The following is a 60,948-nucleotide window of genomic DNA, read 5'->3' as shown; positions in this document are numbered from 1 at the left end:
TATTAGTACAGAGAAGGTACATCCACATGTATCTGATATACATGTGGATGACACGCACATGCATGATCTGGTGACGTGAAGATAATCATTATGACTGTGGTCGCAATGTTGTGCCAATACATGTACAACAGAATGTAGCAGCAGAGAAGACCGTTTTGTCAAGCTGACTTGGGTGAGCTGGTCGTAGGCTCTCTTGAACATTGGAACTCCGTCTCTCTCTCTCTCTCTCTCTCTCTCTCTCTCTCTCTCTCTCTCTCTCTCTCTCTCTCTCTCTCTCTCTCTCTCTCTCTCTCCTCTCTCTCTCTCTCTCTCTCTCTCTCTCTTTTCTCTCTCTCTCTCTCTCTCTCTCTCTCTCTCTCTCTCTCTCTCTCTCTCTCTCTCTCTCTCTCTCTCTCTCTCTCTCTCTCTTTCTTTCTCTCCCTCGCCCTCTCTCTCTCCCTCTCCCTCTTTACTTGTCTTTCATCTGCGTCCGCACACTTTGGACTGCACTGTCATGACCTCGTTCCCCAGCGAAATGACTGCGGCTGGTTTCACTCCTATGCAAATGCTCTTGTCTTCGAGTGGCTCACTTCTAAGCGGTCACACGTCAGGCACGCCCACACGTTCTAAGCCGTGACGAGGTTTACACCAATCAGTGACTCGCCTGACTTATCAAGTCTCTCAGCTGTGGCACCCTACCACCACCACCAGGCACCACGTTGGCGTATGGAGTCTGCTGACCACGCGGTAATGACTATTGATGATTTGGACCTTTTGTTGTGCCTCCTACTAGTCCCTGACCGCGTCAACATGACACGCACTTTGCTTTGTTCTTTCTAAATCAGTGTCATCCACATGTCATCCTCTACTCTCTGATCTGGTCCGGTTTTCTGGATTCAGAAAGGGAATGTGGGCAGGTGCACAATGCTTAGAGTTAGAGATCGTGATGGCTACATGCCGCACGGATTGACGAGTGAGGAATGGTGATGATTCCACATGTGTGTTCCTACCGGGGAGTAGTATTGCGCCAATCTCATTGGTGCAAATGATCAACCTGCTAACACTGAATGTTCCACGTAGCACGGCACGCATACATGTAGTATTATAACCGGCCCAACAAAAACAAACGCCAAACAAGATGCACATGCACATGTACATGCAGATGATACAGTGCTAGATAAATGTACATGTAAAGACTAGTGACCAGTTCTGGCCAATATCCATTCGAAAACAAGGTCTTAGTCCAGCCTCTGTGCCAGCAAAGTGTTGGAGCTGGTAGTCATAATTATTATTTCACTTCGTTGTTCCTGCGCTCTCTTATTCATACTAGGAATTGACATTACCCGGCGAGAGCACAAGCTGGGCCTTACATCCCCTAACGAAGCCTTTAAAAGCCTTCAAACATGGTTCTATTATGAGAATAGCGGACTATTTATACATGTAGTTACTAGTTGTGATAACGATGACATTGTCATGATTGTACCTCCGTCTCGTGTGTTGCCCTGTACTAATGGTGTAGATCTTATCTATGTCAATCTACAGTGCTGGCAACTGAAATCCGACCCCCTTGCCGGCGCGCTGCGCCGGCAAGGGGGTCGGATTTCAGTTGCCAGCACTGTACATTTCACTCACTACTGGTGCTCATATTAGGCACTATGCATCGACTCACACTGTCACAGTACAGTACTCCATAGGCATACTGCAGTAGGACCATAATCCAAGATCAGGGACAACGATTACATGTTCATGAGTCATGACCATAGGTGCTCTGTTCTGTCTTGTGGTGACATCGTCCATGTGTGGACGGTTGGCAACACATGTACTACATAACATCACCAGATCACGTGGGAGCCAATTGCATTGTACCATTGTGTGTGTGGGTCCGGGGTAGAGGGGTGGAGGGGTAGCCTATTCATATGTGCATTATACTAATCTTGGTAGCAGCGAAAAACTCATGTTTTTCTTGGCAGCTACAACTTCAACATTGTTCCAGAACATAGTGACTGCCGATTGGCGATGATGGATCTCATCACCAGTGGCATTGGCAGGTAGAATATAGACTGTAGTGTACAGCCGCTGGTCGCAAGCACTCAGGGCACGGCACTGCAGCACATGCAGTGAGCCCAGGTCATTCCACCGCCAGTGCGTCAGTGTGCCATTGGGTGCCAGCGTACCTTCTTCCTGCATGGCGCTGGTGAAAAGGAAATCGCTGCAATCGGCGCTTCCGTTCTGGCAGCACGACTAGTCGGAATAAGCAGCAAGGGACCAGCCTGACAGGTATGCATGCAGCAGAAAGACGTCTTAACACTGGGGAAATACAATTGTTAGGTTGAACTACCAGGTTAGTAACGTGTATCACACCGCCACACTCTCCTGGTATTTGTACCAGCGCTACTGTCACGCTCTCCGTCTCGCTATCCCGCTTGCCAATAGCTTTAAGGTCCTGCGCTGAGTGACTGACTGCGGCCGTGTGCTCAGTGGGGCCCCCGCAGGCCCGTAATTAGTGGCTAATCTTCAATTTTGCAATGGCGCGGCGTCGGTGTAGATCGTAAAGCTGCCCTCATTGTGTTTTAGTGGCCGAACATCGTGTCAGGTTTGTACCCTTGCCACTCTCATGAACACAGCATGTGGTGCAGCATTGCCAGTGCGGAAAACAACTCATCCAAAGTCTACTCCATGAGTGAGAACCGGCAGAACATAAGGTCACACATCTGACACGCCTTTAGAAGGTCGATTGGTCGGCCTGGGAAACTAACTACTTACTTAAACTTACGTAGCCAAGCACGCGTGTCCATATTAGCGCCACCGAGATCCTACCAGTACAAGTGCAACCTTTATTATTTTCGGTCTCCCTTGTGGCTTCCTCTACACTATCTGGCGATCTTGTGGGTCTACGGCGAGGTAGGTCTCGCCGCACCTTCTGCCTCGCCTTTTCTGCCGCATGGTTGCAGTTCTAACATGTACATCCTGTCATGTACATGTACATGACTGTATTTTGTGCGTGCCAAGATTCCGTTTCACTTTATTTACATTTACATGTATCTTCGACCACAATTATTGTCATGATACAGTGCACTGGAGACTTTCTGAAGTGACCAGTCCTCCAGGATTTGATTATGATTGGAATCTATCACTTCTTGGTCGTTACCAATTATTTCGCAACGTGGACACTATCAATGTAACGGATTCAGGGATACTGGAGCAAACACATGCTGTCGTCATGCAACGTCCCAAAAAAACGAAAGCAAAAGCAAGAGCTTCCTCTGATTAAGCTACGTCTGGTAGAGACAAGGCAGGGTGAAATCTGGAACTGGGCCCTTTTTTAGCTGGTTTTGACGTGTTCCTCCCGAGCACTCCCTTTCCGAAGAATAGATACATTCAGCTGGACGTGTGAGATGTACATGTACATGTAAATACAAATGTAGTCAGAGAGTGAGGTTTGACAGGATTGGGGTGAAGCTGCTGCCCATGGTATAATTATACATGTACATGTATGCAGTAAAGTTGACTTGTGTTTTAACCCTCTCAGTGCCACGGGCGACTTTAGTCGCCCAGAATGAGTATGTGTGTACAAATAAATTCGTATCTCCACTTCTACACACAGGAGAGTTACAAACGACCACTCTACGTGTTCAGAAAGACCTTGGCTATCGACTCATCACATCGCTTTGTGTCCGTGGGGATAGATATCGCCAGGGCGAAGCCTGAAGTGCGCGCGCTCGGACAAACAATTGTCGCGCGTAGAAAACATGACGTATGCGCATCGCGGGTTTCTCTATTTCTTTCGCGGCAACCCATGCGTATTGGGTATCAAAACATCGAGATTTTCAGTGGCTTTCGGGCCAACTTTGTCCGAATTCCGTGCGTTGAAAGTTGACTGCACTGCGATCGATCGCGCGCGTGAGAAAGTGCAGATGCTACGAAAATGCAGAAAACGGACTTCGCTCAGGCGCCCTCGCGAGAAAGACTATTTTCGCTGTATTTTCTCTTCACAGCTGTCTGCCTGGCCATGATATCTTTCCAGAGAGCCATCGTTTGTAAAGATCCGTGGATATACAGCTGAGCTATGAAAAATTTGAGTTCGGCTCAACTCAGAAAAATTTGAATTTTTCTGATTAAGGTTAAAGTTGCCATGTGTTGTAAAGATGAATATCAAGACCCGAGAGTCCATAACAGACCCCCCCCCCTCTCCCGGCGTTCTGCAGGCCAGTGCCTCCATGAACATATCGTATATTATTATTATGAAGCTGCATTATACAAACACACCAGTACGAATACATGCATGCTGGACTGGCGCTAGTGCTGTTTCTTCTCATACAGTCAGTGTTGGAAATGGAACTAAGGAGTAAGGTAAACATCCGAATAAGCAGTCTCCACCGCCACTCAGGACTGCCAGCACTAGTACTAGTACAGTATCGTGGGGGTCTCTCTCTCTCTCTCTCGATCTCTCTCGAGCTCTCTCTGAGGCTCAAGTACCAGCCACATTGGACTCTTGGATTCTGCCAGAGTACAACGCAGCCTTCAATTACCTTTGTCTATTGCTTCCCAGGAACTGCTCTTTCAGGACAGTGCAGTGCAGAGATCTGAGCAAGATGGTCATCGTGATAATGTCTTGAGGATGAGTGTAATGTGTTCGCGCGCACATAATGTCATTATAGCAATTGAATGTATAGGCATGTCACGTGTGTGGGTACTACTGACTAGTACTAGTAGACATCTTGGCAGAAGCACATCACAGTCATCGACTCTACCCACCACTACTGCTACTAACGTTAGTACTACTACTGAGAGACCCTATCCAGTATTTCGTACGATCATCGTGGTCTTACATGACGTACATAATACATGTACACCAAGAATCGTTTGTTGATAATCAATGACAAGCGGAAGCACTTGCTCGCTGCCGCTCCACGACTCAAAACACTAGCGAGAGGCTCTCAAAATGCTAATGCGCTCCGAGGACTTCGAGCCAGATCAGGGGTCATACAGCTGAATTTCCGGGGCCATACCCTCATATCCACACAGTCTGTAGAAGAAGAGCAAACATTAGCGATCGAATGTGTGATGGGGAAGTGACAATACAAATGTCTTGGCACTTCCCCCAATCCTAGAACCAAAGCTACATGTACATGTACATGTAGGTGCCCCAATGCCTCGTATGGTGGACGTTGGCTCAACAAGACTATTTCGCACACGGCATAATGTTTGTGCCTACTTTCAACCGACCTGCTCTACTTGCAAGGGACCATTGCTGTCCTGCTGATCCTAGCTGCGCTATCCTGAAAAGATCACTCTAGTCTCTAGTAGGAGCAACATGTAAAACATCAAGCATAGTCATAGACGCCTTCTGCTAATTGTGCATGATTCTACTTTACCGAAAGTTGACTTTATCACCCCGATATTACCATTCGGGTTTCCGACGCAACACTATTCCCATGCGCGCAGTTGGAACAGGTACATGTATACATTCGTACATGTACATGTACATGTACGTCCATTACGCTGTGAAATCCGTTCATTCCTCTAGACGTGTCGTACTGCCATTGACTATTGTGAATCAAACAGGAAGCATCAAGCCGTGGAACATCTGCTTCTATACTTTTGTTTGGAACGCTTGCTGCTTGTGTCGTACATTCACATGTAGGTTTGTAGTGAATATGCAAAATACTGGTAAATCATTCCGGAAAAGGCTGGCAATCCAAAATTGCTATAGCAATGTATTGTTCCCCCCCCCCCCTCCCCCCAGGGTCAATGGAACAACATGCAAACTTTTTTTGCAAAGCAGGCATTCCTGACGAGTGTGATACAAATGCATTGACGTTGCTTCGGAGATCATCACAACTTGTTAAAGCCCGATCCTGCATTTCTGATGTACATGTAGCAACACCCACACCTCTTAGATTCACGTCATGTACCAACGTGATATCGACGCGGACAACACGAATCTTTCAAGTACTACGCAGCCAGTTCTGACGTTGTTTCGAAGGTAAGGCCAAGGGGGACTCGGGGCAGGCTGGGATGTGGAGATTGTTTAACCATCGCATCTCACAACACAACAACAGACAGCAGTACCCGTTGGCCTGTCGACTTCCTTGAGATTCTATGTCAGCTGAGAATGTCGTCGGACAATCTCCTCTAGAAGAATTATGACACCGGCAGGCGGATGCATTGCTGCTAACAGAGAGTAACACATGCATGGGTGTACGTGTACATGAGTGTAGTTCTGCTATGGGAGGTGAACCGATCATGGCGACCAGGCCAGGGGAAGTTCAAACGTACCTACATCACACTGTACGTTGTACGTGTAAAGACGGCGGCGGTGGGTTGATGTGTGCAGGGCACCTGTCTGGGCCAGAGGGAGATAGTATTGGCTAGCACCATGTGAAACCACACAGTTCATACACAACTCTGACGTGAACTAATGTGGAACAGGGCCATAGCGCTAGTCGTTTGGCACATGGCCAGGTACAGATACATGTATCTACTCATGCAGCCTAGCAGCCTAGCTGCTCACCCCGTCTTGAACTGTGATTCGTAGCCGTACCTGGCTGAGGGCATGACGTGCCGCCAGGAAGAACTGCGTTTCCGCTACCTGTCTATTTCGCCATCGCACTTACTTCCACATCCGTGAGTAGTTCTACCCACACCTGTGAGGACTACAGTGTATGCTGTGACCCTATTGGCAAACTCAACTTAAGCGGACACCTGACTACTTCTCCTAAGTTAGTTCTAGTCCTTGGAGGGTCTGTTTGCAGGTTACACCTCACACACACCCATACTCACCCACAGCCAATACAGAACGACATACCGGTACGTACACGCGTACACCATGTACACACGGGACCCTCAGTTATTAGATTCGCTTCTACGTTTCGCCTGCCGACACTAGCACTGCATACAGCGCACATGTGCCAGTAATGGTGATATTTTAACGGCAAGCTGTGCGAGCAGCCACTGGTACTTGGTGGACTTATATTTTACAAAGCACTGCACGCGGAAGGTGATGATTGCGCTGGCATCGTTTCAACCGCTGCTGTTGTCAGCGTTGCCGGAGGTAAGCTGCGCAACTTGTGTGGCACGCTGTTGTAGTTATAATTGGCATTGTGTTATTACTGCAGCCGCACGGTATTGGCAAGCGTCACATCACAGCTTCACCAACACCAAGTCATTGCTGTCACCCAATATGGTCATTCACCATTGCCTGCCGTTGCTCGACATCCAGGGATCCCACGAAGCTTAACGGCTGACACGGCATACTAATTTCACCTGGAGTCGACTGCATTACCTACAATCATAGGTTGTTGGGAAGAGGGAATTCACTAACGGATGTTGAGCGTTCATGTACATGTACCGTAGACACGTGTCACTAGCTTATACAGGATATCACGTGTCACTAGCTTATACAGGACATCACGTGTCACTAGCTTATACAGGATATCGATTAAACTTTCACGACAGTAAAATAGTACTAGTAGTACAGTGTATGTGTGTGTCTGCTCCTCAACTTTTATTTCCATAATTATTATTACACACGTCATTGCGTGACTGTGCTGTGACCTTTATTTCTCTTTTGCTCTCTAGTGCTCCTGTTCATTTTGATTTCATTTAGTAATTTTCTTTCTCTTTGGCGCGCAGGAACAGTGTTGATACGGAGACCCTTGGTCGGTTTAGCTGCTCTTGCCCCGCCTCCACTGCTTCGGCTGCATCGCTATGTGCCTCGCTGTACTTTTTGCTGACGTTTGCACCATGAATGATGGCGTGTGGCTATGTTGTGAAAAAGAAAGAAAAGGAAAAGTACTGGCACAGGTAACTGCTGACATTCAGATTTTCTGGGGAACTTTGTGTGTATCATGGTATGTATATTATGTACATGATTGTATATGACTGTATGAACATGTATATGTACATGATTGTATACATGTATGACTGTATGAACATGGATTTGGAAAGGTTCCAGAAAGGGACCATTTTGGGCCATTCAGATATTTGAAGATTCACTTTGCGCTTTGCTGCTCTATAGACATTCCAAGGCATGCATTGTCCACGTCATTGTCCACGTCCTTCAGTGCATACAATGACGGACACAGTATGTTTCTCTTTATTACTGATGACAGTGTCATGTAAGCCAATACGTCGGTATAAACGGGAGCGGTCAATCATGGATAGGTACTGAAGCCAAGGTGTATGGACGGGTTCCAGGTGATGCTCTAGAAACTGAAAGTGGATATTCATGGGGTCGTAGACTCGGAGTCGTAGACCAAAAAGGTGAATACTGTAGTGGAGAACAATTATGCACTACATGAAGGCATGTAACTAACTTAGTCTGATCCATACAGTCTACATGTACTCATACTATTCCACAAGTGTGCCATGCAGGACCACAATCTATCCACTGCGATAGACACACGGTCGGGTGGGCGAACAAACAGACTTGAGAAGTGAATGGAAAAGTGAACTATTACTTAGCCAGGCTAATGATCCTTCTTCTGATCCTCCCAAACCATAATTATTACACTACACGCTGACAGCATCCGGGATGACCTCGTGCCATACATGTACCGGTACATTGTACATTCACTATCAGGGGTGTCAGCAATTACCGGTTTTTTGGCCATGTATGCACCACCAACGTGTGTGTACACAGTTTACAGCACTCTCGCTCTGCAAACACCTAGTACCTGCTGTAGACGTACAGGTACATAACAATACAGTCATGCTATTGTGTAGATCCAACCAATTAGCAGTGATCCACTTCAAGTCCAGCATACCCGGGCAGCTAGCCCGGGCATCCATTCCGGGTGTTGGATCCAGCATCTACATAATTATACATGTACACAGAGCGGGTACCAAGCCTGGGTGCTGACTCATAATAGAGCCCTTCCTGCTGCATGAAGCGATCCGACGTTGGGTTGTTTTTAAATCGAAGTCAAAATAAAGAAGGTTCCGGGTGTGTTGGTGCATCTTGGCGATAGTAACGGGCAGGTGTTTGGGTTGGAGGCGATACACACTTCACACGGTGGTCGCCTCGTTAAACGATCAGCGCCACATGCACAACCGACTGAGTCCAACAAGTACAGAGCAAGATCGGTATTGCGTGTCGAGTCTGAGGGGATACGCCCCCGAGCTCCTTATCCTTCATATGTTTGCAGAGCTGCTTTGATCTTTTGTCCCTGCGGTATGTGTTTGCTCTGAATGTGAACAGTCCAACGCAATGTACAATGTATAGCCGTGATGCATATGTCAGTTTTCATCGAAACAGTTACTGCTTTCACACTGTTAATCTTAGGAATTTCGCGCACTGGTATTCGGAAGGAATTGACAGCACAACGAATTACCACTTAGACGAATGACAGTGTAAAGTTGCATTCCTAGCCATGTTGTGTGAGCCCAGAGGCCCCAGACCCCTGGAACTCCCAGTAACCAACATCATATTCATAGCGTTCACTTCTCCGCCCTCCCACGGTTGTATTGCTGTAGTAAACTCAAACTTTGTCAAAGTATTTGGAATGTTGGTCAGTCGCTCCCATGCACCAAACATTACCACCAACAGCACTCTTTCAACGATTGCAAGCTAGCTTCTCTTCGCAGTACTTTTAGCAGCTTCACACTTCCATGTACATGTACATGTAATGATGTGGGCGAATATCTGAAGAAATAATAATTGCACATATCATCAAACAAACCCATGACTCAGATGCTCAGTAGTACAGTCACCACACGATACTATCATGCATTTACAACTAGAAGAAGAGGATGAAGATTTCGTTGTAACTCCGAGTTTCACACAGCTCAGGTGATCATCAGGCAACAGTAATGAGAAAAATCGGGATATTGGTATATACGTGTATAGTATATACCCACAAACTACAGGACTGGTGTGAATCACCGCAGCGGTGAAAGATTATGCATATGCGTTTAAGAACTCGGATGGTGAGCCTTGGAAAAAACCTAACAATACATGGACAAAATGTGGGCACAAGTTATGCGATCGAGTCCACCAACCAACCAGATTTTGAACGGTCAGACGTGCACAATCTAGCACAAAACTGACAAGGAGTACTGAGACATTCCATTGCATGAAAGTCAGCTTGAGCACTGCTCGATAGCGCTAACCAACGGCCTTCCGGCCATAGCGCTTTCGAGCAGTGCTCAAGCTGACTTTTTTTAAGGCGTGGAATGTCTCCGTGCTCCTTGTCAGTTTTGCGCTACGTACATGTACATGTAGATTGTGCACGTCTGGCTGTTAGAAATCTGGTTTAGTTGGTGGACTCGATCGCATAACTTTTAGTTACTTTAAATGCCCACGTTTTTCCATAGGCACAGAATACAAATCACTGTGGCATGGTGAAAAAAGGAACGGGATTATGCTTGCTGACGACTCGAGCAAAGTGTTTTTTTCTTCATTTTTTCTTCATATTTACATGTAACTGTTACACTGTAGACTGTAGTTGGCCAGCAAGGCAGCAAGGCAGCATGCAGGATCAGTACAGTGGAGTCTGTACTGTCACACAGTGCAGTTACTAGTGTGTAGGGCGTTGTGCATGTGACGAGTGAACTGAACGACAATACTCAACAGCTAGCACAGCAGGGACGGTATATTTTGTGGTTTGTCATGAAAAGGGAAATCAGTATTCCTTCTTTATCCCTTTATGGAAATATCCGCATCGTTTATTATTGCCTTATCAGCCGTGTATATGTACATGAACGTATATGGGGTGGCCGGGACATGATCGGATGGTCCACGTTTGGACACTATTTCAGACTAGCCCAACGGAGCGGCATGCCGTGTGTTTAGTCACATAGCAAGTGTTGCCCCATACTGGGCCAAAGGCGAGCGAGCATTCTGCCTGCGTCACAGGGGTATGCGGCCGTCTTGTTTACACAGTTGATTATCTGCATTGTTGGCGGCGAGATGCTGCGGTCTACCACAGACCTGTCAAACTGCAGAGGTGTTGACATGAGAGTTTGGGAGACTGTCAAAATACGCATCCCCTGTACTCTATGGAACGTAACGTTTACGCTACCGCACATTACACATGACGTGGTGATGCCTCCTTTACAATGAAAATATACTGCAGTATCGCAGGCTTTGACACGAGAAATCTCCCTACAACGATGTCGGTTTACGTTAGTTGGTGGATGATGGATTCCAGACCTGTCCTGCTACAGTATGTACAAGTCGGTACCAACAAATTGACAGACGTTGAACGTCTTCAGAGTTCTCGTGCTCTCTCTCTCTCTCTCTCTCTCTCTCTCTCTCTCTCTCTCTCTCTCTCTCTCTCTCTCTCTCTCTCTCTCTCTCTCTCTCTCTCTCTCTCTCTCTCTCTCCTCTCCTCTCCTCTCTCTCTCTCTCTCTCTCTCTCTCTCTCTCTCTCTCTCTCTCTCTCTCTCTCTCTCTCTCTCTCTCTCTCTCTCTCTCTCTCTCTCTCTCTCTCTCTCTCTCTCTCTCTCTCTCTCTCTCTCTCTCTCTCTCTCTCTCTCTCTCTCCTCTCTCTCTCTCTCTCTATCTATCTATCTATCTATCTATCTATCTCTCTCCCTCTCTCCCTCTCTACTTGGCACGCACGCTAAGGCTGAAAACGCACTCCGCCCAAAAATGCAAGTTAACCGGTATGGTTGAACAGGACACGCTGCAGACGGAGCTGTTGAAGGATGTCAGAGCACCTGTCCCGTTGCCCGCATCACGTCTACAGAGACCACTCCATCCCGCGACATACCCTAAGCACACCTCCCCTATCATTATCACTATCAGTATCAGGCCAAACGCCAGGTGGTTCTCCGTCTGGCACAAGATCAACCGTCGGGTGGATCCAAACTGACTTGTGACGAAGTCCGAAGTCGGATAAACATGCATGAACATGAAGATTTTTCAGGACGAGAATTCTACCTCGAACTCCCCTCAGCTTGCTGTCAGTGGATTCCTCACATGTAAAGACACGGTATGTATGTCTGGAATCCATGGCCAGCAAACTGACAGGCGTCGAACATAGATGTATTGTGCTGTCAAAGTCTTCAATCTCCAAAATATCAGAAGACTAGTAAAGTAGCAGCTACATGTACACCAGGTACAGTCCCGTTCTGCCGTTCTGACTGTCTTGGACACACACGGCGCTCTAGATCTGCCAAGGAAACCACGCAGGTACTTCGAAGTAACAGGCCAGTTGCAGGCACGAAGTTGTTGACGGATATTCTGATAATTCACACCAACAGAGCAACAGTCCCTTTTGCCCAAAACATCATGTCTGCAGCGACTGTCCCGCCCAGCCTGGTAGTATGCCCCAAGCACACCTCCGCTATCCGTTATCAGGCAAACTCCAGGTGGCTAGATCTGGCACAGGATCAACATAAGTCCAGTTACTGAGTGAGTGACAATACACACAATACTCGCAGCAGCACTGTGGCACTGTGGCTACGAATCTGCAATTCCACTAGACTATACACGTGTATAATGCACAGCTCGTCCTGTGTCCGTGGAAAGGAAGCCGAAGGTGGTGCAGTCCAGCTACCACTACATAGTACTGAACAATGATGTACGATAATAGTGAAGTCAAATTACACTTCTGACTTGTCTGCAGCGTCTGCTACCATGGGTGAATGGGGTGCCAAGTTTGTGGGCACATCCCGACTCCCGTATGCGCTGTATCGATGGGCCTTCCCCGGGCATCACCGGATTCCCTTTGGGAAGATATCAACTCTGGTTTCTTTACACAGCGTCTTCTCTGGTAGACTCGTAGACCGGTGGCTAGACGAATGCAAACTGACTAGAACAGATGTGAACAGCCATGACATGTTGTACCTAAACAACAACTATTATTCATACTAAATGCGTCTCTCTTCCGCCCCTCATTTACACTCGGTAGATCCACGTGCACGTAGCTCTCTTGCAAGGACAACAAAGTTGCTGGCAAGGCTCCACAGTCTACGCGACGGTCTGCAAGACACGCACTCTTCGCAGCAAATTGCATTTCTTCGTAAAGTTTACAAATGAGGATGTCCTTGTCTTCTTAGCCAGCATATCTGGACGTCGCGTTCCGAAAACATCTCAATATAATTATCACGCAATCACCCACCGTTTGTGTACGTACTGTTGTTGTAGTTCGTGCGAAAAGGGCAGAGTTTCCCATGCACCTACATTGTACATGTACAGTGTGTCTTCGCCGTTAAACTTTAAGTATCACTTCTCACACTAGTCATCACTAGATACATGTAACCAAGAGTAGATAACCAGTTATGTACTCTTGGTGTAACTGCACGAGGCATGATAATATTACTTTGTTTTTTTTACAGTACATGTAGTACAAGATATTTGGATTTCGCGTACATACATGTAGTCATTAGACAACATGCCTGCACGTCAGTGCATGTAATTGTGTATTCACAACATCAGCTACATGTACGTGTACGTGTACGCGTACATGATGAGTCCACTAAGGACGACACCGTTCTGTCCGCAGATTGGGTACATGTACATGTACATGTCATGTACATGTACATGTACCCAATCTGCGGACAGAACGGTGTCGTCCTTAGTGGACTCATCATGTACGCGTACACGTACACGTACATGTAGCTGATGTTGTGAATACACAATTACATGCACTGACGTGCAGGCATGTTGTCTAATGACTACATGTATGTACGCGAAATCCAAATATCTGTGTCTACCACAATGTATTCCGTATGGATAATCGCATACGGTAATCCAAAAATATTTTAAAAGCCTTCTGAAAACCGACACGTTCTGTGTTTTTGTAAGGTGTAGGCTAATAGGACGATCCAGCCTGAATGTAACCTGGCAACTGTAGTGGATGAAGAAGTGCTAGACCCATCACCCAGCCATTGGCGCTGACTGATTTATTGGAATCAGTGTGGGCACTGATACCTATTACTAAAGTAACACCAGTTACCTAAACAGCAGCCCTTTGCTTGCCTTTCTTCAACTTTATTGGTACCTCTCCGGGCACCATATAATGAGAAATCTAGAAGGTAAGGTGTAGATTAGAGAATCGCTATAGTATAATTATGTGCCCTGGTATTGGGCTAAACACAGGGAGTCCAGCAAGCTACCCCCTGCACTTCTAGAGTCTGTCTGGACGCCATTATTGGCTCTGAGAAACAAAGACGGTACGCGGTACGTGCTACTGCCAGGTGGGCGGCGCGTGAAGGTGTGCGGGAGGTATGCACTTGTATGTGCAGCGTGCGGCCGCCGTCTGTCAACAACAGATGGACATCTCCGTGTCTGTCACACACATGTGACTGGGATACTACTGTACTGCATACTGGATGTTTACACAATCCCCACAGGGGAAGCCACAGTCTACCATGGCACAATGAACATCGTCAAGCCTTGAATGTATACACTAGTACTGCGTATCACGTAGACTGAACCACAAACAACCCCTAAAATAATTCTCTCAACTAATTGTGTTGCTGATGTCAAAGCCCATTGCAGGCAACGTTGTGCAAAGGCGACAACCTGTGCGGTCTATGAGTGTGCGTGCGTATGTGTGTGTGTGTGGGGGGGGGGGGTGTATGTGTGTGCACGCGTGTGTGTGTGTGTAATGGTGGATACGAACCTGCAGACACGTAGCTGCCAACATCTCCCAAAAGATCACCTCAAATCGCCAGTAGAGAAGAAATCCGCGTGGCCACCATCTTGTATGCCAGTTCTGTTCAGTCCAAAAAATGCGGAAATCATCTTAAACATACTAGAAGAAACCCTGAGCTCTGCTGTGTAAGCCGGGCCTATGTGTAAGCCAGGTCTATGTGTAAGCCGGGTCTATATAAGCCGGGTCTATGTGTAAGCCAGGTCTATGTGTAAGCCAGGTCTATGTGTAAGCCAGGTCTATGTGTAAGCCAGGTCTATGTGTAAGCCAGGTCTATGTGTAAGCCAGGTCTATGTGTAAGCCAGGTCTATGTGTAAGCCAGGTCTATGTGTAAGCCAGGTCTATGTGTAAGCCAGGTCTATGTGTAAGCCAGGTCTATTAATTTTTGGTAGTCTGTTGTCCTCAACACACTGGAACACAACTTGACTGAGGCCCGGTGAGGGGAATGCACTCGATTTCAAATGCTGCGCAGTGACAACAATGACAAAACAGTGTAGGTAAAGATAGGGCCTTGTCTCCCTTCATAGTTAGCAGCAGCTTGGTGCGCAGGCCAGTAGAAAGCCCGCCAATTGTAAGTGTAGAAAGTCAAATGCAGCAACAAGAAGGCAAGCTCTGCAAGGGTGCTGAAAGAAAAAAGATGAGAAGGTCAATGTAAACCTGGCAAGTGTAAAGTTCGAAATATGCCTGCTCATGCAAATTACTGTACTTTTCTAGTGATAAGTTTGCCAAAATAGGAAGAACACGTTGAAATTTTCTTTGAAAATAGGTTAAAATGCATTCCAGAATTGGCTAAAACACATCAACTGATCGCATAATTATCACAATGCAATGATTAGTGGACTACTGAAAATAAATTCAGTTTTGTGCCTAGGGCGAACACCAGTCAGAGTCAATAAACACTTGCATGCATGCGTGCACACACACACACACACACACACACACACACACACACACACACACACACACACACACACACTTCGCGTAACTGCGACAACGCAGCACTGTCAACGTCACTCCTCTGTGCTGTCGTCACCTTCGCGGCCACCGTTGGCTTCTGGCTGCGGAACGAGACCTTGAAGCCGGCCATACCGTGTGAAGAACAGCCTTGTCAGGGCATGCACACGCTCACTGTCCATGCTACACAAAGATACAATGGGTGCGTAGAAGAACGGGACCAAGCATTCAAACTGCTGGTCTTCATAGCCACATACTGTATTCAGTATCTCCTCGAGTAGCGACAGCCATTGGTCAAGCTCCAGTGTCCGCCACTCCTGCGACGTGATGCAGACAGGCACGGCCTGAAGATCAGTGATGAGAATGTTCGTGGAGCCACTTTCCGCCTTCTCGCCGACACGCTCGCTGAGCAGTCTTGCCTCGTCCTCCACAGCATCCACTTCATGCTGATGGGAGAGATTCTGAATGTAACTAATTAGGCGTTGCGAGAAGAGAGCAATGCGGCTAGCAACCCATTGGAACCCGGGAGAGCTTGCTGACACCTTCTTCATGACCACCCGAAGAAACTCTCTTTCTTTCCACAGTTGCTTGGCCAGCGACAATGGCGGGCGAGACTTGGTAATCACAGCGCTGCGGTCAAACACACTCTCGCCAGCCTCTGGCTCTTCTTCAGAGTGATTGCGCTGTGAATCAAGTACAGCTGTCGTGTCCCTCACCACACTGGGTTTAGAGATCACGTCCTCGATAAGAATGATTGAAGATGCTCCGTCATCCGCCACCTCGCTTTCCTCTTCCTTGCTGCTGTCATCCTTATCCTGTTGAAACCATGCATCCAGCGCCTGACTGTTGCAATCCAGTAGCTGCAGCAGACAGTGGATGTAAACGCGGAGGCCTATACTCAGCTGCCGCAGTAGATGTGGCGTGTGCTGCTCCAGGGCACCGACCTTTGCCACGGCGAGTCGGAAGCCTGGGCGGCGGTTGAAGGAGCAGGCGAGCTGACTTGACGCCAGCACACCATCCAGCAGAGAGTCTAGTTGCCCTGGCGTGAACTGCTTCAGAACAGCATTCGCGCTCAACGTGCCTGAACTGCTCGCGCTCTTCGACTGGTCTGTGGCGGCAGCGGACAGATGAGAAAATTGCATGACAAAACGTACATCATTGGGCAAAACAAGCTTTACTAGTAGTTTACTTGATTTTAAATGCATCATTCATGCAACTCACTTGCCCACCACCCACTGGTGGGGACACACACCACAGCAATACAGGAACGATGAAGGTACAGAATAACTTAGACTTCACTCCTGCTTTTGTAGTCGTTGAGCACTCTCATGTGGGGTAGTGCCTTTGCTGTTTGTGTTATGCAGAGCTCACTGACTTAAGTGGAGCACTCTGGCAAGGTACATTCGGGCCTGGTTTAAATCTGGCTTTGGAGAATTTATTTCTCATTGCCGTATCATGTTCGGCCTCATTTTCTTTGTGCTGCGCTGATGAGTCCACAAAGGACGAATTAGTTCTGTCCGCAGATTGAGTAACTTAAACTTTACAAATCTTGTCAGATTCCAACCAATATAAGTAGTGCGAGAGGGTTGACATACAGTCCAATTTCCACGGCAAGAAATTCCTCATCAAGTGCAATTTCATCAGCATACAAAGTGGATCCAGAGGTGACGCAAGAGGCTATACACGCACCATATGATCACCGTATCTCTGGCACTCGTGCATGATTCAAAACTGGTCAACTTTTCAGTCAGGCTATGAGGCTAGACGGACTTACTGCTAGCATCACCACCGCTGCGCTGCTCCAGTCTTTCACCACTACCCACGCCCAGCAGAACATCACTCAGTGTGTGTAGCACTAGCTGATGTGTCACTAAGCTGACTGTCAGGCTTCGGAATGGCACTCTGAATGCGTGCAAGGCAACATAGGAACAAAGTTCAGCAAACTCAAATGAAAATCATGCGGGAAGACTCTAAACGGGAATTCCATCGCAGTACGACTTGCCATAATAGTCATGATCATTACCCAGTTCCCCCTCCCCCCCCCCCCCCTCCCCCTCCTCTCCTTCCCCCTCGCGCCCCCCCCCCTCGTCCCCCTCCACTTCGTTCCTCCTCCCTTCCCTCCCCTCCCCTTCCTAGGGGAGGGGAGGGGGAAATGAGGGTTGAGAAACGGCAAAACTCATTGTTGCCCCTTCAATTCTGTGCGACAAGGTGTTTAGGACAATCGATCATTCCGATCATTGACCTTCGGGTAACCAGATTTGCAGCAGCATTTTTTAGAAACTTGACTAGGAACACGATTATCATGCACCAGTACCCTCAAGCCGGTGGCTTAACAGAGTAAGTAAACAAACTTAAGGTCTGTGGAAGAGCACATCATATAGGTAGAGATGTAGGCAATAACTTACCGAACTTTCTTCTTCTTCACAGCACCTCTGTCTTCAGCACCGTCTCCGCCACCATCTCTTGCCCCGGGCCGGTGGAAGAGGGACGCTGATGGCAGAGGGACGGACCAGAAGAAGGAGAAGGATTCGGTTGCGCGTGTAGACGACACTGCACACTCTTCTATGGTGCTATGCAGGTCCTCGTCGTGGATGGTCAAACTAGCCTCGTTCTCCACACCAGGCTTGGAGACAGTGGCTGATGCCTTTTCCGGTGAGGCTGCCCGGCTGCACTCCTGAGACTCATCAAGCTCAGCAGACGCACGCTGTAACTCCTGGAGCTCTAACGGCAATACAAACGCCTGCAGCAAGAGGTGGGGGAGAGAATATCAGACAGAAAAGATATTGAACCTAATGTGACCGGCAACAAAACGATGGCCATTGCCCACCCGTACGTGTAAGGAGTAGAGGCCTTCCCACTAATTGTCTTACCATAAATCACTAATCAGTGTCACGTAGGTAGCATAAGGATGGTGCCTGTTTCTTCCAGATATTCCTTGTACTCTCTGCTCTACATGAAAGCAGCATGCTCAATCTGATGAATGATTGTCTTACCAAAGTTAGTGACTTTACTCCCTTCCACCCAGATGCTGATTTTTGGAAACAAGTTTCTATACTTCCGATGGGAGAATCTGACATCACAGTGCTTTTCGGCGTGGCCAGGTTAAATTGTAGAATATCGCTTCGAGTGTATTGCTTTATCTGAGAGAGGAGGTGTTCGTGCCCTTGAGGCCCGAAGTCTCGTTTCCATACGACAAAATTTAGGAGCTCTGCGCGCAGCGCGTTTTCAGGGTATGAATTTCGGGTGGTTCTGGTCGGGTCGCGGCGTCGCGGACTATTCCATTGTCTTCAGCGTCGAAAAACTACTGGCCATGTGAAATCACAAGGCGGTGAGAAGCTTTCGTCTTCCTCTAAGAACGAATTTGTTCTGCACCAGCATACCAAAGCATGCAATTTCGTACGTGCAGTTCGAGTGACGAGGCGTGTGCACTGTACACTGTACTGCTTGCACTGACTGTGCGGTTGTTCTCGATTCTCCCATCACTCCAATTCATTTCTGCTTCCAGCGAAAGTCCAACTTGGCGCACTTCAAATCACTATAACTAAAGAATGGCTGGGCTGATTTGAATAATACTTGCAGATTGCTTGTGTACTATGCCTGGGAGAATCAAATGAGACCAAAATCGAAGCGATCGGAGCGAGGTTTGGAAATTGGTGTAGTCACTACCAGAATTCTGTATTTACTGTTACAATATTAGGGCAGTATGCCACAGGTTGGGTAGTATTCAAGGCTCGTATCTCGACAAGTTCCAACTTACTTGTTTAGCTAGGTGAAGCACTCGAAACGCAGTGGACACTGCCATGTTCTTTTTACACGTGATCTTGACACGATCGCTGCGCCCACTCAGATTACGCCGATACGGCTCAAACTGCCCTAGGACAAGCTCCAGAGGCTGCAGAGTGAGCCGTAAAGCCTGGCTCAGCGAGGTGCAGGCCAACTGCCACAGGCCCTTGGGAAGTTGACCTCCAGTACCGAGCAACAGGAATCTAGACAAACACAGAATAATGTAGGTTGAAAGGTGGCAATTTAATAAACCGTATGTGCATTCTCAAGCGTGCCTTGCTAAGCCTTAAGGGGGCACATATTTCGGCACATCCGATTCCATTATCAGTCAACCATGCGCTTAGTCAACGGAATGACAAACACCAGTGAGAACCAGCAAGTACAAGAAACTGTCCACCTTCAGTTCCGTGCCAAGAACTAAGCCCATTTGAATCTATCAAGTCAGCAGCAGTTCGCTTTGGGAATAATGTTGGCATGGCAGATATGGGCGGACTGATAGACTAGACCCCAAGGAGTTGGAGACAATTTTATCACCGTTTCCTGTATGATAGTGTCAAGCATGTCTCACCGTAACGAGGCGTTGCCCATCGTAGCCAGTGCTTCCTCTGGCTGAATAACACAATCCACCATCAGGTCCAAGACTGATTGCATCATCTCCGAAGCGGCCTGCATGAATTCTTCATCGCTCTCCGCCATGGTATCGCCCTCTTGCTGGAGAACAGGCAGCACCAGATCACTGACGTGCGACACCAGTCGGCCACAGCAGTGCTTGAAGCTCTGGACCTCGGCTTTCTTCCACCTGAGACTCAGATTAATACCGCTCTGCAGCCAGCGATGCAGCGACGGCAGCAGCAGCTCCTCCATGACTTTCAAAGCAAAGCCTTTGCCCGGCACGCCAGTCCAGGCACTCTCGATCAGTGTGAAGAGTTTATCAACCAGGTGAGGCTGCACGGCCGAGGGGCAGTACGGCAGTGCATCGCACATGCCACGGAACAGCAAGAACCACACACGCAGAAGTCCCGTGGAGTCAGACGCCAGAAAGCTGCTCTTAGAGGATATATCCTGGATCTCGGCGGCACCTCGGAAGTCCGGGTAGGAGCTGAGGTGGTGTATGCTGACGAACAGCTCATGGCAAACTCCCACGCCGTCCAGCGCCTTCTGCGCCAGCACGTCACTCTGCGCATGGCCGGCTGAGAGGAATTTCAGCATGCACTCCACACAATCCATGGCTGCATCAGAGATGAGCGCTGCGTTATCAGACTTCAGCACAGTATCGATGATATCCATGACTGGGTTTGGATTTGACATTTCGTCGCCGGTGCCTTTAGCCGATTTGCCGCCGGGTGGTTCAGACGTGCCAAAACGCACACTGCGAAGTGCACCGAACACTACCGACCACCCGGAGCCAATGTTGATACGAGAGGCCTCCACCAGCTCACACAGTGCACAGACAATCTGCAAGGCCACATGCACAGGACAGGAGAAAGGAGAGAGTGAGACCGTGGCACAAAGGAATGCTGCAAGAAGTAAATCCGTTTTTCCTTGCAGTATTCATAAGCGGTCGAGGGAGTTGAATCCTTGCAGCTCTGCCTTTTCAGGGGAAAAGCACACACCACTGCAATGGTCACAAGTGCTGCCAGCCTGCATTGTCTGCTCTAGTTTCCTTCACTCATCAGTCATCACACTCGCCACACTCACTAATCATTACAAGTAACCAGCTCTGCAATGCGAGAGCTATGTCCATTGGATTTGATAAGCAAGCATGAAGACTGCGGCATACTTGACGAGGTCAAACCTGTTCATCGGCCGGTCTGCAAGCCGGGGCTCAAGATACATAGTTTGTACTTCACAACTGCACTGGTGTGTCAAAGCCTAGTGCTCACACAAACACACAGAACTTGAGGAACACCAGACTGCGACGCGCCAAACACAATACCACCCTCACCCTCACCCTAGTCCTAGGTCATACAATTACCTGATCCTGCGTGTCCAGGTCACAGATACCCAGACAGACTATGCTCTCCATGGGCATTAGCAGGGTCTTGTGGAAGCTGAACAATGGCAACTCGGCGCGGTTCTTGATGCATTCGCTCATCACCTGGTGCAGGCAATCTGCTGCGATAGTGGCAACAGCACGCTCCTTGTAGCAAGCACCCTGGACAGCAGAATGGATGACACGGTGCAATGAGACACAGTACAACGAGACAATGCACCTCTGGTGGAACACATCCGCTCTCAGGCTCCCCTTGGGGATTCGTTGGATTGCATTCGTTCCACCAAGCGCAAGTTGTCTGCAGCAAACAGACGTGCTGCTAAGAACAAAGTGTTTGATTTCCTTGCGGCGGCACCAGCAGAACTTTCTTATTCTGGTCAGTTGGCCTCGTAGCCCAGAGCGTCCAGTTGGCTGACTTGCTGACCAATGAAGCGCCATGGATTCGCACTGACCGAGGGTGAGTTCTGGGATGGCATCGCCCTTCGGTATGGCTGGTCATTGACTGGTCTTCCCAGTAGCTGTGCCTGTGGGGCCAGTTTTGATCTGTGCCACGCCTTATTATGCCCAAAGAGTGGCTTTCCGACAATACGTCACAATGAGGTGTGTGACGTCACCGCTAGAATGCTCCGGAGAGTGGCAAACAACGTCGTAGTGGAACCCCACCTTCAGCCAATCAGTGGTGAGCGGTTTTGGCATCGGACGGCTATGTCTGCTGACCAGGCACGGCTTGACATTGTGGCAGGCGGGGTGTGGGGCCGACGGTTTGAACGCTGCTTTTTTGATGTAAGGGTATTCATACTATTCAACCCATAAGCAGTTCCGAACCGGTCGGCCCACAACCAATCTGCTTTCACCAAGCATGAAGCCGAGAAGAGACGCCACTATGATGAACGAGTGCGGGAGGTGGAGAAGTCTAGTTTCACTCCTCTTGTCCTTGCAACAACTGGCGGTATGGGCAGTGCTGCTACTGCATTCTATCAACGGCTGGCTGTCCTCATGGAGGAGCGTGGATCGGTTGGGTATCATACCCATATCTCGCTCATCCGGAGCCGTCTGGCCTTTGCTTTTCTGTGTGCCAATATCATGTGTCTGAGGGGGGGGGGGGGGGGGGCTGCTCACCATTTCCCTGGCATAGGGGGGGGGGGGGGGGGGGGGGGGTGGTGGATGATGCATCTCCAGATGTTCCTGTTTGCCGAAGCCCAGCTTTGGCAACTAGCTAACACGGGTAACGGATACAGACTGATCTAACAAAGACTATCATAAATGGAGTTGTCATAGTGTGCAGATTGTCAAGTTTCATTTTCTTTTTCCTAAAAAAATGTCCTTTGCTTTTTCTTTAGTCAATGTTGTGTCAGGCCAGTGATATCATGTTGTGCGATTGCCCGTACACATGGTATAAGAGGCTTATTCCAAACAATGAGATGCAGCAAAACCTCAGCTGTATATGCATGTATACGACATACTGTGCGCAACGAGAGAGCTTGGAAGCTCAGGGCCCTACGCTATGCTTTTTTGCCTTGATGACCTAGGCAAAAAAAGCATAGTAAATTTTTCATTTCTCCTATTTTTCAAGACATAACCTGGGATTCGAACCCGCACTGTCGCCCTGCATGCATCCCCCGATACACTTCGCATACATACTAATTCTTTCAAGTTGCTTCACGTTATGATCTTGCATTTGATAGCCCTATTTGAATATTGTGGCCAGCTGTTTGTGGCCAGCCGTCTTTGATGGTGCGGTACGGTACGGGACAGATACGGTCGAGGGTAATACGACACCGTCTACCACCTGGATGACCTAGGCAAAAAAAGCATAGGGATGTTATAAATTTTTCAATTCTCCTATTTTTTTTTTCAAGGCATAACCTGGGATTCGAACCCGCACAATCGCCCTACATGCATTGCCCGATACACGTCGCATTCATACTCATTCTTCCAAGTTGCTTCACGTTATGATCTTGCATTTGAAAGCCCTATTTGAATATTGTCAGTGGCCAGCTATTTGTGGCCAGCTGTCTTTGATGGTACGTACGGTACGGGACAGATACGGGATAGCGCCAGACGGAGGTCCGTCCGCCACAAACAAACAAACACCAAATTAAAGCTGTGTGGACCCTGGCTAGCGCCAGACGTTACTGAAGTAACGTCTTCTGCATAGCGACGGGAATAAAGTACTATTTCGAGGACCTTGCAAGGCTATACCAGTCATTCGACCATGGATATATACTGTAAAGGCAGAAAGTTTCGGTGGTGTTTTATTTTCGGTAACTTCGGTGCCGAAATTTTTACCGAAAATAAAAGGACCGACAATTTCGGTACTAGTACTAGTTCATTTACCTGGAAAACGGATTTACCAAACTTTTCCCTCCACTGAACCGCCGATTTTGGACAATCGTGACCAAAAATATTACACCACCGAAACGTTCTGCTTTTACAGTAGCAGGTTGGCTATAAAGTGCAGACTTGCATGACCCCTGAACTGGTACGTTACACTGAAGTTTCACTGTGCCATGGCTAAGAGGCTCGTTCTGTACATCTAGCACCCTTGAGTACAAGTCATGTACGCTGACACTACTCATAGAGAACGATATGCTCTATGCCAGTACACCGAGTGAATGGTGAGTGATGTGCCAGCTAGGATTGATCTCAGGTTTAAACTACCCAGAACTTCTTTTAAGCAAACTAGCCAAGATACAAACACCAGCTGATGAACGTATGCTAGCTGTCACAGTAAGACATTGGATATCACAGACGGCACCGTATATAATCACAGAATCCAACCAAGTAACTAATACATACATACATACTCAGCTAGCATTACCACTCGGACCAGGAAAACTCGTGGGCCATTCTTGGGCTAACAAATAATTGCCGTCGTTCACCATTGTTGCCGTCCATAATTGTTACCATTATTTTATCACAACCGTACAGGGTATGGTAATGGGTGTGTGTGGGGGGGGGGGGGGGGTACAGCGATGTGTATGCTCGCAGGATCAAACCACCAAATAATGTACCTCGTTTTCATGATACCTTACTAGGTGTGTGCAGTTTGGAGAAGGGGTGGGAAGGAGGGGGTGTGCATATAGTACAGTTGCGATAACTGGCCACAATCACGGACGGTCCCAAAGCAGAAGGGAATGAATGAGACGCAAGTAGTTAGGAAGGGACTGCGTGCCTACCTCAATCAGGTGCTGAGAAACACTATTCCAGGCCTGCAGCAGGTGTGCCAGAGGACGCTGTGATTTGCCGCACACTGCCAGCAGTAGAGGTGTATAGCGCCGGAGGAGAAGACCGGCCGTGGGATCCTTACCACTCTTGGAGCGTGTTGCCAGCTGCTCTTGTGAGGCTCTCGACAGGTACTGCAGGAATGTGATCAGAGCAGGCAATGGTAGGAGGTGGGCTGCATTCATGAAAAGACGATCGGCGAGCGCAGAGAGGTGGGAAATGGCCTGGATCATGCTGCTTTCACTCAGCAGCTCTGCCGGTGACGTTGGACCATTGTCATTGCTGCTACTGCTGCTACCAGTATCACGGCGCAAGATATTGGCCAAGGAATTCGACTTGCCGCTTTCATTCTGCTGTGCAGAACGGAGTTGTTGATTGACATCTGATGGACTCAGTATCGTGAACAGAGATGCTTCCAAGTCAGATATATAAGCGCAGCTCCTGGACACGCAGAGAACAGAGAACAGAGAATAGAGAAGTACAACTGTGTCAAAAGCCCACACACCATTCTACAATTATATAATGACTGATGTGCTCCCTCTTGCTACAAAAATGCCTGAAAAGCATTAAAACATGCATTGAACGGTGGTCGCAGTTGCTCTACCCTCGTTAGCAATGGGTGCTGTGCAGAAGGTGTAAAGGATCGTCGGTCAAGTTGTCTACTCAAGTACATGCATGTCCACTGAATCGATCTTTGCAGTTTTGTGTTCTTCTTCGTATTATACAGGCTTGCAACAAACCCAGTCGGCAAAGTCTAACGCTATCGCAGGTTTGGTGGGTGGGTTGGTAACAACGAATACGTTCACGGGATAAACATGATAGCAGTAGCCAACACCAATACAGTCTTGCCAGTAGTGTCATGTACGAGCCCATTTGGGTGGAATGCCAGAAAAGAACAACAGCACTGTTCTCCCACTCGTTTATACGCAGTATGGCATGCGCTCTATTTCTTTTCTGGCGGCAGGCAGGTGGAACTCTCTTCCAGCTGACTGTCGACAGGCCCACACTCTTGCTCTGTTCATTAATATGGTTAAACAGGGTTCCCAGTAAAAAGGCAGTAGCCTGTTGGGACTCCCCTAGTAAAATAATAAAAACTACTACTACTACTACTACACTGGACAACATGGTGAATGCAGACATGCTTTCAAACCCAGCCGTAAACACACAGCATTGCGGGAGTTCTTAGCTCAGCCATGCTCATCATCTTCAACAGCTACGACCTACCTGAGAACAGGTTCCCAGCACTGTGGCGAGGCAACTGCGGATTGAACACCTAGCTGGAAGAGTGCCTCCAAGCACAACGCGTGGCTCAGCTGTATTGTCGGTAGGGGCTTAGAACTAGATGGCGACTGTGCCCGGTTTGTAGATGTGCTGCTAGTTTTGGAGCTTCGCTCACTACCACCACTGCCGCTGCCTGCCCGTTTTGCCTGAAGTGCGGCTAAGACTGATGGCCGCTTCTTGATGCCACCGCTATCCTCTGGGTTGCCTCGACTGCTTACTTCAGAAGCAGTCTTCCCTGTGTCCGACTTCTTCTGACTGGGTGTATTTCTCTGTGTGTTTACGATGGCAGCGTCTGACAGAATAGCCAGCACCTCGGCACACTGACGATCCATGGCCAGCTGGCAGCTAAGACGTGCCACGAGCCGGAGTCCGTTCAGGCAGGACACAATCATTGCTGCGTCAGAGCCGGTCTTATCACCACCACCGCCACCACCGTGCGGGCTAATCAGATGAAGCGGAAATCCAACGAGTGTGCGATTGGTTACTGGGATGGAATGTGTTGACTTCTCGGGTGAGTTCATTGGCTGGTGGGTTGCTGCAGAGGCTGAATGAGCTTGTAGTGGTTGCTGCAGGGTCATCAGCGTGCTTCTCCATGCCGCCTGTAGCAGATCTTTGCAGACAAAAACAAGAACGCTCGAGTCCACAAGACTACTGACTGGTGCCTTTGCCTCGCTGAACTGCAGAAGTGGTGCACGGGCACCATCCATGACACTGGCTTCCTCACTGTCGCTCGCCGCCGGTACACTAATAGAACCGATCAAGCCCTTGCTTAGAATACCATCCATTGGAACGCCGCCGCCGCCAAGCCTCTCGGGCAGGCTATCCGCTACTGGCTTGGTGTACTGCGATAGGAACGGGAAAGTCCAGATGAGAATGTCGATTAGAGCCGGGCCATCGCCGCTGCCATCACCCCGTGCTGTGCTTAGACTGTCAAGACCTGGCGACGCTGTCAGCCTCTCGTCACCATTGAAGCCAGCCTTGGCCAGGAGGTCGTTCTCCAGCAGCAGGTTGTACAGATTACGTATCCAGTGTGGTGACAAGCTCAGGATAATGCCAGTGTTTGATAGTGGCAGCATGAACTTATCCTGAACACAAACACAAAACAAAAAGTGGTATAAATCTAGGTTAAGTACCAAAGAGGTTACCTTCAAGGTGGCCTGAGACAGTGCCTGATAGTCTCGATTTGGCTAAGTACCAAAGAGATTAACTTCAAGATGACGTAAGACATTGCAAAATAGTCTCCATGTCATCAAACAATGGAAGACAAAGAGGGTGTTTGAGTGTATGATTGTACAGCACTGCAAAATGTATGCTACTACGGCCTATAGCTCTCCATGCAAGCAACCTGGAATAACCAGGATGAGAAGAATCGCAAATCTAAATTAAATTATTTATGGGCCACTGCAACATCAAGTGTGCATAACCACATGTCACTGACTCCCCTGTTACTGCAATCCTCATCGTTGCATTAAGTGTGCCCCAATACCTTACCATTATATCCCCGGGGTCCAGGGTATGGGACATAGACTCTCTACCACATACGGTCCTCACAGGTCCCCTCCCTGGTGTGTACAAGCTTGCATTAAAGAATCATGGACAGTGCAGCGTGTTGAATCATCACAGGCTATCTCCACTCACCAGGCTTAGGGAGGTTTCACGGAGGTCACGTGGCTGGGAGTAAAACCCTTCCTTGCTCAGGCACAGGTTCATGGCCAGCGCACCATAGCAGGCAATATACACACTGTCAGCCGTCAGCACTGATGGACCGCCGCTGGAGTCAGACTCGCTGATGTCTGCAGGCAGAACAAGCTGGACAGACTGGACCGGGTCGGGAATAACTGCATTGGCCGTACTCAGTGAGCAGAATAGCGACGCCATCTGCTGCAGCTTGTCATCTACCATTTCGCCGTTGCTCAGCTTTAGCAGGGCGGGAAGTGAGGCTGAGAGCATTTTCACAAAAAGAATGCTATTGTTCGGCGCGACACAAGGCCCAGCACTGCGGCTGATCGGAGCAGGAACGCTGTCCTGGGCAGCCGGCCTAACATCCTCACCAGCGTCGGACAACGCGTAGGCATGGTTTAACCGGCTTGTTTGACAGTCCGCCGCCTCGTTTTCACCATCTTCTGTATCGCCGGACTCTACATGCTCATCAGCTGCAGCAGCAGCAGAAGAAGAATGCCCGTTGGCCATTTCTTCATCCCCTTGTACTGGCTGCGGTAACTCTGGCTTGGCTGCTTCTGTTGCACTGCTATCGCCATTCTCTACCGCAGGTGGATGGCCTTCGTGAGAACTGGGGACAATGCCTTCAGGTGTTGCATCAGGCAGAGGTCCATCGGCGCCCAGCAACACAGCTAAGGACAGCTGAATAGGAGCCTTGTTTGCATGCGGCATCTCCTTGGCAAACAGCTGCAAACTGCGGACAATGGTAGGGGAGATACTCTCCTTTCCCACATGAAGCTCCTCCAGGGATGCCACAAATGCTACAATACAGTCAACTGCAGTTTTCCGTGTGGTTGAGTCACTACAGCAGACGCACTCGGTCACGCCTGTTAGCAGCCTGGAAAGCAAGAAAAGCAAACACAGAACCTAACCATTTATACATAAGAAAACACTCCGCCATGCACAGTGTACAGCAGTGCGCTCATTGCTATCAAATATAGTAAAACCTGGTTCAAGCGACCTCTGGTTTCAGCGACCACCTGCTTCAGTTAAAGGGGAAGTATACCCTAAAATCAAATTTTCACCAGTTGTAGTCTTCTGGGTGCTGAGTCGAATGGTCTTGGTCCGAGGAAGCTGCGACGCTCCCTTCCTACTTGAATCCCAATCGAACTCGCGCACTTCCACCGAAACTGGGTGACTGCGCCCTACTGGATGGGGATTCGTATGCAAAATGTCACTAAAAGCGCCATTTCGTTCTTATAAAAGCCCGGATGACCGCGATTGGCCCATATGTTGTAGTCTTTTGGACGCTGAGTCGACTGGTTTTGGTCCGAAAAGGCTGCGATGCAGCGTTCCTCCTTTATTCCCAATCGAACATGCTTGAACAAATGGTCACGTGCTCCTGGGTGCCCAAATCACCTGGTCACCGCGCCAGTACTACTGGCAGTAGGCGACAACTTTCACACCAAGGTTCAACTCGAGTTCAACTCGAGTGACAGGACTGCACCCAAAAAAGGTCAAACAGGCTAGTAAGTTGTACCCTGCAGGCACGGTGACCAGGTGACTGGTGTACGCAGGAGCACGTGACCGCTTGTTCAACCATGTTCGATTGGGAATAAAGGAGGAACGCTGCATCGCAGCCTTTTCGGACCAAAACCAGTCGACTCAGCGTCCAAAAGACTACAACATATGGGCCAATCGCGGTCATCCGTGCTTTTATAAGAACGAAATGGTGCTTTTAGTGACATTTTGCATACAAATCCCCATCTAGTAGGGCGCAGTCACCCAGTTTCGGTGGAAGTGCGCGAGTTTGATTGGGATTCAAGTAGGAAGGGAGCGTCTCAGCTTCCTCGGACCAAGACCATTCAACTCAGCACCCCGAAGACTACAACTGGTGAAAATTTGATTTTAGGGTATACTTCCCCTTTAACGACCTTTTTCTATGCACGGACAGTTCTACACAGAAACTGCACCGCATACAGCGACCACCTGCCTTGCGCGACCAGCGACCGACTTTTAGTGTACCAAGTATCATACCTGACCTGCATACAATGATCAAAACTAGTCAAAAGTGCTATCCTGGCTGGCAGGACTCACTGCAACAGGGTTGAAGTGGGCTCAGAAGCTGGGCATGAAGTCAACAGAAGTGACAAGTCACAAGTCACAGTACATGGTGCGCTGTACGAGCCAACTTGAGCAAGGTGCGGCACTCATGGGTGCTTTGCCTGCGTGAAAGTGTTTTATGCTCCACACCTGTCAATATGAGCACATGGAAGCATTTTTTCAAGATCCAATATGCCACAAATGTATGGGACCTGGTTCAAAAGACCACCTGGCTCGAACGACCACCTGGCTTGCACCTTGAGGTGGTCGCTTAAACTAGGCTTTACTGAGTACTGTCCATTCAATCACAACAAAGGACTTGTACATATGGGTGAGCTGAACATAACACAACTAAATAGTAAATATCCACTGGAATGGAACCGCACGTCCAGTACTTTGGATGAAAACCTTATACTGAAACAAAGCCTCACTGGTTCAGTAGCTCCAGCTGCCCATCGCCAAACACTACCGACTCCATGGTGGATGAACCTGACTCCGTGGGACCAGCCAGTGCCAGAAGAGAGTCCAGCGATGAGAAAACCTTTGGAGCAGAGCAGTGCAGCATATCTTCAGCAGTTAACATTGGGAATATATTGTGTTCCAATGGTTAACAACAGCCTTGCTCTTTCAAGAATCAGTGCACGATCATGGTCTAACATTCGGCAGAAAGATAAAATTGTCCAAGCGCATACCTCAGATTCAGAAGTACTTCATTTCGAGACACACGTGTAGCCCCTGTGTGCACAATGTGACATCACCGTACCTCAAACTGACCCATCCAATCTCTAATGTGAGTCATAAGTTAAGCGGGATTAAAATAGAAGCATTTTCGCTATGTAATGCGCGATGCAATGACCACAAAACTGGGAAATCCCCAAATGGCACCGATCCGCCGCAAAGCTCATGCAACCGTTGCAACAGGCCGATCACCGAAGTTGAGCTTGGCTCGACTTTCATGATACAATGTGCAATTATTTGTACCTTCTTTGCAGCAAAGGTTGTACGCTAGGTTTGAGAGTTGCTTGTAGAGTTGCACCTGCCTGCACAAATGCAATGGTGTCATACACTCCACATTCCACTTAGAGGCGCATCAGGAAGGCAACGTCGCATCAGTGACTTCTTCGTTGTGAATGATACACCCAATGTGCTAAGGTTCCCCAAATGCCACATGGGCAAAATTCAGTACAATAGAACAGTTGGCAAACGTCTAGAGTGTTATTACTCCGGGCTATACCTTATGCAGGCACTGTTGGAGTGCGATGGCTCGCTTCTCCGGTGTCGGCGCTAACACTACAGAGCGTAGCAGAGCAGTCAGAGCGGGGCGCAGGAACAGAACAGAGCCCATCAGACGGACCAGCCGTGATGTGATGCTGCACAGGTATGTCAGGAGGCGACGTGTGATGCGCGCCGACGATGCCGCCAGTGGGTTCAGCCGGAACGGTGTGATCTCGATGTAGTGAGCGAACGCTGCCGCAATAGACGGGACAAGCTGATCCCTGGGAGCACACAACAACAACACATACTTGTAGCAACAATGGAGTGTTCTACACAGGCAGTAGTGCAGTACATGGGCAAGTGCGCCAAAGTGGCAGTGAATCGTTCACTTGCCCACTGGTACACACCATTATTAAACAGCAGTGAATCCAGTATGTCACACAACCACAGGACCTGCCTCAACAAGGAGATACAACCATAATATACCCCAAAGCCAAAACACATACTACCCGCCTGCTATGCAAACGTAAAGAGGTGCCGAACATCACAGTGGGCAACATGAAGGGCAGAAGGGGCATGGATCATTCCGTATTTGGACTGCCATTGGGGAAAGCAAATGCACTCCGCACAGTCTTAAGCCTGAGCCTACTTTTCATTGTGAATAGCCCAGGCACTTCTTTGCACCACTAGGAACATACTCAAGCCAGATATCTGTGGTTGGGGTGGGGGGGGGGGGGGGTACAAATCAGAGCTACCGCCGGCATCAACAGACGCACCACTGAGCCATACTATTGTACTGTCGGCAACATTCAACAGCAGCCACTGCCAGAGTAGCATGCAGCACACGGAAAGCACAGATATCAATAGCCTATTTGCTGGGCATATGTGTTGGTCTTCCAATCTCCTATGCAGCTGGACTCAAGTACATAGCGTAATGTAGACTGGCGCATACCTCAGCACAGATGACACGTCGATCCTCAGCTTGACCAGCTCCGGTGTGGTGCAGGCCAACAGAGCCTCCAGGAATCCAATCTGACATACAAATCCCGGCATATCATGACTTGTAACACTGTATGCACACAACAACGACGACGACGACGACGGCAGCAGCAACACACAAACAAAATAGTTTTGTTGTTTTTGCTCCAAATAGCGTGATGTCCCTAGCCACACAAAGGTGGAGATTTCCCCAAGAAATTGCAACCTCCAATGCAGCCAAAATAATGTGCATTCTTGCTATTGGGCTGATTCAATGACCTACTCCAGTAGGTATGATCCACGACAAGTGATGCAGACTTATCTAGGTCTCCTGCCATCGTGCATGGTCAGTGCCTAGAGTACAATGTGCCCACCTTTGGAATTCCTGAAGTGATAGTGTCCACGATTTCAGCATCAGAAGATAGTCGCCAACCACTCCTGCATGCAAAACAGGCGCGCACATGATAGATACACCACAGCCATCCATAACAAGTTACATAATGTACAGAACCTTAACTAAGCAGTTAGTGTAGTGAACCGTAATCTTTACCAATCGTTCCTATGCTAATACAGTGCCGGATGCTCCATGTCAGGTTCGGAGTCATACATGTGAGAAACACTGGCCTATGTTCCCAATCCCTGGTGGCTTACCCGGTCCTTTCCAGCTGGAATCTCCGTCTTCGGAATCAGAGCAAACCTGACAGACAAGAAAAGAAAGGGAAAGTATGAGCCTAATGTGATCGTGTGCAAATAAAAAAAAAAGTGCCAAACAAAGTTACTGAAGCAGGGGGAGGGGGAGGGGAGAAGGGGACTGCCAAAGCCAAAAGGAACTTCTACTTAAGTTATATTCAAACATGGACTTTCGTCATACATGATGTAGCCAGTACATGTAGCAGCATCGGTGCTCAGTGATCTCTTTATAGTAAGTTTATACATGTACACGTAGTGGGTCAGTCTAGGTGTTCTCCCTATGATGGGCATGTTCACGGTTTAGTTGCATATAACGTCGACACTGAGGTTGGTTGATTGAGTTGCATATCATGAACAGGTCAGAATGCACAGTTCCATGCGCACTAGGCCCCGTTCTTCAAATCATATCGACACAAATGGCAGGGATTATGACGGCCTTGCAAACCAGGATAGTCTTACCTAAGCCTGACCAAAACGTTTCTGCATCTCTGCTTACAGTCTTAGACTTTTGTTCATCTTCCCCACTGCTATTCCACTATCAGCCTTCACCGTGGTGGTGGTGTGGGGGGGGGGGGGAGCAGATGATGGAATCACTGACTATTCTGACTAAAAAATATGGTTCCCATGCAGTGATAACTTTCACCACTGCTGTCATTCGCACCTTTTAAATTTACGCCATGATGCAATCTTTCACGAATGCTGTCATTAATTTTTTTTACACTTTTGCTTTGTGGGTATATGAATTTTACTCCAGATTTACTCATTTCTGTTTTCTGATGATAGTGCGTGAAACTCGAAGTAAAAACACTTTCTTCATCCTCTTATCATTGTTTGGTAGTTCCCAACTTCCCAACTTCCCATGCATTCTGTTATGTGGCAAGAGCCCTTGCACTTACAACCTAGTACCGGTAATGCATTCCATTTCGGCAAACTTACCCTGCTATAGGGAGCAGACCCGCTATGGAGCAGACCCCCTACAGGGACCAGACCCGCTACGGGGCCAAGACCCGCTACGGGGCCCAGACCCGCTACGGGGCCCAGACCCCCTACGGGGACCAGACCCGCTACGGGGACCAGACCCGCTACGGGGACCAGACCCAATACGGGGACCAGACCCGCTACGGGGACCAGACCCGCTACGGGGACCAGACCCGCTACGGGGACCAGACCCGCTACGGGGACCAGACCCGCTACAGGGACCAGACCTGCTACAGAGACCAGCCCTCTCACAGAGATCCACATACGTTACAGCACAATTGGTATTTCTGATGCCCAATCCTCTCCTGTGCCCACCCCTATTCAGTGAATGCACGGCAGCAGGAATTCAGACACACACATAACATTGTCTTCTAACCTTGCAATACTCCTGCACCTGCTGACCAAGCAAGTGAATGATTTGCTGTGAAGCAGCCAGTGCAGCCGTTTTAGTTGCCGTATCTCTCACGGATGACTGGATCTCAATGAACATCTGCCAAAAGAGAAGACCAGTCAACAAGTTAATCTATTGAGTTCCCAGAAAAGTGGCAACTGAGTGAACAATGGGAACTAGTCACAAGAATGACCTCAGATCAGCACAAGCACACTCACACGTGTACACACACGCACACATGCATTCACCCACGCACGCACGCACACACGCACGCACACACACACACACACACACAATGACAAGCAGAATGTATAGGGATAAACATGGGGTCAAAAAGGGTGGAATGTGTTGTGAATCACTCGACTCATAACTTCTCATGAACGGTGAGGACACAGTTTGAGTGCAGAATCATCAAAGAAAATCATGCCCTCCACCAAGTCAACCTCACACGAGTGGAATACAGGTCCTTACCTCAAAGACTCTCTCCAGTTGGTCTCCGTGGACAAAAGAAGGATTGGCGCACACAAGAGCTAGAACAACCTACCAACAAGCCACAGAGAAACACACAGCTGAGCTGCATAAGGTGTCCGGATTGGAGGCAGGAAATATTTAGATCACAAGGACATAGAACAGCATGCATGATATCAGTGTAAAGCATCTTTAAAACACCCTGTCAGGCCTGCATCTATAGTCTATACTGTGACATAACATTTTCGAAATTGAGCATCTGTTACCCAATGGCTACAATATTTTACAAGGAAAATTGCAACACTTGTCAGAGCAACGTCCTGGAACTGTTCAAACATCTCAAACAGAGAACAAACTATACCATTCTTATCCAAAACACATTTGCAGCACCTGTACCACAGTATCACCTAACCACGTCTACAATCACAGCCTCACAATCGCACCAACAACAAAGCAACACAGCCTGTATAGCTGTCCAACAGAAGAACTGAAACTCACACCGTCCTATACACACAGATTATATCCTACTCGCCGCGCTCAGTTTTTAGTACCCCAACACCCAAACATAGCACTGCACCCCAAACCCCTCCCTCTCAAGTGTGATATAGTAGATATTATCTACCTACACTGCAAGTTCCTGGCGCTAATCTCTCACAATCTCTGCTATCAACACCCTCACTTCATTGCATATATTGTTGTAGCACATGATCCCCATGTGGTCTGATGATTGCACAACGTGTGTGAAACTCGGTGTAACAACACTACACGCCTTGCTCCACAGTTATCATCTTTACGCAATTGTGCAGTGCATCTTCAACTCACCTTGACCCTCTCAAGCTGCACATCGCTGCTCGACCATGCACACCGACCAAGGATGTTGTCCACAATACCAATCAGGTGCTCACGAGACGTACCATCCATCTCGCTTTGCAACAGAGAGTAGGCAGCTGCCTGGGAACAGAAGACGGTTACAAGTAGGGGTCAAAGGGGTGTACCGGGTACACGGGTACCCGCCCGATAATCTCAGGTACCGTTAGTAAAAGGGTACCCGTTTGGATTTCGATGATCCAGTCAGTATGAAGCAACACTGCAGGGATCGTGTATTCCAGGCGGGAGTCAATTATTTACAACTCCATGCTGGATGTCTGCATTGTTGTTGCATTTTCGCACCTAGTAGATCTACATCTGCGACTATCAGACACCAATCAATTTGCGAATCACAATGTGATATCAAAATACAACCCGAGAACAGATAAACTATATCTTGATTAACGTGAAAATTGCGCAAAAAAATTAAACATGGCTGCTAAAGGGTACTCGTTAACCCGTTCGTTAAGAAAATTACCCGTTCGTTAGTTAAAGGTACACCCGTTTGACCCCTAGTTACAAGCACATAGAACAGAGGAACTCCAGTTTCAATTGTCTTTCCCTGATAGGAGGTCTGGACAGAGTTCACCGGGCCGTGCTTCGTGCTATGCCGGCTGGTGTAGTCAAGCTTAAACTTCAGTGATGCCAAACCTTCCGTATCTTTCCGTATTTGTGCGGAAAGTCACTTCTTCGTCCGCACTACGGAATTTGAGCAAAATGGTACGGAAAACGTCAGAAATTGAAGAGGATCAATCAAACATGTAGAAGCATGGCAAGTGCAAGCTGAGCAATGAATATCCCTGTGTCAAAGCGAGTCTATACCACACTACGACTACATATAGCACAACAAATCACAGCGTGGTACTAGGCACAAATATTTCGCACTAGCAAATACAGCAAACGACGAGTGTCTTGCGCCCGTGACTGTCCAACAAAAGTTAAAAACACACGACACAAGCAATGAACACGACAGTATATTGGCAGTACGTAAAAGCACTGCAAAGTACGGAAAATCAGAAGTCGCAGTAAGCGAAACAAACCCAGTTGGTTGGCAGCACTGAAAATTGCATGGCTCTAAAATTTCCCAACAATCTAATCCCAATGACTGTTATCATCTGCATGCATGTTATTCTGGGGGAATCGGAATGCAGGACCTGACTAAAAGCTGCACACACCAAGTGAAAGAAGCTAGCCTACTCGTATAGTACCTGAAATCCCTGCAGGGAATGAATGACAACCCGTGCTGAACGGCTTCGCAGGCCAAGCTGAAAAGGCTGGACAAAGCCACCCCTGCAGTACAGTGGCAAGAAAAGAGGAGAACACAGTTGACCCTAAACCAGAGTGTCACATCATTTCAGTACAGCATGAGCACGCACTCTCAACAACACAGGAATCCAAAAACCACCCACTGTGATTTATTGGCTCAGAACTGCCAAAGTCTTTCAGAATCATGAACTTGCCTGAAACTTGCCTGAAATACTGCCTTTGCTTCCAGCAAGTGCATGTACAGTCAACCTCATGAATAACGGCTTCAGGTATAACAACAACTCGGGAATAACGACACAATCTTCGGACCTAGTGTCGGACCATTTGCATACTTTCAACCTCACAAATAACAACACGTTCTCATGCCATTTCGAGGGCGTTATTCGCAAGATTGATTGTATATGAGAGGTCAAGCAAAGACAAGCCAACTGGTGTTGAGAACTCAAAAATTATGGTAAAAATTAAAGTGGCTCACCATCCAAGTACAGTAGAACTGAAAACATTTTTTATAGACCTTGCCAAAAATTTGCAAAACCTGAGCATCTCGACTATTGAAATTCACTCAGGCAGTTCAACGCACAACTTGACACAGGGCCAGTACAGTGGTGTGTGCTTACCAAGACTGCTTCATCTCCTGCACTAAATTGGTAAGTGACGCTTGACCTGGTGAACAGTGTACAGAACAACGGGACATGATGTGACTGATGTCCGCCGCTTGAAGTACCACTATTGGCACTAACCAGCAGCTCACAGAACACTGAGAACTGTGCTATGTATGATGACATCATTGTGCTATGTATGATGACATCATTGTGCTGTGCTCACTGGATCACTGCTCACACCACAGCCTCGGAAACAGTAGAGGGGACTAGCAGTATACTTTAAAAACGCCTAAGCTAAGGATATCATATCTTCTATGCCATTGGGTGCGTCACACTGTCAGTTGTATCCAAAGTGACATGGAATGCTCCCCCCCCCCCCCCTCCCTTCAAATCAAGAGCGCCACTGTACATACAGTACATGGTTTGACGTATCAACACCACTACGCTACAGGATGCATTGCGTGCATGTAGGAACTGAAGAAAAGTCCACTGTGCTGGCTCATTGCTATACAGTCATGTAGGCAAGCAAAAATCTCAATGCATTTATCATGCTGTACTCCACGTGTTGAAGAGGGCCGTAGCACCCAGTCCGGCCATGGCTGGACCGTATACATGTGTTTCGAAAAAGTTGACCTGCCCAATTCGTACAAGACGAGTTTTTTTTTAACAATCACGGGTCATTTCCGGCAAAGTACATGTATCCCATTTGGCCAGACCGGCACCTGAGATATCGGTGCTATGGCCTTGTAGAGTGTTGCGTATTTATACAAGTATGCACAGGTTGTCCCAGCCACGCACCCTTCTGCATTATTGAACTGGCTACACCCATGATAGTCACGGTCAGAACAGTGCCACAAGCAGGAGCTGGTTGGAGAGGAGCCAGTACTATCAGCATGCACTCAGTATTGCTAGTGCATCAACCCAGCGCTCTAGTCACTATACCCGTTGCCCTTCAGAATGGAGCGATAGCACCGTTGCACAATGTGCTCGTGCGTCTAGACCCACTTAATCGGTGTGTTTGCCGAAAGTTGAATCATTGTGTTAGCGTTGCACATAGTACCAATCCTCTCTTATAATTTTAAGACTTGACTTTCAAGCATTTAGTTTCAATTTTGTTGCACAATGAGCCTCACACATAACGGGGAATAGTATGCTGGGCAATGCACTCCACATGCCACCAGCTCACCAAACAGTATCAGCGCTTTCTCGCACGCCTCTCGTATGTCCTTCTCCCGGTCGGCAGGTCCGGACGCCATCTCCTTCACCATGGCTTGCAGACTCTGCTCCATGGTGAGCAGCAGTGCCGGATTGGGCAGAGTTGTGTTATGAATGAAGAAAGAAAGCTCAAATTTTATGTTTCAAGCAACTGACACACCACTAGCGCTATTGCTGCCGACTAGCGTTAGCGGCCATTGCAGACTTTCGTCGCCAGCAATGACAACTCGGCTCTGCTCAAACCACTCTCTTGCCAGGAGCACGCAAGACGACCAAACAGAACTCCAGGACAAGGAATACAAAACACATGAATCGATAAAAACGTGAAAATGGGGAATAGAAGCATGATGATGAGGACCGGTAAGGCGGTATGGCCATGTACATGTCATAATTATGTGCAGTGCAGGATTCCATGGCACGTGACAGTAAAGTGTCTGTTTCTGTTTTCTGTCTGTCGTGTAGCTCTAGCTCTACGCAGTGTCGTCCGGACAAAACGCATACACAACACAAACAAACTCTCCGGGTCGTTTTACGTCGTTTAAAATAGTTGATCTTTCTGCCACAACTCCGGTGTAGACTCTCCTTTCCAGTGTCCAGAGCATGCTCTGAATCTCCAGATAAAAGATTCCAGCTACTGACACACTTGTGACTTGGGGGCAACACATCTCCAAACTCGCCGAGCGGGTCAGATATGCCGGAAGTGCCGTGTTATAATTAGTCGCGGGCTGCGCTATTCCCGAGGACATGCCAAGGTGACTTCAGCTGTCGTCGATGATACTCACGTGTTCGCCCTTCACTCAGTCTTCATGGTGTTTTGCAGCGATCGCGCTAGTATAGGCCTAAGAGCGGTCATAGCGCCGGATCCTGCATTTGTGTTGCAGCGCAAGCTTCTGCCAAACGACTAAACAATCATGCTATACAATAATTGGTGGTATACCGTGACGGTATGGCGTGTTGAACTATAAAAACTGCTTCGTTCGTTGCGTGACGTGACAGTTGAGCTGCCTTGGTGCGCATCAACAGTATCCTGGTTGCTGGTATGATATCCATTGGAATGTCCGGGATGCCATGAGGACGACTGATGATGAAAGCGATGGCACAAGCTGCTGGGCCAAACTTCAAACCTGGTAGGAATTATATCAAACCCACAGAAGGGAATCCGGTATACCGTCATGATAACAGGAATGTACATGAACCTGTATGGTCGAGGCCACATAATCATGATATACTACTAATAGGGTGCTAGCGACGAGCAGCAGCCCGCGTCTAAGCCGCCAATATTTACCCAGGAGTCGAAACTATGCCAATGGCCGACTCACGGTCCATCAGTACTCGCATTAGATGTTGCTCAGTTGAGCGATGGAAGCAAGGCAGAACCTCTGAGTCTCGCTCTCAAGCGTGCACACCCCGATGGACCAACCTTCACCGCGGGCCGAGCCGTGAATTCCACATGAGACGGCAGCGCCCTCAAGCAGCATTGGGCCAGTAGTGCGAGGCTGTGCGCAGGTCAGCTTGGTTGGCTTGCCCGAACTAGCTACTTGTCAAGTACTTGCAAGCTGCTGATCACGACATCCTCGCCGAAGACCAGTTCCTCTCTGGCCTCGACTCCCGGGCCATGCGACAGCTCAACCCTGCAACTTCGGACGACTCCCTCTCTGTGTGCACAACTCTACAATTCGATGCAATACGAGTACACTGAGGGGGAAGCATCTGCACCAGCCATCAAGTGGAACCTGCGTTGCCACATATCCCCTCTACTTTGACATACAGAGTAGAGGGGACATGTGTAAAGGCGAGAATGATCCTGATTCAATTCAGCTGGTTCTGTTCATTGCGATTCCTAAACAATTGAAGAAGGCGGTAACAATAGTTACTAGCCGCCTTTTTACACTGCGCTCATTTATCATACGCTTCCCGGTATTCCTTACTGAAACAATTGCCCCCCCCCCCCCCAACAGCGACTCTGAACTCCACGAAAACCCAACGCAATATCACGACGACCTGAGATTGCCATTTCCGACCATGGTGATTCAGTCCGACATAGCCAGCATTCAATTTCTTGCACAAATCTTTCTCCTCGTATTCGTCAAGATGAAGTTCGTTCAAGTGCTCTTCGTCACTCTGGTGGTGTTTCTGGCTGTCATCAATGGTGTGCGATGGCTAGCACGTGCTCAAGAAGATTCGCAAAATGAAATTGCTATGAAGGCTTATGCTGAGTTCCTGGACAATAACCTACCTCATCGCGTTATGGTGACCAGTCGCATGCAGTGTCTGTCAACGCTGATTCTCCTTCCTGAACCTACTACAAGAACCTCTTCAGCCACATCTGTGGAAATGTCTAGTAAGTCAGCCCCACCATTCTATCAAAACTCTACCTACATACAGATACATGCAGTACACTGGCAGTACACTGGCAGTTCTCAGGATCACCCAACATTTTACAGTGGCCACACTGACACTCCCGCGACTGTTCCATACCTGGGCCACGTCATTATGAGATGAATAAGGTTTGTGACTCAACTCAATTGCATCTTATACATGTAGATATCTCACCTTCTAGAATCTCCCTTTTAGTCATAAAAAATAAAAATAAATTCACGGTTCGCGTGAGACTCGGCTGGAAGCCGGGTTTTCCGCATCCGTAGGAACGCCACCACCCTTCAAGGATCAAGGCGCAGATGCAGCTCCTAAAGCGGTGGGAGGTGAGTAGATCAGCTCACCAGCAAGTGGTCAAAGACCGAAAATCCCATTCACTGCATCCATGTTTTCCTCGTGCCAGGCCATACCTGTATGTTATTATAATGCTCATATATATGTATCACTGATGATCTAGGCTTACCTTCTCCACTATTCTCGCTCTTCTATTCTATTCAGTAGTTTTTGTAACCTTTCTTTAGTTCCCTGCCTTCGTCATCTATGCTTTAGTATAAAAACCGCTGCCTGGCTATCTTCCTTCAGAACTATTCCCTGAGAGCTATTAGAACCGTATTCCCTTCAGAACTATCAGAACTCAGATTAGTATTGTCTATTTCATATTAGAACCTTCTCTTTACTCTCATACCCTTCTCTCTCGCTGAGCGAAACCTAACAGTATCTGATCCACTTGCCCTGCCATTCACCTTCCTCTTTCCTCTTTGCTTGTAGTATTACTGGTGATGAACATTGGGCCATTACAGGGTACCCTACATGTACATGCAAGTCTGCTCTCCCCGGCACATCCGAATGTCCACCCGGTGTTGTCAAACTTTGCAAATAAAAGCCGTGCTTGCTTGTGAGCTTGTGCATGTATGATAAGGACAGTATATCACAAGGCGGTGGACACACTGTATAACTGATAAGAAGAAATAGTGCTGGCTGCGTGACCAGAGCCTGGTTCACAGGGCCTCGGTTTTGCGACCGGCGTGCCCCCCCCCCCCTCCCCGTTAGAGTACAGAGGGTCTGAACCAGGGCCGTAGTACTCGGAGATCTACGTTGGAACTTCTCCCTGGTCTTGTCATCATCATGGAAATGCCGTAATGTACTGAGACTTTGAGACTAGATTACCAGCAGGGAGTCCGATCACTTCACAAGGCGGAGGACACAACCATGTGGACCGTCAGTGCCAGTGGTTTCAAGACAGAGCATGACCAGGGAGTAGATCGTCAGGCTACTAGTAAAAACTTGGTTTTTACAATGGACGGTTCATGTACTGTACATGTGAGATCAATTGTAGTGTTCCCTGATGCAGAGTGTCCTCCGCCTTGTCGGATACACTCAACTTCGCTTATAACGACATTCGGCGGGGCATCAAAAAGGTGTCCTTATTCGCGAAGTGTCGTTATACCCGAAGTCTCATTTATATGTATTACAGTGGGATGGGACTTTGCTCTGGGCATGGAAATTCTGTCGTTATTCGCGAATTGTCGTTATATCCGCAGTCGTTATTAATATTAGCGAAGTTGACTGTATATGACATTGTACAGTAGCAGACTCGTTGTTGGTTGACAGCATGTTACAAGGCGGAGGACCACTGTGTTCCGGGAAACAGTGCCCCTTTTTACTACAACCATCCACGGTTGGCAGAGCCCCGGTCCTGTCGTCTTGCAGCTTGGGACCATCTGATCCTCAGCACTGTCTGAATCGGCGGTGTTCATGTACTGTCAGCCCTGGTGACTCGTGTGCGGCTGCCGGTACTTGCACTCGTTCATTCGTGTCTCGTGATTTACAAAAGCGACTGCATAGACAATTGCCATGACATCGGTGAAATGGCGTCAGATTTGAATGCCAAACAAAAAAACTTGCCTCGTCCAGCGGCCAACACCATGAACACAGATGCTTCTGCCACTACAACTGAACAGTCATCACTCTCTAGCTCTGTGCAGTGAAGTGGGTTGTGATTATTTTGTGAAGGCTTGTGCACCAAGAAGACAAGCGCACTGCTGATGGTGTCACTGTCAGTTTGCCAAGTCGAGAACAGGAATGTGCTACACCTAGATCAGTAGATGCAGTGCCTCACGATTCCACGTCGAGTTTTGACTGCATGTAGTGCTAGGTCATGGGCTTTCGCAAGATCGCTTTGTAGTACAGAGTGAGACTGTGAGTGTGCCTGGCCTGAAGCTGAAATCGTAACAGTTTCTGCTGAAAAGGTTCTTGTATTTCCACGAACACGAAGGTAGACCAACAAGTGTGACACACGAGTGAGGGATCTCGGCGAATCGAAGAGGATATCACGTTAGGAATTCTCAGTATTGCTTTAGTTCATTCTGTGTGATGGACGAGCAGGTGAAGGATACATTCTTTGGTGAACTGCGTTCCCTGGCGCGGAGGGTCGAGAAGGGTCGCCAAGAGCTGCAAGACTCGCTCGAAGCAGACACGGAATCCACCGAACAGCTAGACAACTTGAGAACCATATTGACGGATGCGTCTACCTTGAAGGTTGGCTTGCCATGCACAATGCACATCCTAAGGATTACATTACACAGTGGCACATGTATTATAAATAATAATAATAAAGCAAAACAAGTAGTATTCAACCTCCACCTTGTTCAGGTACATGTAGGTCTGATCAGCTCAGCTCAGAGTGACTGGTTGAACTGGTCACCATGAAGTCTAGTATAGTAACAACTAAAACTCCCCACGCCCAAGAGCAGCAGCAGAAGTATGAGTGGCATTGCTATGCATGTGGTACACGTATCTGTCTCATTATCCTGATTTATCAGCACAGTGGTCCCTCTATAATCCGGCACCATTTGTGCCACAGAAAATCTGCTGGATTAGGGAGGGTGCTGGATTGACAAATCGGATTTACTGCTGCAATGTGCATGAAGAGGACATTTTGGCTACTGAAAATTGTGCTGGTTTATCGAGGGTGCTGGATTAGAGAGGGACGACTGTACTGGCAGTAGAACACACAAAGTCAATAAATGATGGTGCAGCTGGCGAGCCGGTGAGGCATTCGGACACCACGCAACACCTCCACAGTATTCAATTTCACTACGACAAGATGGTCAGCGGTGTACACAGTAGCTACTACAAGCCATTCAACCATAAAAAGAGCGGGCAGCATCATGCCTTGCTCTACTGACTCTCTTCACCACTGTGAACCGCGCGTTTGGCTAACACGCACACTTTACACGCCACCACCAGCAGGAAAACAGTGCAGGGTGCTAATATGTGTGCAACAGTCGATATAATTATGTGAACCCTACAGTGAGGAAGGCTTCTGAAGCTTCCGCTTGAGATTCATGTCCTAATAGTGACACCCCATTCCCACCCAAACCCACATAAACATCCCAGAGAAGATGTGTGAGTCATGTGGGTGAGCTACAATAGCGCAGTGTGGAGCGGGCTAAATAATGGCCATCATAACAGTCATACCAAGGGGCACATTCACGTAGAAAGAAAGATTGACAAACTGTTCTGCTGTAACCCTGAGTTCACACATGAGTGAGCATCGGCGTGTACAGCTTTGCATTGAAGTGTATCGAGCACGAGCAACCACTATCAGCTTCCAGATGGTGTAGTTTCGAATTCTGTATTCTTATCACTACAGTGAAAAATTTCATTTCTGACTTGTCACACACTGTGTGCCTTTGGCCATTTTCCAGACAAACTGTGTGAACGACTTGTCGGCCGCCAACTCTACGCACGCAGAGCATAACCAGGCGCTGACGGCTTGCCGAAGCACGCTGGAACGATGTCGCCAAGGACTGGAGTCGGCAATCAGCTTCCTGGAGCAATATGGATACGATCGAGGTGGGTCTGGACTGCAGTGCTTGAATGAAGTACATCATGTACACATATAGCAGTCAAGGTTTGAATGAAATACTCGTGAGATACTCTTCATGTCCCAAGTTCACACTGATTACACGCATCATTCAATCCTGCAAGTCATTTTCCTGTTGTCCAATGCAATAGCTGGCAGTGGAAACATGGCAACAACTGACATAAGGCAGTGCAGCATACAATGAAGCTGTTGATATTGCTATTGATGAAGCCTTCTTCAACGGCGGCCGAATACGTCGCCTACCATCCTGTAGCAGCCCTTCATCTGCACATGATATGGCATGTTCACTGGTTGCTTTTGCAGGCAGGGGTTTCTGTCAATTTTCCACCATTATGTGGGTCTATTTTTGTTGTGCTCTTATGCAGGAAGCTTGAACGAGCCTACACCCTCATCTCCCCCTACAACGTATCCTTGTTCAAAGTGCGTGCCTGTGGCCGTTGCGATGTATTTTATTACCAGTTTAGTTTTAAAGGGGGTACACGGATGCGGCACTTGCGCCAGTGGTTGTGAGACTCATCACCTCCACCGTTAGGCGCTGTATCTGTCGCTGGATTTACCGGCCCGGGTGTTAGCGGCCGTCATGAGTTCCCTCGGGAACAGACACGATAATTTACTCTCTTTTTTTAGTTTTAAAAATAAAAGCAAAGAAAGCAGCAGCACACCGGTCCTGATTGTAAAAATAAAATATGCAGTAAAATATGTAAAGGCTACAGGGTGAAGTGACTCCTCTCATTTGGTGTGTCCGCTTCTCTCGGTATGCTGTATTGTTGAAAAGAAAACACCTGACCTGCCAACTCTGCGGATGTATTCATGCGTACATGCAAGCTTCATGCTATAGCTGAAACCCTCTGCATGTATAGCGTGGTCTGAATTTATTCATGTTGATTCCGCCTAGTGCCGTGGAAATAATGGCCCGAGGCTGAGAAGAGAATGTTGCACACTGTTGAACTCAGCTGGATTACGATGAATCTCCTGTTCAGTATCCAATGGTTGCCTTTAACTTGATCGTGGCGGACACAGTGTTGCTTGCCCAACAACTCCGACGCCTGACGTGTCGAATGTGGAGCGTGTACAAGACACGGCGGCTGCGGCGGACAATAGCACACCTACGCTAGAACGTGCCGGCATCTCCGCGCACACCCTGGCCACGCTACGCCGTGGCAATCAGGCGCATCAGGCACGTACGCACGCAGCCGAGATTGCCAGCATGCCATCGTCAGTGGCACCGTCAGCAGTAGCTCCGCGCACCCGTCCGCCGATTCATCACACGCCGAACAGCGATGATTTGGACCGAATGGTGGCGCAGCTCAAGTAAGCCTTTTGCAGACATATAGCCACCCTCACCTGTCATGTGTGTTTACAAGTACTGCATATTGTTGGGATTGCGAGACTGACTTCTAGATATGAGGAAAAATTGAGGTGTACAGTTGAACATCGATTATCCGACCACCTCTGGGCAGACAACTGTCAGGCGGTGTTCAGATAAGGCAAATGTTCCGGATAAGAAAACACACTGTAAATACATGTACATGTACATTGTAAATAGAATAGAGTGCTACTTTTCAAAATTTTCGTCTTTTTTGAATGGCTCACTACATGCACAGTGCGTACTCTACGGCACGTGCGCCCAAAAAAACTGTTACGGATAATCGAATGGTCGGATAGTCGATGTGCGGATAATCGATGTTCAACTGTACATGTATGCTGTGCACGTATGCCATTTGTTTGTGCTTTGCATGTACACTCGGACGTCTCTTATCCGGGCCCCTTGGGACCGGGCACTGCCCGTATCTCAGATTTGCCCGTATCTCAGGATATCTCATCTACCATGTATCATATCATTTCTTGAAGAAGTTCATTTGGCACGTATTGCACATGTTCAGGTTACAGAAAGAATCCATTGATAAAAATGTGTGGATTTCACAGGCTGGCAGTGACAAAATAAGCACTTGCGCATACGAAAAAAGTTCAACCCCCCCCCCCCAAATTCACAGCATTTTTGCCGTAGGAACTCAAGCTGAAGGTGCCCGGTAGAGAGACGTGCCCGTATCTGAGGCATCCGGATAAGAGGCGTTTCAGTGCACTTGCTCTCGAATGCTTTGTTCTTTTCCGTACAACGCTTCCTGGTGAAATGTTGCTTCATTTGTATTCCTTTTCCTTTTGGTTCGCAGCATTGAGTCGGTTCATGTCCTTGGGCCAATGCAACGCACTGGCTTGGCGTCAGCAGCCACCCATCAGCATCATGGCGCCACCATGACGTCGATGGCTGGGTTTTCGGGCATGCCGATGTCGGACTCTCTTGGGGACAACACCATGCACATCATCGGCAATTCTGGAGCTTCCGGTAGGCTCGTACTGTCTGCACATGTGATTTTCTTGCGGTAAAAACTAATGTTCACCATTTTTGTAACAATGGTGCCAGGCGGATATCAAGCAGCATGAAACCAAACTTCCATAGTGTGCGTACAGGGGATGCGGGTGGCCACGGTGCTCCGTGAGCAAGAGATTCCAAAAATTGGGAGACTGGTAATGGGCGCTTTGCAATATGCGCATGTTCACGCGCCAACATTTAGAGATCGCGCAGGTACTGGAACGAATCGAGCAAAAACGGATGGGCTCGTACGGGAAATTGTGGGTTTGAGTGCTTCTTTCAGAGCGTGATGAAGGCAAGTTACGTAATGAAGGCAGCGCGCCGCGCACTGACCCAGAACCACAGTTGCATACTCTTGTTTATTCACTCTTGGTAATAGGTGTATGGTCGCACGCACCCCTCCCCCAGGGTCATAGATCTACAATGAAGGAGATCAATTTGGATTCCTATTTGTCCCTGATGCACGTGTATGTGCACTCGATTTGGGAGTGAACTGCGAAAACCTGCTTTGCTGTTCGTGACATTCGCTTTTGACTTGTTTTTGTGAATAGATCCGTACCAAACTCCGCTTTCTCAACATCCGCGATATACTGGGGCGAGCATGTCCTCAGCATTCACCAATCAGTCTCAGCAGCCGTCACATCACCAGATGCCCGGGCACCTTGTGTCAGCAGGTATTCCGTACAATGGTGCTGCATCAGTGCAGCCTACACCGGCACAACCGAGCCAGATCAATAGTGCATTCACCCCTGTAAGCTCTTCTTGTGTTTTCTGTTAAGCTAGTCTACCCCATAGCAGGTCGCTTCATTGTTTCCGGTTCATGCATCGTAGATGGTCTACGCAGCGTATTTTCAGTGCTTAGAGGTGTAACATATTTTGTTGTTCTCGATTTGCTTATGTGCAAGTCTCTCTTGCACATGTATTCATAGTGCACACCCCCTGTTCGATCACACATCTCTTGGATAGAAGTGCTTCCTAGCTCAGTGCATAGATGGTGTGTGAGCAATACAGAAGTACTGTAGTTCTGTGCAAGGTCTACCTCGGTTCTTTCCCTCTGCACGTATGACACATACAGTGCACTCATAACTCACATGTACTCGCTACGTCGCTCTTTTTTCAGTCTTGGACAGACTTGTTTCCGTTGCATTTTTGTTCTTCGTTTGATTACCAGGGTCAAACGATGGATTCTTCCATGATGCATGCGTACTCAGCAGCGCCAGGCTTGGATCCTGAGACGCCCCGGCCGTCAACAGTGCAGCATAGCAGAGAATCTTACGCAGACCCTGCATCGTACTACACAACACCATCCACGTCATCCTCCGCATTCAACACAGCTTCACGGCACTGTCATTCCTCAGCGGCGGCTACTCAAGCGCAAACGGCAACGGCGGGTGCGTCTGCGACCGATCCAAGTGCGTTTGGCATTGCAATGCCTGACATTCAAAGTGTGAGTGTTCTGCCACCAGGAGCGCGTGCTAGTACAGCCGCTGTTGCTCACTCTACTGATGCGGGTATGGGCGACGCGGACCGTACTCTCACCAGCTTCACCACTGCCACTGGTCATGTGGACCTTGCCGTCGACACGCCGCAACCTTCAGGCAGTGCCGGCATGTCACAGATCAGAACGGTCACCGAGGGCGAGTACCTGAGCATGCCGGAATACCTACGCTATCAGCTGACGTATCAGCTGATCTGTGATGTGGTCATGGCGATCAATCATCTCACTCGACACCCTCGGGGAGGTGAGTTTACTTACTTCCGGAGATTTTTTCATGTATTTTGTATTTCATGTATCTGCATGTTCATGACTTGTATGTTGAATGCTCTGTCTTATGCATGGTGCAATGCGTCTGTTGGATCATGAGTATAGTTTGAGCTTTTCTCAGCAGCTCTGCAGTTTCGTACACAACTTTTCAGGCACAGGACTGTGAATACATGTATGTAGTCATCTCTGAATGATTGTTTCCTGTGTGGATGTGTGCGTGTTTGTGTGTTTGTGTGTTACACCCCGCAGATGTTCCAGCCGGCCACTTCACGGTGAATGAGTTACGCTCTATGCCGAACGTGGGTAGTAAGGCACAGTGCACTTATTTGGTCTTATCCAAGCTTTCGCGAATCCAGTCGGCACCTGGCTATGTCGAACAAACGTTCACCGTCATCTGAACTCCCACTGGACATTCAACATCTCTTTCCTGGACATTCCAGGGCGGTTTTGTATCATTATTTTCTTACTTTCCTGTGGTCGACAACCACAACGGCCAATGTGCTTGACAATGTGCTACCTTTATCTTTATCCAGCATCATCAGCATCATCATCATCATCATCATCATCATCATCATGAGAAAAGCCTCTTTTACGGGCAAAGCAAATGTATATCATTACAATATTATGTAAAGTGAACAGGGGAAATCAACACAAAACCAACCGGAAAATGATGAAACACAAAAGCAGTCAAGGAAGTAAATCAATACAAAAACAAACAATGAACACAGAGTAATAAAAGGGGAAAAACCAAATAGCATTATATTAAGTTGAGGCCAAAGGCAGCACCCTACTCCGCCTGGCGGCACTGGGCCAGAAATGAGTTCGGCTGTCGCCTCTTGCCGTACGAACCGCGGCAACCGCGGAAGCAGGTGACTGCCCATCGCAGCAAGCAGAAAGACAAACGGGTGCGTAGTATGCCCATTACTAGTGGGTACTTCAGTTCAGTATGGCGCTCAACAAACAGGGAGGCCAATGATTTCAGGAATTGAGTAGTTTCTGGGCCACTAAAGCCGTACGTCGAGAACACAAGTGGCGTGAAGGAGCCGCGCTCCACGTTAACCACACGGCTGGCGTATTGATTTTTCTTGTTTCGCTCGTGAGACTTCAGCTGACTCAGGGCTTGTGATCGAGACAACACAGACGCTGCGGGATGAGTGATCCGCACATCAAAGTAAGCGTCCTGTTGCCACGACCAAAAGCCGCGAGCCCGCACATCCAGACGAGCTTCTGCGCATCGGTTGAGGGAACGACCACCAGGCAAATGCTCACTGCTGCAGGGCAATAGCCGGGGCTCCGTCTCTACGTCCACCACTCCAGCCTCCCTCAGTAGTCCAGCAACCAAGTCCCGCACCTCATTGTGACGGGCAATGGTATAGCCGCCAGTGGCACAGGTAAGTGCATGAGCGGGGCTGAGAGGCACACCACAAACACATGAATCGGGTAGCCCACTCAACCTTCGCCCATAGCGGATGCACAGGGCATCACGGAAGTCGGATTTCTTCAGGATGGTTCCATCTTGCCACCGCGGGGCAACAGTCAACCATGACGATACTCCCTTTTCGGACGCGATTTCAACAAGAAATTGTTGCTCCGAGCTCAAGTCCGCCTTAATGTCTTGTTGCCGGCTGCATAGGCTCTGCATTTTGCTTGTCCGAGTCGAGCGTGCCAGCTGGCGGGTGTCCCCAACAGCATCGCGGACGGGATCATGATTGGAGAGCCTCACTCGGTCGGCAACCTCCTGGGTTGTATCACCGGAGCCCTCTGACTGGGCAGTATCCGACAAATCGCTCCTTGCCATATCACCAGGCACGCTTGGAGGGTTCGCATATGTGCCAGTCAACAGTAGCTGAACAAGAGGCTTTGTGATGCTCAAGGATGCTGCGAGCTCTGCTGGTGCACTATCCTGCAACAGAGGGAGGGCCAAACCACCAAGACGCACTGGAAATGACATCAGCTCTCTCTCAGGGCTACCAGGACGAACGCCATCCCCCAGAAGGGCAGGTATCAGGCAATCATTGATCCTCTCATCAAGCTCGGCCAGTATCTCAGCCGAACAAGGTGAGCAACGCAAGTGGTATGTCCATGTGGATGACAGACCCTTCGTAAAAACGGTGTATGCGGCCTGAGGCTGAGTGACAGCCATCCCCGTCAGGGAATCCAGAACCTGCTTCCATTTATCCACCTTCTTGGCCATGAAGGCAGAGCAGAACTCCTCACTGCCAATCGCTCCGCCGAGGTGACGGTTGCCGCTGGTCTTGATGGTAACTCCAGTGGCGGAGAAGAGGCGCTGGGCCTCTTCCTCATGCTCCGGCTTGACCAGCAACACTGATTTCTGTGGGTTTGGAAAGTATCCATAGTCAGGGCCCAGTTGGCTTATGTCTCCCCAGTATGTGGACAATGAAGAAACGCGGCCACCTGCAGAATCGTCGTCCGCGTACCAAACCTGAGCCACAGATGGATTGGATTCCTGGAGGCGCCGAATCATCGGGACTGTAGCGATACCATACAGAGCCATGGCCAGCGGATCGCCCTGGCAAGTACCCTCCAGTGACTCAATCTCCCCGCCGCCGGAGACGAAGAGACGAATTGAAGAACTGTACGTGTTCTGGAACACCTTTGCCATAGCGGGGCATACATAGGGCACGTTATGGAGGGCCGCGTTTCTATTCAATGAATTGAACGCATTCGTAGCATCTACAAACAAGATGCCTTCCGTGTCCTCTCGTGCGAACAACTCCTGCATTGCATGAACCCCTGCCTCACAGGCAGACGGCACCCCAATGCACAATTGCATGGGAGCAGTAGCACGCAGTACATCGGACTCAAGCACCCGCATAACGGCACGACACACAAGCCGGCGGAACACTTCACCCACCGCAATCGGCCGCACACCTGGGTGTTTGTCCAATGGAATAAGTCTAGCGGCGGTAAATGCGGATAGGTGTTCCGGATCCAAGTCCTCCGAGCACAGGCATTGGGCAAAGCTGGCAAGAGCAGTACAGAGACCATCTGACGATTTGCGATAACAGGTTAGCATCCGGCACCACGCGTCAGAGTCCAGACCAGATGGGCCCGAGGACCCCTTCATCTGTCGGCCCAGACGTCGGATGAGCTCCGGTGTGATTTTCTGGAACACTATACTGTTGATTGGCTCCGGGTCGCCGGCGAGAAGTATCGAAACCGGGGGCTCGGCAGCAGGTGGATGTTTTTGCAACAGTGCCTCCTTCACGGTAGTTCCAGATCATGATCATCATCATCATCATCATCATCATCATTTTTTTTTTTTTTTTTTTTTTTTTTTTTTTTTTTTCATCATCATCATCATCATCATCATCACCCAATGGCCACCCAATGGCCAGTGTTAGACCAGTGAGGAGAGGAGTGTGACTGCCTTGCTGCTGGAGGCAGTTTCTGACACGATTGGTGACTCTGGTCGTACAGTCCTGATGCAGTCGTCACCTCAGTCATCCTCACACCTCCTATCCCTGCCAGTTCTGTCGCGATGCCGTGCTGCAACTGCCAGATTGGTCGCAAATGTGTTAGATGCAGATGTGTTCGTGCGAAGAAGCGCTGTGTGGACTGCTACCCTGGTAGAGCTACCCCTAGCCTTTGTCACAACCAAACTGAATCCATCGCCTCGCAGCCTGCTGGCGCTGTTGGCGCTGGTATTGTGGTCAGTGGTGGTGGAGGATGTTCAGCCAGCCAGCCATCTCAGCGAAACATATCACCGGAGGATAGCTCTGATGAATCCACTGCATCTGCAGATGAGGGTTGTGGCAGTGGCAGGCGCGATGTCGACTCCTGGCCGCGTGTAGATCACCCACTTGGGATTCATCCCAGCTCTGATTCCTCGCCATTCTCCCCAAGTGACATAGTCGAGTGCGGTCTAGCCAGCGCGGTGCCATGTTGTCGCTGCCAAGCAGGGGGTACGTGCATACGATGCGCTTGTGTCAGGGCTGGCAGAGTTTGTAGTAACTGCTATCCTGGGAGGGGTCGACTTGGCACCTGTCGTAATGTTGCTTCGGTGCCTGGGGTCCCGAGCTCTCAGCCCCAGATTATTCAGAGTGGCACCTCTGCTGCAACTGCATTGATTCCGACAGCATCTCAGGTTGACTTGCTTACCAGTTTGGAGGAATCTGACTCTGGTGCGCCACTGATGAGTGTGGATTCGGGCGCTGGGGGTACTGTACAACAGGCAGTGCATGGGGAGGATGACTCACGGTCCACTCTTATCTCATCCCAACCCCAGCTATGCCCATCTACGGGGAATATCGATTTACAGGCTACGGGTTCTGGTCATGCGGATGTGGATCCATTTTTGCAGGTGCTTGGCTCGAGCCAGCCGGACGCTGCCTCTCCAGTTCCCACCACCCCTCGGGTCTCCATGCCTTTTGACATGGCTGACATCTATCAGGAGGTGGCGAGTTGGGAAAAGAACCTCTTCCGGGCTCCGACCGGCAGTGTTGGCAAAGAGTTTGTTCGGACACTCACGTCAGAACTTCAAAAGTTCAATTCGTCCCGAGGAGCGGAAGCCACTGCTCTATATCGTTTCTTCCTGCTTCCAGCGTTGGTGCTCCAGCGAGTAGGTCGGAATTGCCCTGCCGCAGAGTGCTCTGACCACACTCGTCGCAGACTAAATTTATGGATCCAGGGTTCCTATATGGAGCTAGTGCAGGAGGGTCGAACTATTCAGCATATGCTCAAGACATCGCAGAATCGGAGATCCAGGCGTGGCGAAGACCCTGCTCATGAGTTTGGCCACTTGATGGAACAGGGCCGAGTTCACTGCGCACTGAGAATGCTGGATAATGCAACCAAGCCCAAGTGTGATAAACCGGTCTTGGGCATGGACGACATCATTTCTGATTCTCATCAATCCCAGTCAGTCCGTGAAATTCTCGTCGGGAAGCATCCGGGGTCGGCACCGGCAGCACCGGACATCCTGCTTCAGGAGGAGGCGGGCAATGTCAGCAGTATCTACTTCGCCAGCGTCAATGGTGAGTTGATCAAACGCACTGCCCTTTCTCTGCATGGTTCTGCGGGTCCTTCCGGCCTGGACGCGGATGCTTGGCGGCGGCTATGCACATGTTACAAAGGTGCATCTACTGATCTGCGTGAGGCAGTGGCGTGCTTCACACGCTTGATCTGTACCGACTCAGTCCCCTCCGGCTCACTCACACCGTACACAGCTTGCAGACTCATTGCCCTCAACAAGAACCCTGGCGTTCGGCCAATAGGGGTATGTGAAGTGTTTCGTAGACTGTGCTCCAAGGCGGCATTGTTTCTGATGAAACCCGACATTATGCAAGCCTGCGGACCAGTTCAGGCCTGCACGGGCATCCCGGCTGGGGTGGAGGCTATGGTGCACTCAATGACGGCTGCCTTTGCTTCGGAAAAGGCTGAGGCAGTGTTGCTAGTCGATGCTCGCAATGCCTTCAATAGCTTGAATCGCCGCGCTGCATTGCACAATATTGCTCGAGTATGCCCCCCGCTAGCACAAATAACATTGAATACTTACCAAGACCCTGCATCCCTCTTTGTGCGTGGTGGCCAGTCTTTATTGTCACAGGAGGGCACAACCCAGGGTGACCCTCTTGCGATGGCCATTTATGCCACGGCTCTCACCCCTCTCGTCAAGTCAGTCGGAACCAATGTTGCAGATGTGTGCCAGGGATGGTTTGCAGATGACTCGGCAGCTGCCGGAGGGCTCTCCCCATTGCGAAAGTGGTACAACCTCCTTAAGGAAGAGGGCCAAAAATACGGCTACAACATCAACGAAACAAAAACGCAACTACTCGTCAAGCCTGGCTTTGAGTCCTTGGCTGCCGAGACTTTTGGTGACACAACTATCCACGTCAAGTCTCGTGGCGTACAGTATCTGGGCGCTGCTATCGGGACTGAGGCATTCCTCGGAGAATTCAAAGAGACAAAAGTAGAAGAGTGGGCGAAACATACAGAGATTTTAGCAAATTATGCCGCATCAGAGCCGCATGCAGCATACTCTGCGTTGACCCATGGCTTAGTCAACAGATGGAACTATGTGTTTCGAACTATGGCTGTTTCTGCGGAGGACTTGGCGCCGTTGGAGCGGGAGCTTCACTCCTCACTTCTACCGGAGCTCGTGGGACAACCGAGCGTGCCTCTGAAAGACATTGATATTCTAAAGCTCCCGACACGGGATGGTGGGATGGCCCTTCCGGACCTCACGACTCGACCACGGTTTGAGCACCAGGGCTCCAAGCAAGTGTCCGGACCTATGGTGAAGGAGGTTCTGGGCGATTTCGCTAAGGATAGCGATCCAATTTCTCTCGCTGGAGATGTGCCGGCTTCTGCAGATACTGCTGACCGTGGTGGAGCGTCTCCCACTCCCACGATGACGGCAACGGAGGTGCAGCCGCGGGAGGTCGCTGGCAACTCAAACCCTGGACCGGATGTGGCTGCTGATGTTGCTGGTGCTGGTACCCCCTTTCAGAGGATGATCGATGAAATGCGTCACAAAAAGCGTGTCGTCCACACCGAAAACCGGGAGCGCGCAAAGGCAGCCAGGAACAAAATAGTGGACACGAGCGATGAGATGACGAAGCGACGAATAGAAGAACACACGGAGAAAGGATCATCCTCATGGCTGAGCGTGCTGCCCCTGGCGGAGCATGGCTTTCGTCTCACCAAGCGTGACTTCCGGGATGCTCTGGCATTGAGATATGCATGGCCGCTAGCCAATACACCAGCAACCTGTGTGTGTGGTGAGCTGTTCTCAGTTGAGCATCAGCTATGTTGCGCCAGGGGCGGCTTCCCGACACTTCGTCATAACGAGATACGTGACCTGCTGGCGAGGGAATTGACTGAAGTCTGCACTGCCGTTTCGACAGAACCAGCGCTGCAACCTCTTTCTGGTGAGAGGTTTCCTCTTCGGTCAACGAACCGCCGAGAGGATGCGCGCCTGGACATAGCCGCTCGAGGGTTTTGGACCCGTGGGGAGGAAGCTTTTTTTGATGTAAGGGTATTTTGCCCAGATGCTCCTTCCTACGGGTCCAGAACCCTTCCTGCATTGTACCAGCAGCACGAGCGGCGTAAGTGGAACGAATATGGGCCAAGAGTCACAAATGTAGAAAGAGCCGCTTTCACACCTCTCGTGTTCTCTGTGCATGGTGGTTGTGGGAGGCTGTGCAATGTGTTCCTCAAGAGACTGTGCCAGATGCAGGCCGAGTCATCGGGATCTCACTATTCCCAGGTCATTGGTTTACTCCGCTGTCGGCTGTCTTTTGCTTTGCTGCGTGCTGCTGTGTTGTGCATACGTGGGGCTCGGTCACGGTACCACCATCCGGCGAGATGTTTTCATGATGTCTCGATTGCCGTGGCCGAGTCAGGTCTAGTTTGTTAAGTATCGTGCTGTGTCCTGACTGTGCATGCGGGATTGGTATGGCGTTTACCCTTTTGTTGCTGTTTTGTTGCTTTCATGCCTTTAAGCATGTAATTGTGTTCAATTGTTGTATTTCATGGAAAAACGATCTTTGCGTTGGATTCATTTAAACTATTATTTGTGTAGGGTTCCACTCCTTCATCTTGGGAAATTGTGTTTTGTTTGCCCAAAGAAGTGGCTTCATCATCATCAAAAAAAAAAAATCATCATCATCATCATCATCATCATCATCATCATCATCATCATCCTGTCCCCAACATTCTAGGCGTGTGTCTGTTGACATTCAAAGCAATCCCTGGTGTTGTCAACATCTTTTTTTAGTGTTTTTTTTAAATCTTTTCAGGCGTCGTCCACAAGTATTAACATTTTTCTTAGAGAAGATATTGGTTTGTTTGGGAGAGGAGGGGTTTGGGCGCCGTTCGTCTTGTCTTGGTGAGAACAATCTGTCCCCGGGGAAAATCGCGGAAAAAATCCCAGAATTTGCGGGTAAATATGGCATAATTTGCGGTAAATATGCGGTGAATATTATTGATATGCGGCAAGTTTGCAGTTGATATGAGGCAATTTTCAGTGAGTATGTAGTGAAATCAATCAGTTACAAGTCTCTGGTGTAAGCACTCGTCATATTTGAGTACAAAAGCCGCCACGATGAGACGTTGCTGACCGAACAGTGCACTGTGTGTACGTGTAGTGCAACAAAAAAGTTCAAAAAACGCGGGGAAAATCACGGAAACGCGTCTTTTAAAAAATCGCAAAAAAAAAGCGGCCGCGGAATCGCGATTCTCCCCGGGGACAGAACAATGCCGATATCTAGATATGGACGGGCACTGTGCAAGCATGCAGTTGATGTCAACCTTGCGAATGAAGACGCGGCAAGGCTGTACGACCATAGCAGTGTAAACTGTGAACCAGAGACTCGTACGACTCCCTGCTGTAAACCTAGGTGGACAGTAAATTGGTACATGTTGCCTGTTGGCCATGTTTCAAAAGGAGATCTCACGTCATTATTGGTATATTTTACGGACCTGGCCCCTTAGACTTGTTCTTCAGCTTTGAGAGGAGTTGCCCACCTGGCCTTTACATCATGGATTCATGCTCCGCCAACTATAGAGAGGCTACCCATGATGTGGAATTGTGAATGTATATAGATACTTTCTCACCCAGGACAACATACGCGAGTTGGTAATGAAAAAAAAGGTCGTTTACAGAAAAGGCAATCGCCCAATTTTCCAAGCTGCATGAATCAAAGTTGAGACACTGCATGATTTTAAAAGTCATTCATTGTTAGTCAAAAACAAAGAAAGAAAGTATAAAAGGTAAAAACAAAAAGACGATGGACAATAAAACAGTTGACAGGTTAAAGCACATACCTCACGGCGGATACCAGATGAGTCAAGGTAACGTTAGTCAATTACAGCATTGCTGGAAACTATTTACAAAGGAGTGACATATACACCGCGTCTATACAGGTATACCACTGTGCTACAGTAGTATGTAGTCAGGAGCTAATAAAAGGTCAGCTTGCTATAAAAACTCTAAAAATAGCATAACAGTCAGCTGTAGGGTTTCAGCGACACTAAGCTATACATGTACTAAGAGCTTGGTCGTGATCGACGTAATGCTACAAATGTGATCCAGTTAGATCAAGCACGCATGGATTGGAGACCGAACAAATTGATGGCAGCTGAGACCAGAAGAGACGTATGCTCAACAAGGAGAAAGGTGAAGAAGCCCGACGCACAACCGGATCACTCAAGCCTCGGGAGGTGGATTTGTCAGCTCCTCAATCTGTACACACACGCGAACGCACGCAGGACATTGCAAGGAAGAACCATGAACATCAAGTGTGCACACGCACTGTGTAGAAACTGAACATCAACACACAATATTTGATGAGTAACGTTGCAACCACCTGGAGCAGTTGCAGTGCCAAAAATACACAACACAACATAAGAGCACCATACCTTTGCTTGCAGCTCTCTGTTCTGATCTTCTAGCTTTTGAACTTTATTTTTGAGTTCAAAGTTTTCCTGCTGTAGAGTTGGAACATCTACAAATGAGGATCCAGTTAGCTGCTCAGCCAGAAACCTAGGAAAGGAAGAGAAACGAAAACAGAAAAACATGTCTAATACAGAAAAGAAAAGTGCAGCAGACGATTAGGGACCTGCTGAGGGTGTAGCTTGAACTGGCAAAGGCGTTGGCAAAGAAAAGACCACACCGGATAATGTGTTGCTTGCGTACTATGATGGTGGTACGGCGCAACTTTGAGTCAATTCACCAGGTTGATGGCTCTCTCGCCTCGTGGTTTACGTCCTCGCTAGTGGCTCACTGCAGCCTCCCTCAAGACAAATTCACCCGTGCATGAGGCACCAGTGGGGCTGGTAGAGTCTCCTCTTGGAGGCAACATGCCACATTCCAGTTCTTATTTTGTTTGTAGGGAACTGAAGTTCAGGAAATGAGGAAGAGAGACGATTATGGTCTGACTCTCTCTCTCTCTCTCTCTCTCTCTCTCTCTCTCTCTCTCTCTCTCTCTCTCTCTCTCTCTCTCTCTCTCTCTCTCTCTCTCTTCAGTGCGGCTCTGATCCAAAACAAATAATGGTAAGTTATTACAACACGACCACGAAAGGATGAGATGGTGGGGCGCTGTTGCGGTACTATACGGTAGTAGCTTATACGGTAGTCATGCGAGCACAAGACAGACATTTCCATGTGCCTAGACGTTATTCGTGTGACAAGCACCTTCAGTTTTTGCATGATGGGCAACATACACGAATACTAAAATTAGCCACTTCATAGTAGCTTTCCAACAGCGTGTCACATGTCGTGAGGAGCTCCACATGACGAACGAACAGACTTTTGGCTTGGAAATCCATGGCCACTGCTGTTTTTAAAAATGTGGAAATGGTTGAGATGCTTGAGCAGGATATGATGATTTCAATTTTCAATTCATCGAAGCACAACTCATCCTGTCCCACATGTACGAGGGCCTCTCCACAAACCTCCAACAACACCCAAATCCCGCATAACATATTGTGCATACATACACTGTGTATGCATGATATTCATGAGGTCGAAGAAGCCCACTTTTGTACCATTGCTCTGCATACAGTTCTGTATACTAGTACAGGTGGAATCCTGATAATTCGAATATGGCTTAATTCGAACATACCGCTTAATTAGAAGTTTTTCCAGGACCGATTTCTATCAATACGATTCCCACATAAAATTTTCTGATAATTCGAACCTCGAACTGGACATGTCCGGTTAATTAGAAGTCCCACAGATTCCACTTTACATAGAAAATGTGTGGGATTTGTGCTGATAATTCGAAGTTAGCAAAGTGTAATTCGAAGTTCACTGTACACTGTACTGGTCAGTTCAGTTTGCATGAGCAGGCTGTGCTGGCCAGTTCAGTGTCCGTAAAATTTGTGTCTAAGGTCCATAGCGCAACTCTGTGTGACCATGAGAGCATTTTGACATACATATTGAGTTGTGGGTTCATGTTTGGATAATTAGAATGTCCGGATAATTAGAAGTTTTTTCCTGGCATTTTGAGGTTCGAATTATCAGGATTTCACCTGTAGTACAAGTACATCAACATGCCCCAAGACAATTGCATACCAACATAACTCCAGTATGGTCAGGATTCTTGATGAAATTTCCACTATAATCTGCAGTGGTGCCTCTTTTCAGTGGTGTGATCTATTTGCTATCATTCTAGCTTCAGATTTTTTGACAGAAGTCGCTGTAGTACCAATCTACACCAGCACATTTAACATACCCCAGTGGTTGTGTGGGTCGCTCAGGCTCCTCATACAAGTTGACCAGGACTGTAGATAAAAAACAAAAAAACAAAGAGCAAGAGAAATATAACTGCACAGACACCTCAAAATATGCTGCGTAAAAAAACCCAAAAATAGGCTTCAGACACCAGGAGGCAGGTCGTAACTTTCTGGCTGATGATATCACAATGCACACACACACACACACACACACACACACACACACACACACACACACACACACACACACACACACACACACACACACACACACACACACACACACACACATCGTTTCTCAACACTGACCCTTCGTCAGACCGTCCAGTACGCCAGCCTTCTCCAGATACCGCCGGAACTCATCCCTCTTCGCATCGGGTGTCTGCAGACAGAAATCAATTGACAATTCAGAGACAGAACAGTGCAATAAACCTGAATACAGGTGCATGCTGCCTCAGAGCTAGAGATCAATCTGTGCATTCTACAATGCAATGGTGCGTACGCCAGCGATTCCTTCCATTGTCACAACTATGACAATGGAAGGAATCGCTGACGTAAGCACCATTGCATAGCGTATATGGTACGACACTCTACACTCTATCAGCTGGAAACACCCCCTACACCATCCTCGTGGAACAGGAAAATACCATGCATTATTATGCATTCTCCACTACATGAACACACTGATGTATCGCAAGGATCTTTCAATTTGTTATGTATACCGACCAGGGTTAAGTTTTATCTGATATCAGGTCTCTCATTATCCAGACTCGACGTACATTGTACATGTATCGCTAACAACAACACTTCAGCCCCTTGATCGACGTCGTACACTGTACATGTACTGCGCCATCACAAACATGTACTAAAACATGTACTAAAATAGTAAAATCAACTACACGTTGTACCGGTAGTCCAGTACTCGTACTCGCGCATTCACTTGGATTATGATAACAATATTTCTACATCCTAGCATCTGATATCCTACCAGGGGCTCGTACGAACTCGCTAATAGTAATAAGACTCTTTTCACTTTGCTGAAGGATGACTTTATTATAGTTTGCAAAATATTAGAATGCCATACATTTCTCG

The 60,948-nt window shown here is 48.5% G+C and overlaps 3 protein-coding genes across 3 annotated transcripts in view; 1 reads left to right on the top strand and 2 right to left on the bottom strand.

Annotated features, from left to right (window-relative positions):
• Positions 1-15,007: 15,007 nt before the first annotated feature.
• Positions 15,008-38,582, bottom strand: LOC135814878 (brefeldin A-inhibited guanine nucleotide-exchange protein 3-like). Its single transcript, XM_065328073.1, has 20 exons — positions 38,225-38,582; positions 37,054-37,099; positions 36,379-36,460; positions 35,126-35,254; positions 34,307-34,375; positions 33,821-33,934; positions 32,428-32,473; positions 32,151-32,214; positions 31,751-31,867; positions 30,818-31,079; positions 30,015-30,124; positions 27,460-28,378; positions 25,765-26,906; positions 24,495-24,981; positions 21,298-21,477; positions 19,891-20,777; positions 19,297-19,525; positions 17,945-18,279; positions 17,314-17,441; positions 15,008-16,647 (listed from the first exon to the last, which is right to left on the bottom strand). Exons 1-20 carry the CDS (start codon positions 38,325-38,327, stop codon positions 15,596-15,598), a joined length of 6,501 nt encoding a protein of 2,166 aa, XP_065184145.1. The 5' UTR covers positions 38,328-38,582; the 3' UTR covers positions 15,008-15,595.
• A 4,115-nt stretch (positions 38,583-42,697) lies between these two features.
• LOC135814877 (uncharacterized) lies at positions 42,698-49,256 on the top strand. The gene is made up of 8 exons (XM_065328072.1): positions 42,698-43,167; positions 44,340-44,487; positions 44,884-44,923; positions 45,539-45,829; positions 46,690-46,862; positions 47,441-47,640; positions 48,061-48,631; positions 48,904-49,256. Exons 1-8 carry the CDS (start codon positions 43,003-43,005, stop codon positions 49,050-49,052), a joined length of 1,737 nt encoding a protein of 578 aa, XP_065184144.1. The 5' UTR covers positions 42,698-43,002; the 3' UTR covers positions 49,053-49,256.
• Positions 49,257-57,257: 8,001 nt separating this feature from the next.
• The window catches only part of LOC135814876 (c-Myc-binding protein homolog), a 3,919-nt gene continuing 228 nt past the window's right edge, over positions 57,258-60,948 (bottom strand). The window contains exons 2-5 of the mRNA XM_065328070.1: positions 60,166-60,238; positions 59,856-59,904; positions 58,039-58,162; positions 57,258-57,862 (exon numbers count right to left, since the gene is read on the bottom strand). Coding sequence (XP_065184142.1) covers positions 57,827-57,862; positions 58,039-58,162; positions 59,856-59,904; positions 60,166-60,238 — 282 coding nt within the window. The 3' untranslated portion in view covers positions 57,258-57,826. The remainder of the gene's footprint in view (positions 57,863-58,038; positions 58,163-59,855; positions 59,905-60,165; positions 60,239-60,948) is intronic.

This window comes from Sycon ciliatum, chromosome 4, assembly GCF_964019385.1.
Source record: "Sycon ciliatum chromosome 4, ocSycCili1.1, whole genome shotgun sequence".
Lineage (NCBI taxonomy): Eukaryota > Metazoa > Porifera > Calcarea > Leucosolenida > Sycettidae > Sycon > Sycon ciliatum.
Note: the sequence above shows the minus strand (reverse complement) of the source record. Positions and strands in the feature narration are given on the sequence as shown.

What these genes read in the sequence shown, in the direction of transcription:
- LOC135814878 (XM_065328073.1), bottom strand. Translation starts at nt 38,327, where the DNA reads ATGGAGCAGAGTCTGCAAGCCATGGTGAAGGAGATGGCGTCCGGACCT. An exon ending in GACGTGTCATCTGTGCTGAG is followed by an intron (nt 31,080 to 31,750) that starts GTATGCGCCAGT and finishes GTGTGCTCCCAG; the next exon opens with GGATCAGCTTGTCCCGTCTA. An exon ending in TGCTGGGAACCTGTTCTCAG is followed by an intron (nt 24,982 to 25,764) that starts GTAGGTCGTAGC and finishes CTGCGTGTCCAG; the next exon opens with GAGCTGCGCTTATATATCTG.
- LOC135814877 (XM_065328072.1), top strand. Translation starts at nt 43,003, where the DNA reads ATGGACGAGCAGGTGAAGGATACATTCTTTGGTGAACTGCGTTCCCTG. An exon ending in CCCTCATCTCCCCCTACAAC is followed by an intron (nt 44,924 to 45,538) that starts GTATCCTTGTTC and finishes TGGCGGACACAG; the next exon opens with TGTTGCTTGCCCAACAACTC. An exon ending in TCAATAGTGCATTCACCCCT is followed by an intron (nt 47,641 to 48,060) that starts GTAAGCTCTTCT and finishes TTTGATTACCAG; the next exon opens with GGTCAAACGATGGATTCTTC.